Source organism: Haliotis rufescens, unplaced genomic scaffold (genome assembly GCF_023055435.1).
Source record: "Haliotis rufescens isolate VD_foot unplaced genomic scaffold, xgHalRufe1.0.p SCAF_33, whole genome shotgun sequence".
NCBI classification, from domain to species: Eukaryota; Metazoa; Mollusca; class Gastropoda; order Lepetellida; family Haliotidae; genus Haliotis; species Haliotis rufescens.
This window is the reverse complement of record NW_025964035.1, coordinates 1,835,315-1,907,403: the sequence shown is the minus strand read 5'-3', so window position 1 is coordinate 1,907,403 and position 72,089 is coordinate 1,835,315. Positions and strand designations below refer to the sequence as shown.

Genomic DNA, 72,089 nt, shown 5'->3' with positions numbered 1-72,089 from the left:
GTTAACTGTTTTTAATGATTTTTTGTTATGTTATTTTTTTTTCAAAGCTATGTACTTAAAGAAACATTAAATTCTATGTATATTGGATATCCGTAACATTGAAACCCTTATAATCCGGATGGTACTGTTTCACGCTGAATCATGTCCATGAGAAATCATAATGAGTATATATTAACAGTCACACACCGTTGTGTCGAACTTTGATGTGTCGAACTTATGGTTGTCTCGAAGTAAAAGCTTGGTCCCTGCGTATTTATTCTTTACTCACCATTTACGATTGTGTCGAACCTCGGGTAACTCGAAGTATTTTCAACTTCGACACAACGGTGTTTGTCTATTTAAACTGACGTCCGGTAGGAGTATCCGGATTAAACGGAATCCGGATTCTCAGGGTTTCACCTTGTATTTCCATGTTATTGATAGCTTGCATTGCGTTGCTTTCATTCTCATACAAGCATGAAGGCTAGCTTATTGAATTATATTATTGCTTTTTCTTTACAAATCATTTCAACAAATACTCGGAGGTGATAATCTTTGCCTCTTATAATTTTTCTGTTTCCAATGCATCAGCGTTACACAAATCGTCAAATCAGCTGGAAGCGAATCTGTGTATTCTTGTGCCTTTGAACAATGTCAATCCCATATGTTATCCGTTTTTGTTAACTCTCTTCGTCTTTTGTTTCTGTCTCGGGTAAAAATATCTTTTTTAAGTTCAATTTTGAAAAAGTGAAAATAAATTATTATGGAAGGTTGACGTTGAGTCCCCTCCCTCTACGACAGCCCTTTGTCCCCGACTTGGAAACTCTTGACAACCTCACTGTGTGCCATTTTACCCATGGATATGTGATCACAGCTGGATATAACCGATTCTACAAACCTTGCCTTTATAACCAGTTATACGCCCATGTTGTTAAAATGTTGTTTTGCTTCGTCAGGACAGGGAAGTTTAACATCGATACCGACTAGTGTTAAAGGAGCCTTCGCTCATTTTGGATAGCAGTCCTGGCCCCCGTTTCTCAGAGCTACGCATCTGTACTTTAACATAGACTTACTTTAGTTGTAGCGCTAGGGTGACTCTGGGAACAGGAGTCCAGACTAATTAACTTCAAGTCTTTTAATCATTTGTTTGTCGGTTGTCATTTGACGTTGATGAATCTGAATAGTTATTGATTATATACATCCACTGGCTCACATTCACAAAAGGCGCAAATTACAAGGTCTAGACCATTTGGGGACACGAGTAACAGACAAGATTAGAAATCGAAAAGTATTAAAATACTAGGATTAAGATTCAACTAGAATACCAACATAAATTTAAAGAAAATATAAAACGTGAACGCCAGGGGATAATTAGTCTCTGTCGAAACAGACACCCCAACCCAACACCCACCCACCCCCACCCCCCATCCTCTACCTCCCTCCTCCCCCCTTCCACCCCCCCCCCCCCCCCTCCCCCCCACACCCCCCACCCGTTGGACGTAAAAGGCTAAATAGTGAAGAAAATAATATGAATGGAGAACTGAAAACCATTGATGACAGTGTATTGTTTCATGGGGACAATGCTTAACACAGGGAATGCTGTTATTCGTTGTGTCATATGTCGCAGCAAAAACACAAATGAAGGCTCGTTGTAGCTAAAATGGAAAGAATTATCATTAAACCGCCCGCATGTTATTAGAAATGAGCGGGTCACTGTAACTTGACAATGCGCTTGCATTGCTTGACGACAGGCCATTATCACGCCCGTTGTTACGTGACGTCATATGACGTTCATTAGTGACGTCATTTGGTTTGTTCTATGACGTTTCCATATCTGTAAAAGTGGGTCAGTGACATTCGTTGTATGTTAATTGCAGTAAATGTTTGAAAACCGATTCTATCCATTTTAGCTACAATAACGGTAACGCTATTTTCCAGGGTATTATCAATTGCAGAAGCCCTAGGTCTTCTGCAAATGATAACGCCCTGAAAATTACCCTCACCCGTTACCCTTATATTACCATTACAGAAAGAACTTGTTGTTGTACTCATTCACTGTGCAAATGACAGTATGGAAGACGACCAATGTTAACAGTAAACAGATATTCGGGTAAAAAAAAACATTCATTGGGTTTTGTCATGGGAAGAAGCCAGAAATAATGTTTTCAGCACAATGAAAAATATTATAATACATAATTGTTGCAGTACATTGATATTGAAGATAGAGATGCTACGGGAAGATTTGGAAAGTCGGAGAAGTGTTTTGATATTGACGCTTGTTGCTTGTTTGTAGTTTGCACCTAATTAGTGTTGTTTGTCGGTCAAGTTGTTATCTGGTTATTGTTTACTCTAATAAATTGTTTTTCAACCCGATGTGTATTGTTTTTATATTGACAACACAGAGGGAGAGAGAGTGAGTGAGTGAGTGAGTGAGGTTTTACGCCGCTTTTAGCAATATTCCAGCAATATCACGGCGGGGGACACCAGAAATGGGCTTCACACATTGTACCAATGTCGGGAATCGAACCCGAGAGAGAGAGAGAGAGAGAGAGAGAGAGAGAGAGAGAGAGAGAGAGAGAGAGAGAGAGAGAGAGAGAAGATGATGATGGGATAAAATGAGCTTCAACGTTGCATTCAAGATTGTTGCACTTATATAGCGATGTGCATGGACGCTATCTGGACTAATGGCGATTTTGCAGTGCTAGTCCAGTTTTAATATGAATACCAAACTCAGACACAGTGTATACTGACTCGGAGCCGACCCCCTTGATGACGAGCGCCAGACAGGGTAAGAAGAAGAATCATTCAGTTCAGAGACATTAAGTTGAGTCTTAGACCCTTACAGCATTAATGAAATCTTAAACTTAGATACATCAGGGCGAAAATGGGATTCCAACACAGGATTCGGGAGCAATTATCACAACCGTGCTCCAAGCGTGACAATACGAGCTAGAAAGAGCAGTAGAGCTAGAGAGAACTACATCTTAAAACAAGCTCGTCATGGTCTTTACTGCATTGTTTTATTTAGTACATATAAAAAAGACAAAACTTGAACAATATTTGATCTTATGTTATTGTGAGCTTACCCTGGTTCAACATTTGCTTATCGTATTATACAATATTCATAGTATATATAATATACATAAACTAAAGTACGCAGAAAAAGTAGGGGATATTTTGTTTTGAGGTATATCTACCGGATGTCTGGCAGCGAAAATAGGTGATTTACATGTGTGGCAATAACATTTCCGAAGAAATCAATCTCCTCAAAATAACATCGTTACAGGCATGAAACATGTGACCGGACAGCATGTTTGTTTGTTTGTTTGTTTGTTTGTTTGTTGTTTAATGCCGCACTCAACAATATTCCAGCTATATGACGGCGGTCTGTAAATAATCGAGTCTGGACCAGACAAGCCAGTAATTGACATCATGAGCATCGATCCACGCTATTGGGATACGATGACATGGATCAACCAAGTCAGCGAGTCTGGCACCCGATCTCGTTAGTCGCCTCTTTCAAGCACAGTCGCCTTGTATGGCAACGGACAGCACGTGCAAGGAATGGTATGCCAGATTTACCACTGTCGCTTAGACTCGGTTGTGAGCAGACGCATATTGTTTTCTTGGAACCAAATGCTCAAAGACACTTTATTAAACACATTTAATCATTAAGAAAGTAACTGCATTGATCAGGCGACGTTTGCAACGTGCTGAACGTGTACGCGCCATTGGCATGTTGCAGGTTGGTACCCGTCAGAATACTGTTGCCCAAATGCTGCATGATTCTCAATCTGTTATCAGCAGATTGTTGGCCCGATACCAACAAACACATTATGATCGACACCGCTCTGGACGCCCAAAGGCAACAACTCCAGTCCAGGGCCCACTTGCACAAAGCAATCTTAGCGCTAAGATGATCGTAACGCCCATACTTTAACATAGACTTACAATTGTCTTAGCGCTAAGATCGCTTTGTGCAAGTGGGCCCAGGACAGGTTAGTCTGAACGATGGCAATTAGAAATCGGGTACAAACTGCCACTCAGGTAGGGCACCGGTTGCAACAGGCAACGGGTGCAAGAGTACATGCTCAGACGGTGCGAAATCGTCACCACAGATGGCATTGCGTGCACGACGTACACGTGTCATCCCACAGCTAACTGCGTGTGGGGGGCTCGGGTGGCCCAGTCGTCTAAGGTGCCGCGATTCGCTGTGCAGAGTTGCGTCCCTTGGGCACGCCAGACACCTATGATTGTGGGTTTGAATCCCGGTTCGCCCCGATTATGTTTCTAGGTTTGTCAGCACCATACCCGTGCTCGTGGGTTTCACCGAAGTGATAAACGTCTGAGACCTGCATCACTTCGGGCTTTCCTCCCACATCAAGCTGACACGCTGCGATATAAAAGCGGCGTTAAACCCAACTCACTCACTGACTACTGAGTGTCATTTCAACCAGAGGCGTCAGTGGTGGTGTAGAAAACGGGACAATCAACGTAGGGCAGATGTCGAATTCTGGGGTGAGTGAGTTAAAGTTTAACGTCACATCGGCAATATTTCAGCCATATAGTGGCGAGATCAATTTATACAAGCAATAATAAATACATTTTGACCATATAAAAACCTGTCGACAAAGGACAGTAAAACAAACTAGACTATCACAGATATGAATATATAACAAGCATGGAACTATAAAAAGATGTAACAATACACAAGATATGATAAAAACTAGCTATTGTGCGAATTTTTAGCCAAAATTAAAAAGAGAGATATACTACGATTAAAAGACTAGGAGATATAAATATTCATTGAATGAAAAGGGACTTACAATATCCTCTCAGGGGGACTATAATTTTACACTACTTTAACCCCCGTCGAGGATACAGCCAATCTCAGATATACAATTCTGACGAATCGAGCTTCACTCTCCACTTCCAGGAATCAAAGTTTGGTTGCGTCCTAATAAGCGTTTTTTGAACGTTAGCGTTGTACAACTGGTACTGGTATGAGGTGGTTTCACAAAAACTGATCTAAATGCGCTACATATTGTCCATGGCAGATTCACAGGTCAATTCACAGGTGGTGCCATTTGCACAACGTATTGGGCAACGTTTCATCTTTCAAGATGAGGCACGGGCTCGTCGTGCTAGGGTTGTGACCCAGTTCCCCAAAAGCAATACCTCCATCACATGCCGTGGCCATCACTCAATCCTGACCTTTCATTCATTGACCACGCCCGGGACGTCATTGGCAGACATGTACGTCAACGTCAAAATCCACCCACTATTATCAATGAACTCGGTGCTGCTCTCACTGATGAGTGGAACAACACTCAGTAGAGCTGACATTGGTCAACTCATCAGAAGTGAATGAGTTAAAATTTAACCTCGCATCGGCTTTATTTCAGCCATAAAGCGACGAGATCAAGTTGATATATTCGCAACTGAGTCATGAATATAAGGAATGTTTAACAAGACATTTTTGTAGACAAATTTTGGCATAGCAATATCATTTATACTGTTTAACGACTTACCAGAAGCATGCCTCGAAGAATACGTACATGTCTGGCCATTTCGAATTGGACCCCGACATCTTTACCGGCCTAGAGCGCCATCATCGCATCACACCAACCACTATAACCCATTATTTGTTTGACTGTTGTTTAACGCCGCAATATTCCAGCTATACGACGGCGGTCTGTAAATAATCAAGCCTGGACCACACAATCCGGTGATTGACATCATGAGCATCGATCCACGCAATTGGGATCGATGACATTAATCAACCAAGTCAGCGAGCCTGACCACCCGATCTCATTAGTCGCCTCTTACGACAAGCATGGTCGCCTTTTACGGCAAGTATGGGTTGCTGAAGACCTATTCTACCCCGGATCTTCACGGGTCTCATAACCCATTAGATCAGATCGCCTACTCCAAAGCAGACATGATCATATAACAATATCCATTTGCCAATAGCATATAGACTGACGGCCCAAAGAAGCTTCCACTTTCAAAATAAAATTGCAAAATATTAAACACACAAGTTCAAACCAAATTAATCTAAAACACATGGTCCAGACAAAACAATGCTTTCTGCAGAAAGTGACACAAGTTCACGGCGCGGTTTTGCTTGTTTGTTTTTTGTATTTTTTTAAAAAAGGGGGACAAAGTGTAACACAACAACTCTTGGGCAGCCCCAACTTCACTTGCAATAGGTGTACAGTAAACTACGGTTATAACGAACTCAAATGGATCACTAATTTTAGTTCGTTATAACCGCAGCTGGTTATATGCATATATACAACGTTTATACAGCAATTGGCCGGGACCAAAAATTAAGTTCGTAATATCCGTCAGTTCGTTATAAGCGTGTTCGTTATAAACGTAGTTTACTGTATATAGATACGGAGGGCCAGCTAGTGGCGTACGCTGAAACACAAACAGACTTACGTTGCAGATCCTGATCACCTGATCACAATTAGTGGTTGTCTTTGCTAAATGAAGTTGCAGACCGCCTCCGTGGTCTAGTGGCAGAGGGTCCGCCCGGAGAGAGGACAGTCGGGGGGGGGGGGGGGGGGGGGGGTTCGATCACCGGCCGCGTCAAACATAAAACGTTAAAAGATTATACTTGTTGCAAAAACAAGAACTGGTCGGTTCGGAGTGTGAAACAACCCTGAGTGGGGTATTCATGTTAAACTGCGGCATGGTATCTCAGCATTGGTCAGCACTAGTACAAGCAGCCACACACACACGTGCATGTACCTCAGCTTAACATGAACATCCAACTCAGACACGACAAGGGATGCTGACTCCGAGCCGACCAGTCCTTGGTTTAGCCTCTAAATGTCGAGCGCCAGACAGGGTATCAACAAGTACCATCTTTTAACGTCTATTGGTATGACGTAGCCGGGCATCGAAATTCCGACCTTTTCGGGCGGACGCCCTACCGCTAGACCACGGAGGCGGTCTGCAACTTAATAAAGCAAAGAAGCCACTGAAAGAGATCGGATGATCAGGCTCGGCTACAAGTTAACTGGGTTTCATCTTCCGCCGAGTGCGTGGGATGTTGCTCATAATATAAACAACTGCCTGGCTCGACTATAAACAGGCTGCCGTCTATCAGCTGAAACATTGGTGACAGAATCACATCCATGAAGCAGTCATAAAATATGTTAAAATTCCTGTGTCAAGATGTGGAAACAATGAGCCTTAGTACTCGCTCATTCATGACCCGTGACGATCCGGGTAGGAATTGGTCTTCATGAACCCATGCTTGTCGTAAGAGGCAACTAACGAGATCGGGTGGTCAGGCTCGCTTACTTGGTTGATTGCAGGCTGGGGAATTAAAAGGCCTTTTGAGTTTGTCTTGAACCGTTCAGTCAAGAAACAATCCAGTGATTTTTTTTTTTGAAGGGTGTAAGGTTGTAAATAATCGGGTCTGGACCAGACAATCCAGTGACTGATATCATGAGCATCGATCCACGCAATTTGGATACGATGGTATGCATCAACCAAGTCAGCGAACCTGACCACCCGATCCCGTTAGTCGCCTTTTACGGCAAGCATGGGTTGCTGAAGATCCGGGGTAGAATAGGTCTTCGGCAACCCATGCTTGCCGTAAAAGGCGACTATGCTTGTCGTAAGGGGCGACTAACGGATCGGGTGGCCAGGTTGATGCATGTCATCGATCCCAATTACGGAGATCGATGCTCATGATGTCAATCGCTGGATTGCCTGGTCCAGACTTTATTATTTACAGACCACCGCCATATAGCTGGAATATTGCTGAGTGCGTCGTTTAACAACAAAGAAACCAAACCAATCCACATTTCATGGTCCTAGTAATGGCTATAGAGACGTTTTCGGGTGGTCAGGCTCGCTGTATTGGTTGATGAATGTCATCGTATCACAATTGCGCGGATCAATGCTCATGATATCAGTCACTGGATTGTCTGGTCCAGACCTGATTATTTACAACCTTACACCCTCAAAAAAAAGAAACGCACAGGTAGATTTTTAGTGAGTTTGAGTGAGTGAGTGAGTGAGTGAGTGAGTGAGTGTAAAACCCTTTAATTTCTGCTGCCGATATTAAACTTGAAATTATATCTCCTTTCCGCCGGCTTTCGTCTCCTCCTTGGCAATTGATAAAGCCACAGGTGGATATTACCTTATCTAAACTAAAGACATCTGACACTAATCAACTACAATATCAACAAGAATACAATCAGTTAAGGTGTGAATATGATACTTTTAAATCTATTTTTTTCTGATGGATCCAAGGATGGTGATGCTGTTGTCATTGGAACCAGAACTATATCAACTAAATCCCAGATGAATCTTCAATTTTTACAGCTGAATCAAAAGCCATATTAACTGCTTTAGAATATATAAATAAACAATCTAAACATAAAGAATTCATTATTTTTTCAGACTCCTTATCCTGTCTTCAGGCTATTAAAAATAATTCGTGTCAGCATCCAATTTTACTAGACATCATAGAACTACATAATAACCTTGCGACTGTCCAATATGACATCGTCTTTTGTTGGTTACCCAGCCATGTTGGAATTGTTGGTAATACAATGGCTGATGCTGCTGCAAAAGCAGCACTCAACAAATCTGTGACACTACTTCTTATACCATACAGTGATTTTAAACCTGTCATTAGATGTTACATCAGAGATCTTATGCAGAAGAAGTGGGACACCCAAGTGGGTATAAATAAATTACATGCAATAAAAGCAAATATCGGTTATACCTACTTGGGCTATCAGTCCAGATTTGAAGAGGTCATTTTAAGACGATGTCGTATTGGCCATTCACGGTATACTCATGAATATATTTTAAAAGGTGAGGATCCTCCATTCTGCATCCCTTGTGATGAAAGAATCACGGTCAAGCATGTCCTGCTTGACTGCGTTGGTTTTTCCATCACAAGGGATAAGTATTTCAAAGTTTCTACTATGAAGGACCTTTTTACACAGGTAAGTACTCATTTTTATTCTTGAAATTTTAAAGGAAATTGAATTAATTCATAAATTTTTATTGTTATGTATTGTAAATAAATACATTCATTTTATAATTGGTTAAATAAATCAATAACTGAGATTGTTAGTGTCTTTATCCTCGAAGGGGGTTAAAGTAGTGTAAAATTATTGTCCCCCTGAGAGGGTATGTAAGACCACATCTTTCAAAGTATCTTTATTTCAGCCACGTTTTTATTCGTAGTATATATGTTCGTTTAACTTTGGCTAAACTTTTCAATAATCGCCAACAGCTGAAGGGATGATGTAAATCCGGCTGGGGTCCATGCAGGTAGCAAAAGTACTGTAAGTCCCCATGGACCCTAGCATGGTGATCTACCTTCAGCTGCTGGCGATCTATAGCCTGTTTTTATCTTGTATCGTTATGTGTAGTGCTATTCTCTTTTATAATTCCATACTAGTTTTATATCTTTTTCTGTGATGAATCTAGTAATTTTACTGTCCTTCGTTGACAGGTTTTTATACAAGTTTCAATATATGTATTATGTTTAACTATTAATAGTCACGATATGGCTGAAATATTGCCGATGTGACTTAAAATTTAACTCACTCACTCACTCACAACAGATTTTTAGTAAATCTATGGTACCTAATAACGTCGATATATTCATTTTAATATCACAGATACAAATATGAAATTTTGGGGCTAGACAGTCACGGGTTGTCGTTGTGTTGGCGTTGAAAACAGTTCATTGTCATGTCACATGGGGCCACAAGGTAGCGCTGAACTCAGTATCTCGTGTGACCGCCCCGGGCAGCAATCACGGCTCTGCATCTCCTCGGCACTGACTAGATAAGTGTACGAATTCTGTCCCCTTGGATTCTGCGCCATTCTGCTGCTTGTAACGCGTTGGCCAGTTGTGGTAGTGTCTGCGGTGTGTTCTGGTGTTGACGTACACGTCGATCGAGTTCATCCCAGAGGGGGTCGATTGTGTTGAGATCTGGAGATCATTATTAAGGTAGTCTATCGTGGCACATGATTGGACAAAGGTGAGGTTGAAGAATTTGATCCATGTAGCTGTCAAATTTCCCTGAACCACAACCAAGTCAGATCTCGTGGTGGGGATATGCCCCCCCCCCCCCCCCCCCCCCCACACACACACACACACCATGACACTACCGCCACCGAATTTGTCGAGTTAACGTACACAATGTGGGGAAAACGCTCATTTAGATGACGATAAACACGTTGTCTTCCATGTCGCCGGTGAAGAAGAAATTGTGATTCATCGCTAAACCACACTCGTCTCCAGTTTCTCAAATTCAAAGGCTGTAAGGTATGGCACCAACGCAAGCGTCGCTGTCGATGGATCTGTTGCAAAACAGGGACGATAACGGGTCGGACTCCAGCCTCGCGAAGATGGTTCCTGACAGTCTGGTCCGATACCCTCCTCAAACCAGGGATGCGTCCTGCAGTCTCCGGATCTGTGGCATTGCGATGACAGTCGAATGTAGCGAACCTGTGCAGGGGTGGTAACTCTTGATCGGTCAGTTCTTGGACGGTCTGCAGTGGATTTGAACTCTGTGTATCGGTCCCAATGGCGGCAAATGGTGCTGTGGTGAACGTTGAAGGGGCGTTCAACAGAAGACTGAGATTCACCTCGTTGGATACGTCCAAGTTTTCGAACTTGAAAAATGTTGACAATCGAATGCCAAATTATTGGCATATGCTTGCCTTTTTATAGTCACTACCACGAGTTACGAATACAATAACTCCCACGTGCATTTTGCTTTACTGTTTTTCTCCACGACATTTTTGAACAAGTGTGAAAACATGCCGTTTAACACATTGCAAATCGACAATGGTTGCGTTTTGACGCACCGTTTGTCGAATATCAGGCCACCAACATTTTCCAATAACATATATCCAGTTTATATACCGGATTGTTTGTGTAGTCAGGTTCAATGAACTACATGCTACCTTGCTTTTCTTTGTTTTTGTACTGTTATCATACTGCATTATGCCACTAGCGGCTGTGATGGTGTATAACATATTAGAGTAATCTCCCTTGGCGACCTAGCCGTCGGGACCCCCTGTTTTACCAGATGTACCACCCGTGTATGTATGGCAATAAATACAAGATGGAACACAGAATGTCGTTCTCCATTATTTATTCGTCGGAGGCAGCAACAGCCTAGGGCTAGTTCAAGTGCTACAAATCATTCCCAAAGCGTGAGAATATTACATGGTGTCAGAGTCATGGATCTTTCCGGAATCCCCACCCGATCTATGGACTGGGAAGCATCAAACCTGCCTGATGCGTGGCGGCGTTTTAAACAGCACGTGCAACTGATATTCGACGGACCGTTGGTGGAAAAGTCGGAAGAATCGAAGTGCTCATACCTCCTACTTTGGGTGGGAGAAAAAGGTAGAGATGTTTACAATACATGGACAGGCATTTCTGATGATGACAAAAAGTTACTTCAAACTTACTACACTCGCTACGCAGCATACGTCCAGCCAAAGTTGAATCCTGTTTTCGCAAGGTACAAATTCAATAACGAAGTTCAGGGGTCATCTCACTTTGATCAGTTTGTGACTAGATTAAAGCTGCTAGCTACAGATTGTGCATTTAATACATCTGATGAAATGGTGAGGGACCGCATAGTGTTCGGCACATCATCTACTAAACTTCGTGCAAAATTGATAAATGAAGGGGAGAAATTGACACTCGAGAAAGCAATTCAAATGGGACAAAGTTTGGAATACTCTCAGGAACAGTTGAAAACAATGGCCAACCCTGAGGTACATACAGTTTCAGCCAGTGATAATTCCCATCGACACAAAAAGTATCATTACTCCCGACAGAAATCACAACCTGTAAAACCCCACAACACACCAAATAGAAGATCATCAAACAGTGATGACAAAACACATAGTCAGTGTAGAAACTGTGGTAGATCACATTCTAAGCGTGAACCGTGTCCTGCCAAAGGTAGAAAATGTGACAATTGTGGAAAGTGGAATCATTTCAAGATTGTGTGTCGCTCAGTGAAAGTCAATGAGGTTGTGACAGATGAACGCTTTGATTCAGGGGACTCAGACTTTCTCATAGACTTAATTGATAGCGTGGATACATCTACTGATGTTGACAGTGTTCACTCCAAAACTGAGGATACTAACCAGGCTTTTGTTACTGTGAAGGTAGGAATTAAGGGCATACCAGTGGAATTCAAATTAGATACAGGGTCTCAGGTAAATATCATACCAGCTGGATTATTCCCCAAAATTGGCACTACAACTGTACTCAGTAAACCGCCCAAACAGTTGATGGCGTATGGCGGTACACATGCCGTTTAACACATTGCAAATCGACAATGGTTGCGTTTTGACGCACCGTTTGTCGAATATCAGGCCACCAACATTTTCCAATAACATATATCCAGTTTATATACCGGATTGTTTGTGTAGTCAGGTTCAATGAACTACATGCTACCTTGCGTTTCTTTGTTTTTGTACTGTTATCATACTGCATTATGCCACTAGCGGCTGTGATGGTGTATAACATATTAGAGTAATCTCCCTTGGCGACCTAGCCGTCGGGACCCCCTGTTTTACCAGATGTACCACCCGTGTATGTATGGCAATAAATACAAGATGGAACACAGAATGTCGTTCTCCATTATTTATTCGTCGGAGGCAGCAACAGCCTAGGGCTAGTTCAAGTGCTACAAATCATTCCCAAAGCGTGAGAATATTACATGGTGTCAGAGTCATGGATCTTTCCGGAATCCCCACCCGATCTATGGACTGGGAAGCATCAAACCTGCCTGATGCGTGGCGGCGTTTTAAACAGCACGTGCAACTGATATTCGACGGACCGTTGGTGGAAAAGTCGGAAGAATCGAAGTGCTCATACCTCCTACTTTGGGTGGGAGAAAAAGGTAGAGATGTTTACAATACATGGACAGGCATTTCTGATGATGACAAAAAGTTACTTCAAACTTACTACACTCGCTACGCAGCATACGTCCAGCCAAAGTTGAATCCTGTTTTCGCAAGGTACAAATTCAATAACGAAGTTCAGGGGTCATCTCACTTTGATCAGTTTGTGACTAGATTAAAGCTGCTAGCTACAGATTGTGCATTTAATACATCTGATGAAATGGTGAGGGACCGCATAGTGTTCGGCACATCATCTACTAAACTTCGTGCAAAATTGATAAATGAAGGGGAGAAATTGACACTCGAGAAAGCAATTCAAATGGGACAAAGTTTGGAATACTCTCAGGAACAGTTGAAAACAATGGCCAACCCTGAGGTACATACAGTTTCAGCCAGTGATAATTCCCATCGACACAAAAAGTATCATTACTCCCGACAGAAATCACAACCTGTAAAACCCCACAACACACCAAATAGAAGATCATCAAACAGTGATGACAAAACACATAGTCAGTGTAGAAACTGTGGTAGATCACATTCTAAGCGTGAACCGTGTCCTGCCAAAGGTAGAAAATGTGACAATTGTGGAAAGTGGAATCATTTCAAGATTGTGTGTCGCTCAGTGAAAGTCAATGAGGTTGTGACAGATGAACGCTTTGATTCAGGGGACTCAGACTTTCTCATAGACTTAATTGATAGCGTGGATACATCTACTGATGTTGACAGTGTCCACTCCAAAACTGAGGATACTAACCAGGCTTTTGTTACTGTGAAGGTAGGAATTAAGGGCATACCAGTGGAATTCAAATTAGATACAGGGTCTCAGGTAAATATCATACCAGCTGGATTATTCCCCAAAATTGGCACTACAACTGTACTCAGTAAACCGCCCAAACAGTTGATGGCGTATGGCGGTACACATGCCGTTTAACACATTGCAAATCGACAATGGTTGCGTTTTGACGCACCGTTTGTCGAATATCAGGCCACCAACATTTTCCAATAACATATATCCAGTTTATATACCGGATTGTTTGTGTAGTCAGGTTCAATGAACTACATGCTACCTTGCGTTTCTTTGTTTTTGTACTGTTATCATACTGCATTATGCCACTAGCGGCTGTGATGGTGTATAACATATTAGCGTAATCTCCCTTGGCGACCTAGCCGTCGGGACCCCCTGTTTTACCAGATGTACCACCCGTGTATGTATGGCAATAAATACAAGATGGAACACAGAATGTCGTTCTCCATTATTTATTCGTCGGAGGCAGCAACAGCCTAGGGCTAGTTCAAGTGCTACAAATCATTCCCAAAGCGTGAGAATATTACATGGTGTCAGAGTCATGGATCTTTCCGGAATCCCCACCCGATCTATGGACTGGGAAGCATCAAACCTGCCTGATGCGTGGCGGCGTTTTAAACAGCACGTGCAACTGATATTCGACGGACCGTTGGTGGAAAAGTCGGAAGAATCGAAGTGCTCATACCTCCTACTTTGGGTGGGAGAAAAAGGTAGAGATGTTTACAATACATGGACAGGCATTTCTGATGATGACAAAAAGTTACTTCAAACTTACTACACTCGCTACGCAGCATACGTCCAGCCAAAGTTGAATCCTGTTTTCGCAAGGTACAAATTCAATAACGAAGTTCAGGGGTCATCTCACTTTGATCAGTTTGTGACTAGATTAAAGCTGCTAGCTACAGATTGTGCATTTAATACATCTGATGAAATGGTGAGGGACCGCATAGTGTTCGGCACATCATCTACTAAACTTCGTGCAAAATTGATAAATGAAGGGGAGAAATTGACACTCGAGAAAGCAATTCAAATGGGACAAAGTTTGGAATACTCTCAGGAACAGTTGAAAACAATGGCCAACCCTGAGGTACATACAGTTTCAGCCAGTGATAATTCCCATCGACACAAAAAGTATCATTACTCCCGACAGAAATCACAACCTGTAAAACCCCACAACACACCAATTAGAAGATCATCAAACAGTGATGACAAAACACATAGTCAGTGTAGAAACTGTGGTAGATCACATTCTAAGCGTGAACCGTGTCCTGCCAAAGGTAGAAAATGTGACAATTGTGGAAAGTGGAATCATTTCAAGATTGTGTGTCGCTCAGTGAAAGTCAATGAGGTTGTGACAGATGAACGCTTTGATTCAGGGGACTCAGACTTTCTCATAGACTTAATTGATAGCGTGGATACATCTACTGATGTTGACAGTGTCCACTCCAAAACTGAGGATACTAACCAGGCTTTTGTTACTGTGAAGGTAGGAATTAAGGGCATACCAGTGGAATTCAAATTAGATACAGGGTCTCAGGTAAATATCATACCAGCTGGATTATTCCCCAAAATTGGCACTACAACTGTACTCAGTAAACCGCCCAAACAGTTGATGGCGTATGGCGGTACACATCTTCAAACTCACGGTACATGTAGCTTACCTTGTCAGATTGATGATCGTGAATTCACAGCTGAGTATTACGTTGTAGAGACGGAATCAAACCCTGTACTCAGTCTCAAAACATGCCTTGAATTGGAGCTTATCCAACTTACCTGTGCGGTTGATACTTGTGGATCGAGTGAGAAATCTGGAAAACCTCTTAAGAAGAGCACCATTCTTGCAGAATATGCCGATGTGTTTGAGGGCATTGGGCTCTTTCCAGGTAAATGTACGATACACATCGATCCGAGTGCTATCCCTGTAGTTCACCCACCACGAAAAGTTCCAGTCGCACTTCGTGAAAGACTCAAACACGAACTTGATCGGATGGAAAAGTCAAACATCATCACAAAGGTTGATGAACCAACTGAATGGGTCAACTCTTTAGTAATCGTTGAAAAGCCACACTCAAAGAAACTGCGCATATGCTTGGATCCATTGGACCTGAATCGTGCTATACAGCGTCCACACTACCCAATGAAAACACTTGAAGACATCCTTCCAAGCCTCTCTAAGGCTCGTTATTTCACTAAACTCGATGCTCGATCTGGATATTGGGCCATCAGACTGGCTGAGGAATCTTCATTTCTTACAACGTTCAACACCCCGTATGGACGTTACAGATTTCTTAGACTACCCTTTGGGATACGTTCAGCACAAGATGAATTTCAGCGAAGGATTGACGAGTGCTATGAGGGACTAGATGGCGTTGCAGCCATAGTTGATGACGTTCTGGTGTATGGAAGTACTCCCGAGGAGCATGATCACAACCTGCGGAACATGCTTTCCCGCTCCCGTGACAAAGGTATTAAGCTTAACGAAGAGAAGCTTGAAGTTGGTGTCACAGAGATCCAATACTTTGGACACATCTTGAGTGCTGAAGGCCTCAGACCGGACCCAGCTAAGGTCTCTGCTATATGCTCAATGAATCCACCACGTGACCGCTCTGAATTGGAAACAATTCTTGGAACGGTTAATTATTTAGCCAAGTTTGCTCCTAATCTGTCCCAGATCACCAGCCCTCTGCGACAGCTCCTTCCCAAAGACGTTGAGTTTGTGTGGGATCATCCTCAGTCCACAGCGTTTCAGAGAATCAAGGATATCATCACACAGACACCTGGGCAAGTTCTTGCCTACTACGACCCAGACAAGGATCTAACACTCCAAGTTGATGCATCCAAGTATGGTCTTGGTGCCGCTCTCTTACAGGATGGGAAGCCTGTCACTTATGCATCTAAGTCTTTGACCACCACGGAGGTCAATTATGCACAGATCGAAAAGGAAATGTTTGCTATCCTGTTCGGCTGTAAGCGTTTCCACCAGTATGTTTATGGTCGGCATGTGAAAGTCGAGTCCGATCATAAACCTCTCATCTCTATCATGAAGAAGCCTCTTGCTGTCGCCCCTGCTCGGTTACAGCGTATGATGTTGCAGCTACAAAAGTATGACCTCACAGTTGAACACAGACCTGGGAAGGAAATAGTAGTAGCTGATACACTTTCACGCAAGTCAGTGCCTGATACCTACCCGCACCTTTCAGAAGGTATGGACGCGCATGTCCATATGATAGTATCAAATGTTCCTGTCAGTGAGAAGAGGATGGAGGATATTAGACGAGCCACAGAAGCTGACCCTCAGTTCTCCTTGCTCCAACAAACTATCATAGATGGTTGGCCTGAACATAGGAAGCTATGCCCAGGGACAATACTTGAATTCTGGAACTTCAGGGACCAACTTGCCTTCATGGATGGCATCATATTCAAGGGCCAGAAAATTGTCATACCCAAGTCCCTGAGGACAAGTATGCTTGACAAAATTCACACTGGACACATGGGAGTTGAAAAGTGTCTCCGACGTGCTCGTGACATTTTGTTTTGGCCCAAAATGTCGAATGATATCACAAGTCTTGTACTCAACTGTTCTGTGTGCCTAGAGAGAAGAAACTCTAACCCCAAGGAACCCCTCATATCACATGACATTCCCAGTCGTCCTTGGCAGACCGTGGCCACAGATCTCTTCTTATGGGACACCCATGATTTTGTGGTCGTTGTCGACTATTATAGCAGGTACTTTGAAGTTTGCAAATTACCCAGCACCAAAAGCACCACTGTTATCAATGCTCTCAAAGATGTATTTGCGAGACATGGGATACCGGATAAGGTGATATCTGACAATGGCCCCCAGTACTCCTCACAAGACTTTGCTCAGTTTGCAGAAAAATGGGACTTTGTGCATGAGACATCAAGCCCTCGTTACCCACAGTCAAATGGTCTTGCCGAGAAAACTGTCCAAACAATCAAGCGCATTTTTTCCAAGGCGAAGACAGATGGCAGAGATCCACACATTGGTATTCTAGAGTACCGTACTACCCCAATGGAGGCAAATCTATCACCCTCTCAGCTACTCATGGGTCGACGATTACGATCCACATTACCTTGTACCCAACATCAACTTTTGCCTGGATCTGTTGATCATTCTCAGTACCAGAAAGTACTACAAGCAAGTCGGAGGAAACAAAAGCACTACTACGATACTGCTGCCAAGCCCCTGTTGCCCCTTAAAACAGGAGAAGCAATTCGTGTACGACAACACAATAACTTGTGGACACCTGCAGTAGTCACAAAGCAGCACAATTCCAGGTCTTACACTGTTCGCACTGGCGATGGAGCGGAATATCGTCGCAACCGACGTCACCTACTAAAGACACGTGAAAAGCATGACATACCTGAAATGAACATTGATGTCACAAGTAGTGAGTTACCACGTGTTCCACAGACTGACAGAGCCGTTACCTGTACTCGTGATACAGCTGAGGTCAAACCATCTGATGACCCTGTAACATCACCGATCCCATCACGAACACACAGTCCCCAGAAAGTTATTGACAATGCCAATAATCAATATATCACTCGTTCGGGTCGGGTTGTCAAACCCAAGGTTATTGCCTCAGTGTAGTTTTTACCAGTTTTAGCTCAAGATGATTGTAAGACTATACAACAGTCAACCACAGTAAGTTTGTATCAGTGTCATTCTGATAGGCTATGTAGGCCACTTCACAATATAAGTTAGAATTTACAGTCAAGAATTGACAACCTTTGATTTATTAGTTGTAATTCAAGTTTGAAGTGTTAAGCATCATTGAAGTAATTGAATATAATCAATATCAAGTGTCTACTCTTTGTAGTCGTTTTCTGTGCTCTGTAGTTCACTTACTGCTAATGTGTCCAACTTTTTTTTATAAGAAAAGGGATGTACTGTTATCATACTGCATTATGCCACTAGCGGCTGTGATGGTGTATAACATATTAGAGTAATCTCCCTTGGCGACCTAGCCGACGGGACCCCCTGTTTTACCAGATGTACCACCCGTGTATGTATGGCAATAAATACAAGATGGAACACAGAATGTCGTTCTCCATTATTTATTCGTCGGAGGCAGCAACAGCCTAGGGCTAGTTCAAGTGCTACAAATCATTCCCAAAGCGTGAGAATATTACAGTTTTGAAGAGTGTTTCTGATCTGTTTGTTTAGGAATATACTTCAGAATTTCTGCACGAGATTTTGACCAAGAAGTTTAACTTTTGCTTTAGGTATATTGGTGATCTGATAAGAGTTTAAAAATAGTCAATTAGCCAATTCCCTTCAACAAGTTTACCCATCTGAACCAAAAATATTGGTTGGTTGGTTGGTTTGTTGTTTAACGCCGCACTCAGCAATATTCCAGCTATATGACGGCGGTCTGTAAATAATCGAGTCTGGACCAGACAATCCAGTGATCTATATCATGAGCATCGATCAACGCAATTGGGACCGATGACGTGTATCAACCAAGTCAGCGAGCCTGATCACCCGATCCCGTTAGTCGCCTTTTACGACAATCATAGTCGCCTTTTACGGCAAGCATGGGTTGCTGAAGATCTATTCTACCCCGGATCTTCACAGGGGAGACAAGCATGGGTTGCTGAAGACCTATTAAAAGAGGCCAGTTGCAACGCCTCATCTGTTTCATATCTAGATCGGTGTATAAAGGTTCAGAGTGAGTGAGTGAATTGGGTTTTTACGCCGCTTTGAGCAATATTCCTGCAACATCACGGCGGGGACACCAGAAATGGGTTTTGAACATTGCACCCATGTTGGGAATCGAGCCCGGGACTTCGGCGGGACGAGCGAACGCTTTAACCATCAGGCTACCCGACCGTCCCATAAAGGTTCAGAGAGACAAAAGTTTATCCACAAGACTTCCGATTTCCAATAGTCAACCCTACCTATTCCAGCAATATTCAAGCAGGTCCAGCCTTTGTGTGTACATTTCACAACTTATGATCAGGAATACAGCATTCAATGCCATATTAAAACTTTTACTTTTTAAGTTTTGTGGTCGACATATGGCAGATATGTCCAAATTTGACTCATGGGTGACCAAACGTATGCCTGACGCAATTACTTTTGACTACAATGTTCCCATGTGTGTTCATGTATACACTTGACTTGCCCTTGCACGTGTTTGTGACGAGTGCCACCCGTGGGGCAGGATACGCTCACCTTGTCCCGAACACCTGGTATCATGACTATTGGACAGTGATTCATAAACACCTGTTTGTGATGTAGTCTGACTCTGGTTTTAACAAATACGTCAACTGAATAAAGGACATTGTTTTGTCGTTTTTTAGTTGACATTATATACTCAAGGTCCTTGTCATTTGTGAAACAAGAAAATTCATTAAACAGATGATTTATTATTCACATTGATACAGAATGGAACACATACCATCATGCATAAGCACACAATAACAAGATAATAAATGCACAATTATTTTATGATAACTTCATGAATATTATTATTGCGAAGTATCCATGATTTGGGCTGTACACAATTATTAGCCTGTTATACAGCAGAAGCATTAAGCAAAGGTTTTGCATTTATATTATCATTCCAACCTACCGGGTACCCTTCGCGTTGCCTAAGGAGACACCACAAACAACGTACGAGTTTCAACATCGGGCAACCCGAAGCCCTAGAAATTCTCAGTTTGTCAAGCTTGCAGAAAACAATCACCCATCCCGCTACTCTCCGCAACCAACTTACTTAAGTTCGCCTGGTTTTCTGTACACAATGCAACGTGCAAATAACACTAAACGTTTATGGAACCAGACATATAAGTAGGCCAAGGGAATAACCATGGCCGAAACGCATCGTGGTCAAGGTTCTATAATGAACGTTTTCCAAATTCATCTCTCCAATTTCTTCACTGTTGCCAAAAGAAATATAGACCACATTACCATGCAGAGTGAGACTTATCGGTTTTCCTCGAAATGAGGTCACGCTAAAAACTCTTTTATTTGACACAGAGATTTTGAATAGTTTTCGTTTGGAAGTGTAATACAGCATCTGTTTTACATGGTCAAATACAGACGCGTAGAAAGGGCCTTTCATGGGAAATACATGTTTAGATTTACCATGGTATGTAGCGGATGTTATCGCACAGGCGCTCACAACATATACTCGGAGATGACGACAATCTAAGGAAAGACTTCTAATGTCTTGTAGTTTGAATCCCAACATTGTCTGTGATGCTCCATCTGTTCTCATCCTCCACAGACCATCATCCGAGGCAAAAAACACAAGCTCCTTCTGATCATCGACAACTATAGCTCTTGTACTAGTATTCTTCTTGAGGACGACGTTGTGCCAATGATCTAGAGAACACGACCTCAGCATTTTGGCCTTGCCTTCACCAATCAGGACACGCCTCAGTTTAGGTACATAAGCCAGGGACTGAATGCCAATTGCCTTGATAAATGGATACTCCTTTTCTCGTTGGCTTATCAACAAGAACTCTCGCATATGCTTCTTCAAGCGAGTGTGTTTTGGTACCACCAGTAATCGATGCATTGGGATTTCTGCTCGAACCACCTCCTCTGCTAATGCGTGAGTGTAGGCTGCAATAAGAACATTTTGAAGGTAAAGGGAGGCCCAATTTTTGTTTTGTTCTTTGATGTTAAACGCCGCTCTCAGTTTTCACGCTATATGAGTCGGTCTAAAAAAATCGAGTCTGGACCAGACAATCCAGTGATTGACATCATGCGCATCGATCCGGGCAATTGGGATCCGATGACATGCATTAATTATAACCAAGTCAGCGAGCCTGACCTCCCGATCACGTAAGTCGCCTCATACGACAAGCATAGTTAGACCAATAAATTATTCTAACAAATAACACCATTGTATGTACATGCAGCAAATACTAAACGACTCATGTTATAGGGGGATATTCTCATTCAATATAGTAATGAAATTGAGCGGAATTCTTTAGACGGTACAGATTAATAGTTGGAATTATAGGTGGGGTGAAATAGGGTTTAACGTCGCGTCCACTTATAAAGCGACGTGCATGCCGACCAGTCCTTGTTCTAGCCCCTTAATGCCAAGCGCCAGACAGGGTAACAACAAGTACCGTCTTTTTACTTCTTTTGGTATGACGGTCCTTCCACTCTCCGGGCGGACTCGAATTATAGATTTCACAAAGAGGAGAAACTTCGAAATTCCTTGTAAGAGATACTGACTGAAATTATTAAAATCCCTTAAATAGGCAGTTTTAATGGTTGTTGTTGGTTGGTTTGTTGTTTAACGCCGCACTCAGCAATATTCCAGCTATATGACGGCGGTCTGTAAGTAATCGAGTCTGGACCAGACAATCCAGTGATCTATATCATGAGCATCGATCAACGCAATTGGGATCGATGACTTGCAATCAACCAAGTCAGCGAGCCTGACCACCCGATCCCGTTAGTCGCCTTTTACGACAAGCATAGTCACCTTTTACGGCAAGCATGGGTTGCTGAAGACCTATTCTACCCCGGAATCTTCACGGGTCGCAGTTTTAATGAGATTGGTTCGTCTTGGACGACTTAACCCTTGTTAAGGGTTCAAATACGTTTGCTTTCACAAAAGAAGATCATTTTGGGTTACAGGCAGTCAACAACAGTGTCAAGGATTGTTGACCAAGAATCTATATTCTACCTCAATGTGATCCTTAAAAAGAACACATTTAATACCTGCGTCATATAGGTACACACGGTTCATACTGTCTCATGTATTGTGTCTTTTTCTTTTTTTTTAACGCCGCACTCAGCAATATTCCAGCTGTTTGATGGCGGTCTGTAAATAATCAAGACTTGAAAAGACAATCCAGTGATTAACGTGAGCATCGATCTTAACAATTGGGATGCGATAAGACGTATCAACCAAGTCAGCGAGCCTGGTCACCTGATTCCGTTCGTGGCTTCTTATAATTACCACCAGGATGGTTTGCTATTCTCACTGGGAACTGCACGGATCGTCTAATCTGTTAATTATTTAATTTTCCAAGTGTTTGTCACCGTAGAAAGAATTCCGCAAGGACATGCATTTCTAAAACATGTTGGAATAAACCCTTTCAGTTATTATTGATGACAGCGTGGTTGCCAATTTGCATCAACAATACCTAACCACTTTGATGCCTACAGAAATATGCTCCCCAGTTGTTTATATTAATCAAATGCAGCCTGTACGTATTGTACCCAATACATGCGAACTGTTAGAGGTGTACTATATAGAGGATATTTAATGTGTTGTCTCAAATACCACTTTTATCTCATCGAGTGAAGTGGGGAGAGTCTAATATTTTCACGAGTGACGCAGTCACTCGTGAAAATGTTAGACTCTCCCCACTTCACTCGATGAGATAAAAGTGGTTTTTGAGACAACACATTGAATTTTCTATTTATTATATACATGTTTTATTTTTATTGCTTGCAATATATATATTTTTTCGAAAACAGTGTCTGATAAATTACTAAGTTCTCCCTGTCGCCCCTTTACCACCGCCGTATAAAGGGGGTTTGCGAAAAGAATATAGTTCGTGAATAAAACTGGGCTTGTTAATATATGTTATGCGAAATATATTATTTCATATCGAGTATTAAGTTCCGTGGACATTTTTGTTTGTCATAATTAAACATGCCTGTTTAAAATTAAAACAGAAATCATTTTCAAATAGCGATTATTTTATTGGCGTAGGAATACATAGTCAGTTAGTACTGTGACCATGTCGAACGATCAGCTGAGCGCTCTCGGGGGTTACAAAATCTGCCAAATTTGATCAAATGTTCTCACAGATAAGTATGAAAGTTGACATAAACACATTTATAGAACCCCGAACATTTTAACTGAAACAGTGTTGCTTGCTGTCAGGAATTAAATTTGGAAAGTTCAATTCTCGGAAAATTCAAGCGGGCGCTTCTCGCCTCGGCGGTACGTCCGCACCTTGTTTATATCAGTCACTAGTGACTGATATAACTTTTTTATATCAGTCACTAGTGACTGATAACTTGATCAATCGTCACTGAAAATTCCAGTATTTCATTCATATGTATATAATAAATATTATAAGTGAGTCTATGTGTCTCTGATAATATACATCCTTCGTTGTTCGGCCAGCATCTTTCCATCGTCCCGAAGCAAGGGACATAACTGACTGAAAGGTCCAGTTTCCAACCTTGCCGAACTAGGTTGGGATTTCTGGGCTCGATCGTGGCTCCACCAATGGCTATTACGAGTCTTGTCCCTTCTGTGTCCCTTCTATTGACCAATCAGACTCCACCTCTCATATCTCTTGCATTTGCTTCAAACAAAATGGCGGGTCCTAGTCAAGACGGTCTGATCGATAAAAAAAATCAACTCCCTATAAATGCACGACTGGTTATTCATTTGGTTCATATTTTACTCGGTCTTAAATTTGGGAAAGTCAACATTTGCCACAACTTACCTTTTTGTCTCCATGGCACACAATGACGTTGCTTTGTTCGACTGTACAATACTCTTTCATCGTGTCTACAGGTTCTCCCCAACGCCTTGCTCAGTGTTTTCGCTGTCTGTAAAATAGTTTATTGTAAAGCATGCATTTTGACCACGTATCAAAAACACGTAACATCATCATAACACAAAGCATCAATGCGGGAACATCAGTTAACATGATCCCAATAACATTTTTTTTCAAAGCAGAAGCAACTTTATTCAAAAGAAATTAGACCCGTGAAGATCCAGCTTATTCAGCCAACAATGCTTGTAAGAGGCAACCGACGGGATTGGGTGGAGAATGGAAAAGCTTGTTCATCTAGATACAGAAGTAATAATGTAAAGCATTCCATATTTTATATATCGTTATGTTAATAACAATGAACATCAGTCACGGTTTAGCTCACTCTAGCTGTTGTAATACACAATAAACAAGTTTTTTGTCCAGTCCAAACAATCCAGTGATTAACATCATCAGCATCGACAACACGATGACATGCATGACATCAAGTGAGCGAGCCTGACTAACCCATCCCGTTAGTCGCCTTTCACAATCATGGATTGCTGAAGACCTATTCGAGGGGGAGGGGACGAAGAGAGGTTATACAGCTGGAAGAGAGGTTATACAGCTGGAATATTACTAAGGTACGTTGCGCGGTGACTAAGGAAATACAGAAATTATTTGAATGGGTCTACCTCCGATAGGACAAAAGCTTTGGCAAAACAAAACAACTTCCAAAACAAAAGGTGCTATTCAGTATCACATTACAATCATACCCATGAAAATCCGCGTTAGAATAATATATTGGTCTGACTATGCTTGCCGTGAGAAGCGACTAACAGGATCGGGAGGTCAGGCTCGCTGACTTGGTTGATGCACGTCATTGCATCCAAATTGCGTGGATTGATGATCATGATGTCAGTAAGTGGATTGCCTGGTCAAGACTCGATTATTTACAGACGTTAAAAACAAACAAACATGACGTTCTCACCTGCACAGAGTTGATGTTGATCACGACTACGTCATTGGGGAACATTCCATCGCTGGATGTCGGTATACGACAGTCGAGACGAGATATGGAGTACACATACATCCAACACCCCACGGTGTGGTGACAGAGATGGTCGCACATGTCGATGCCGAATGGTGCTCTGACGGCAGGTACATCAGTGGCAATGTACTGCAAGGGCACGCAAAGTCCCATGTACAACCAAGCTCCAATCTTCATTGCTGCAACTAACGTCGTAACGTTGTATTTTCTATGTACACACCACTATGGGTCAAAGTCAAACGTGTTGCCGTGGAAACGGAAAGAATATCAATTCTAAACACCCCAAATTAGCAAAAGGCACCACTTGGCAATCTGGTATTCGTGTGTGCACAGTTTGAAGAAATAGTACCTATTTGTTGCTGGTGATATGGTCCGGACAAACACACCACTATGAGTCAAAGTCAAACTTGTTGCCATGGAAACAGGGAATAAAAATATTTGTTTATTACTAAATAGCAAAAGGCACCACTTCAGCCCTGGGTTAATACATGTACCAAACTTTGAATAGTTTTTTAGTTCTGCTCCGGAAACGCGACATATCTCCGTTTCAGCAAAGTCTAACTTGTTTCCATGGAAACCGGGAAAAATCGAATTTTGCAAACTTCATAATAGCAAAAGCCACCACTACAGCCCTTGGTTAATACATGTACCAGGTTTGGATGAAAAGTATTTCACAGTTTTCAAGTTGAGTTCCGTAAACGACACCTATCCTCACTCTTTAGAGACTAAGTCGAAATTGTTCGGTTCCATGGAAATCGAAAAAAAAAATGCCCAAAATCCGCAAATAGAAAAAGGCAACACATCAAGATCTGTCTGATATATCTGCCAAGTTTTGTTGAAAGATATTGAACGGTTTTTGTGTTGAGCTCCGGAAACGAAATCCACCTCCTTATAAGACTAAGTACGAATTCTTTCCACGGAAATCGAAAAAAAGTATACATGCAAATAATCTTTAAATAGCAAAAGGCACCACTTCAGGGCCTGTTTAATATATTTGCCATTTTTGGTTTTCGAGCTACGCTCCGGAAACGAAATAATCACGGACGGACGGACGGACGGACAGACAGACAGACGAGGCGTCCACTATATATCCTGCATTATATGTCGGGGTATAATGAAATGGTTGCTCCCTTATTCATTGACGATATTTAAACCGGTTTCGGAATCGTCGTGTAGAGCTGTATGCTACCTGGATAGCCAATAAGCTACCATTTACATAAAGTTTTCTCATGTTTTCTTCAAGGAATGTGCTGAACTTGCTGCTTTTGCTGTACCGTCATTTTAATGTGTGTTTCCATGGTTACGGAAAAATGTTTAGATGAGAGTAGAATTCATATAAGGAACTTTACTGTTCTGCTGAATGTTATTGAGTAAGTTTGCATAAAAATCAGACAAATGATTTGTGCGATTTCAGAGATTTTACAATTTAAGATTTTGCTTTTCTAAGACATAAATTAGACTTCGTACCAGAACTTGAGTAAAGTTGAACTATCAAATCCTCTGTTTTGCTTCAGGGGGATATGCACAACTATAAAGCCGTCAGACTGGTATGGATGTGTTTGTTTAACGCTGCAATCATTCAGCAATATCCAAGCCTGTGTGCAAACTCAACAAAAACGTTAGGTGAGCATTTGATGACAATACATGACCAGAGACCAGGAATCCTGTGAAGATCCGGGTTAGAATAGGTCTTCAGCAGCCCATGTGTATCGTAAAAGGCGACTAACGGGATCGGGTGGTCAGGCTCAGTATCCCAATGACGTTGATCGATGGGTTGTCTGGTATAGACTCGATTATTTACAGACAGCCGTCATATAGCTGGGATATTGATGCGTGCGGTGTTAAGAATCAAGCAAACAAACACATAGAAACCACAAACATACAGTGGGATACGGATGGCCTAGTATTCTAAGCTGCAGCAATTCGCTGTGCTGATATAGTCACATGGGCACGCCAGAATCTTATTATCGGTTCATATCCCGAGTTTCTTTCGAGGTTTGCCAGCACCATACCCGGTGAACGTCTAGGACCTGCCTCACTAAGGACTTCCCTCCAACATTATTTGTTTGTTTGTTTGTTTGCTGCTTAACCCCGCACTCAGCAATATTTCAGCTGTATGACGTCGGTCTGTAAATAATCGTGTCTTGACCAGACAATCCAGTGATTGACATCATAAGCATCGATCAACGCATTTCGGATACGATAACATACATCAACCACGCAAGGGAACCTGACCACCCGATCCCGTTTGTCGCCTCTTACGACCATGGGTTGTTGAAGACCAATTCTCTAACCCGGAATCTTCACTGGACTCCTCCCCCATTAAGCTGGAACCGCTCTGCAGACTAATTGTGAATCTGTGTGCTTGCTGGAGACCAGGGAAAGAAAAGGGCACCTGTGTCTTGTGTAATGCTGACATCAGTGACCCACTGGTCCACAGTGTGTGCTCGTGTGTGTACCGTACACACATACGTGACAGTCTCTGGATGGACATTATAGACTGTAGTCCTGTAGAAGTTAGCGTCAGTCTCCACAGTAAAAATGACACTGATCTTGTGTGTTCTCTGCTCTCGTGCAGACCTCCACTTCCTCTGCCAGAAGAAGATACAATAAACTATGCAAAGACTGCAATACAGCACCTTTCACCATTCGCATCCACACCTGAACTTTAAAATAACATGTATCTAGTCCTCTAAATATTTTTGCAATATTTTGCCCTGCATTGTACTCTCCTTTGGAGGAATAAAAGCTTTTATAACTGGCATACTGTTCAAAACGGCGTTATACATTAAAGCCACTCATATAAATACATTCAATCTGTGGTAATTTTGCAACATAAACCTACCTTTATGAACCAAAAGAACGGTCTTACTGTGATGTCTCTAAAACGTCACCATCTAACATCAAGGTACGTGTGTAGCAACCTACATTTGTATCTCAGGCATCGTTAGATGGAAATTTGAGAACTTGAAGAAAAAACTATCTAAAAGCTAATCTCAACCTTTTCAGCATAAGGAGAAAGGATTTGACACTACAAGCTGATCGCAATTATGATATCTTCCACTATCAGAAGACTTAATCAAACATTGTATTCTAACTTTAGTGACCCTATAAATTTTGAAGTGGTGCCAAAAAAAACCTTTTTAGATAATAAAGAAGTGGTTTATTTCATCTGTACACGTATTGTTATGAAAGTAAGTTCGTACCTTAACTTTCCCATTCGGATTTCGTGTTATTTTAAGCCCTGTTTTCGATGTTTTTATTAGTGTTCATTAGTTTTGACCTTGATCAGTACACGTCTTGGCCATATTTTGCAAAATATAAACTCTGAATTGAAATTCAAGCAAAGCGAGATTCTATAAGGTTTTAATGGTAATATTTCATTTGAAAACATATTAAGTTAACATTCCAGCTATGGGACGGCGGTCTGTAAATAATCGAGTCTGGACCAGACAATCCAGTGATTAATATCATGAGCATCGATCCACGCAATTGGGATCGATGACATGCATCAACCAAGTCAGCGAGCCTGACCACCCGATCCCGTTAGTCGCCTTGTACGACAAGCATAGTCGCCTTTTACGGCAAGCATGGGTTGCTGAAGACCTATTCTACACCGGAATCTTCACGGGTCTTCACGCAATTGAGATCGATGACATGCATCAACCCAGTCAGTTAGCCTGATTACCCGAACCCGTCTGTCGCCTTTTACCGCAAGCATGATATCACGAACAACGATTCCACGCAAGCAACAGTTAGAGGTTTGGAAGCGTCGTAAAATCTTATACATCGTGCGCATCGATCTCTGAAAGAGTCAGTGAGTGAGTATGGTTTTACGCCGCTTTTGGCAATATTACAGCAAGTATCACGGCGGGGACACCAGAAATGGGCTTCTCACATTGTATCCAGGTCGGGAATCGAACCCGGGTCTTCGGCGTGACCAGCGAACGCTTTAACCACTAGGCTACCCGACCTCCCCATCAATCTCCGAAATTGGGATACTATGACATACATCAACCAAGTCAGCGAGCCTGACCACCCGATCCCGTTAGTCGCCTTTTACGGCAAGCATGGGTTGCTGAAGACCTATTCTACTCCGGTTCTTCACGCGTCACATACACACCAAAGTGGATGTGACCATTCTATTCAACTCGTTCAATCCTCCATCAATAACTCGTGTATTATTTTAGATGATACGAACAATCTTCACGCCTCTGTTTGCCCGACTGTTGTTTCCAATCGATTGAAGTATATTTTACATCCGCTTCCAAGAATAGGGAACGCACCTGACCATTCGATGGAGGGTGTTTGGGCCATCTGTAGGTGACACATTCCGCACATGGGAAACGTCATTCAAAAAATAGGACAGTCATGAGTGAGTGAGTGAGTTAAAACTTAACGTCGCATCGGCATTATCGCAGCCATATAGCGACGAGACCAAGTTAATATGTTAACAATTCAGTCATTTATGCAAAGTTATATTTAAAAACAAGTCATGAAACATATTTGAGCATATTATATATAAAAACAATTGATAAAACATATTTGAGCATAACAATATGATGTATACAGTTTTAAAACCAAACCAAAGCTAGGCCACCTCGCTGGGGATCATGGGGACTTACAGTACCTCTGCTTCCTGCATGATACCCAGCAGGATTTACGTCATCACCTCAGCCACTGGTGGTTCTGCACAATGCTAGCCAATATTAAAAAATACTCGGAACTGAGATAGCTGAAAAAACACTAATTGATGATATAGTTACATCGATAGGATTACGTGTCACACAGGGGGACAATAATTTTACGATGTTTTGACCCCCTGGACAGAGCCTTCAATAATGTCAGTTGCTAATAGCATCACACCAAATTTAAAAACAAGCATTTAATTATTCACATACATATTTAAAATGTATTGTACAGACCAATTTCTTTCAAGCAATTTAAGATGAGATGCCCGCTGACACGGGAAGTATAGTCATGAGGAGATTTTCAACTTGAAATTCAGCGGTTAACATAGAACTCGATCGTGAAATCAGTCAATGACCACACAAGATCAATGAGTAATTAACAAATCATACATAACCACACAATTACAACAAGAGTGCTCTGAGGGCACAACATCCCCCGCATGAATTTTTTTAACGAGTTTATATTTTCTTTGTATTTTTAATGTAGCTCCGTAAAACAGGGGCAGTAACTCTGTCAAAATTAGCCGAAATGAAACGGGACTGCGATATGCGGATCATCAACATGTCGACATCTTGCATTGTCTGTAGAGTGTCAGGGATAGTCTCTGGAAACTGTAGGAGGGGTTGACTTCATAAGCTTAGTACCCTCTCTCACAATTAGGCAAATGAAGCTCCGTAAAACAGGGGCAGTAACTCTGTCAAAAACGGACGGACTGCGCCACGACATAATCCCCCTTCGGCCATTCTGGCCCGGCGGGGGATAAAAAAACATTCAAGGGTAAAATCACACTTCCGGTTACGATCTCATGGGGAACGTGTGGCCCAGTCACAATTGGTGGCGCATAGTTGCGTTTATTTGGCACGCCAGAAACTTATGATTGTGAAATTTTATTCCGGCTCGCCCCAATTATGTTTCCGACCCGTGAAGATCCGGGGTGTAATAGATATTCAGCAACCCATGCTTGGCTAAGAGGCGACTAACGGGATCGGGTGGTCAGGTTGGCTGACTTGGTTGAAGCATGTCATCGATCCCAATTGCGTGGATCGATGCTCATGATATCAATCACTGGACTGTCTGGTCCAGACTCGATTATTTACAGACCGCCGTCATATAGCTGGAATATTGCAGAGTGCGGCGTAAAACAACAAACAAACAAACCAATTATATATACAAGTTTGTCAGCACTATTATCATTCTCGTGGGTTTCACCAAAGTGGTAAACGTCTGTGGCCGTCTGAAACATAGTTTCCCACATTATTATTAAGCTGAAACGCTGTGATATAACTAGAATCCAGTACAAAGCGGCCTTAACTCTCACATTTTCCTAAGATCTGAAAAGTGAAGGTTGTGCGAGAATTGCGCTCACGCGGCACTGGATCTACCTCCGGCTATAAAATTACGCTCATATGTAGATTAAATGTAATGTAATATTAAATTTTCTATCTGATGTTGTTAATTTAACTACCGGTATTGAAAAAAAAGACACAAAGAGTCGTCAAATAATTTATTCTGAGTTCAAAAACAGCAAATTTCGCCGCTTTTTGTCGTACACCGATAAAGGTTCTGTGCGATGATTTTTTTATTTAGCAGCTTTACGGAAACTGTTCTGCTTAATTTCTGAAGGACATAAATATATATAAAATAAATCTATATGCTTATATATAACGTTTTACATTCAATACATAAAATAGCCTGGCGTAAATGACGACAGAGAGGTTACACCCGTACAAAGAAAAGGGGGCATAACTCCGCTATGCTTAGCACTAGTTTATTGTTACTCGGGTCACTCGTTGAAAATTAGCAGTGGATAAGGACTATTAATTTTCGTGGTGTTTTGTTCACGAGGAAACAAACTATTCAACACAAGTATAAATATTGAAACTGTATACGTTTAGGTATAAAAAGATAAGAAATGATGAAATCGTACTTCATATCAAAGGAAGTAATTGAGAAATGGATGGCCCAATCTAACCTATGAATAAGCCCTCAGAGGCCAACATTCTCTTGATTGTGTAAGTGTAATTTGACTAATATTGCAACATTATTAATAGAGCACTAGCCTTTCAATCAACAAAAGTAATTAATTAGTAAAAATAACACAATTTAATTTGACGTCATGTCTTTTATGTCTTTGACAACGACGGGGAAAGACGACATTGGTATGTTGATTAATGTATATCGCTCCTTATTTTCGTTCAAAGTACGGCAAATCTCGATGTGTAAAACGGAATTTGACGCTTTTTCGACACAACATAAAATGACTGCTTTTAGCATGTAAATAATTATTTGAATTGATAAACAATTTGATAGTTTACCGTGTGTCTTAATTGTCTTAACACGCACCTGTTTGGCATCAGTTTTACCGAATGAAATGCCCAAAAGAATATTTCAAAACAAAGAAAATTATATTCAATGTTGGACATGTCTTTGGTATTATCATGCGGTTACTTCGCTTTATCTCGTTTCAGAATTAAAATCATACAATAAAAAATGCAAAGAAAGCTCCTTTGGTATTGAATTATTAGGATACGTTGTGCGTGATTGTTGTGTCAAGGCGTCACACAGGACGGAAACCACGATTCTCTTCCCATGCATATTCTGAAAATGTTGAGCCAATGTATTCAGCGAATAGACGAATGGATAGCTAAGAATAGGAGAGAATTCTACGCTGTGTAAAATCTGAATTTTGTTTTGTTTACAATTCAAATAAGTGCAGTGTTTCGAGCACAGCGTTCATTTTCACACCTAATTAATTTTGCTTGATTTCACCTGGACACTTTGTATTAGTGACAAAAAACATTTGTCATTTAATTCTAAAATGTATGAGAAATTCAAGGATGTATGTATCGCAGCTGAGTTTGAAATATTCGGGATTTTATTGGCGTCTCATTACCGGCATACGTGAAACGTGATTTTGTGAACACTTTCCCATATGGCGGAAAGTTCACTTCAGCGCTCGTGTTTGCGTATTTTCCAAAACATCCTGAACGATTCTAGGGGAATAGGCGACGTTTTAGAATGACCATTGGTGATTTAATAAATACAAATACCCGTGATCACTAATATGTTATTTTAAAAATCATTTCATCGAGTAAATATCCGAAATTTAGATTTTCAAAATGCCTTAAATAACGCCGTGAATGGTGATTTAGTAATGTGTAAAAAATCGTTTCATTTCAGAGGTAATTTTGAGTAATGTTTCTTTGCCTAAAATGGCAGTGGATGATATCACAGGATTCGAAATTGTGAAGTGTATTTGTATGCGTGATGTATGCTGAATTTTATTCTATTTCAGCGTGAGGCTGGAAGATTACCTTGGGTACATTTCTGTAGTACCTATGCCGACAACGAACCCTTCAGCCAAAGTGAGGGTTGAAGAGGAGAGACATATATACCCCACTGGCATACAAACTCATTCCAGATACAAGCTGGTCACAATAGCACTCAATATTTTACGAGTGTTTCCTTCAGTCGTCATTCACAACAAATAAACAATCGCTACTGACTCATTATATTTACTGTTACCTGTCCATTTCCAAATTGAAGATCCGGGGTAGAATAGGTCTTCAGCAACCCATGCTTGCCGCAAAAGGCGACTATGCTTGTCGTAAAAGGCGACTAACGGGATCTGCTGAGTGCGGCGTTAAACAATAAACAATCAACAATCAATCCAAATTGAAACAAGCGTATAGTCGACGAAGTCATCTATATACCCCGCCTATTGTAACACCTTATGGTCCCAAACCAGGTAAATGACCCAACATTTCTCTTAGCCTATGTCAAAATAGTTGCAATGGAAATTCAAAATTCAATGGAATATCAAATGGCACCAGTTCAGTATGTGCTTTATATATAAACATGCAATGTTTGGCAAGGAAATATTTAACAGTTTATTTGTTATACTCCATAAATGAACCCACCATATATTTAAACTTAAATCCAACTTGTTGTCATGGAAACATAAAACGATACAAAATTCTAGAGGTGCTAAATATCAATAGGCACCAGTTCAGTATGTGGCTGGTAGACATGCAAAGTTTTGTTCGAAAGTATTTGAAATTTTTGAGTTACGCAGATGAAACGAATACCACCCTTGTAGAACCTAACTCCAACCTGTTGCCATGGAAACGTAAAAAATTAAAATTCATAAAATTCATAAATAGCAAAAGGCACCATTTCAGTATGTGCCTGGTAGACATGCAAAGTTTTTAACAGTTTTTGAGTAAAGCTTCGGAAATGAACACCACCCTTACAGAACCTAACTCAAACAAGGCGCCAGTTCAGCATGAGTCGGATAGACATGCAAAGTTTCGTAGAGAAATATTTAACGGATTCTGAGTCATGCTCCGGAAACGATTTCGGGACACACGCACACACGGACGCACGGACGGGCGGACTGACGGAACCAATTTCAACTTCGTTGGGGCGGGGGATAACAAGTTAACCCAGAAACCGGCGTGCAAAGGATCCAGTGCGAAACCAACACTTTACCAACAAGTAATTGTATTAAAAAGGGAACAAGGTGTACAAATCAATACAAATTAACTGCAGATCAATTTCAATTGCAGGACACAATAGAGTGGAAGTACAAAGTTCAATGGCAGTCAAGTACAGTATAACATATAAAAGCATCTTGCAGTAACAGTTGTCAAGCTTCAAATTTAGGCCTGAAGATCCGGTGTAGTATAGGTCTTCAGCAACCCATGCTTGCGGGAAAAGGCGAGTATGCTTGTCGTAAGAGGCGACTAAGGGGATCGGGTGGTCAGGCTCGCTGACTTGGTTGATGCATGTCGTTGTATCCCGATTGCGTGGATCGATGCTCATGATGTCAATCACTGGATTGTCTGATCCAGACTCGATTAATTACAGACTGCCGTCATATAGCTGAGTGCGGCGTTAAACAACAAACAACAACAAGATCGGGGTTACAATAGGTCTTCAGCAACCCATGTTTATACAAACAAGATCAACCTTCAGCTGCTTGCGACCTATAGCCCCATTTTTATATCGTGTCGTTATCCAGTAATAAGATATATTTTTAATGTTCTACAACTAGTTTTAAGTCAATCTGTGATACATTGTCGTTACTATTCTGTCCTTCGTCGACAGTTTTTTATAAATATTGCACAATTTGTTCAAGTCACACTATGGCTGAAATAATGCCGACGTGACTTTAACTTCAACTTATCACTTTAAAAAACACGTGCTATAGATTGGCAGCAACCAAAGTTAGCTCACAATACCAAGGACCATTTGGGACCATATGGACTTACGGCACATGGAACCGCTGCAGATTTACACCATCTCGCCAGCTGCTGGCGAGTTTTGACAGGTTAAGCCAACCTATCAAACATTGTACGATTAAAACATTGATAGAAATGAGAATACTTTGGTCTTGCATAGATTGCCCCGTGAGTCTGTGGGTTGTATTTTCAGCTACTTCAACCCCCTTTGAGGATGCAGCCACTGTGGATCAGGACATGATTACCCTTTTCGCCATCAATGACCAATCCATATAATTTTCATCACTTTTTTAGCCTTTTACGCCCAATGGAATGTTTTCCGGTAGATAATCCAGACTGGTTATTCTCTGGCCTTGCCGTTTAATGTCAGAAGAGGGAGGATGTATACTTGTTTCAAGTGGTGGACTAATATATGAGGGTGCACGGGTGTCCCAGTCGTCTAAGGCGCTGTGCAGAGTTGCGTCCCTTGGGCACGCCAGAAACCTATGATTGTGGGTTCGAATCCCGGTTCGCCCCGATTATGTTTCTAGGTTTGTCAGCACCATACCCGTGCTCGTGGGTTTCACCGAAGTGGTAAATGTCTGAGACCTGCATCACTTCGGGCTTTCCTCCCTCATTAAGCTGACACGCCGTGATATAACTAGAATACTGTTAAAAGCGGCGTAAAACCCAACTCACTCACTCACTCACTCACTCACTCACTCACTCACTAATATATGATTTCTTCCTGTAACTGTTCCCATAGTGAGGATTAAATACGCAGTAAGATGTGATTGTATAGTGATTGGGGAACTTTACCCGGCGTTGTTTCGGGTATGCTTCACCAGCCTTTGCATACAGACTATAACGAGATGATATTGTGTACAGGATTTTCCCATCATGGAATGTGCAATTGAGCGTTCGGAATCACATAAGGCTATAAAACTTAATGAATAGTTGGTTTGTTGTTCAACCAGGTCAGCGAGCCTCACCACCCGATCCCGTTAGTCGCCTTTTACGGCAAGCATGGGTTGCTGAAGTGTGTGTATTTGTTGTTTTACGCCGCACTCAGCAATATTCCAGCTATATGACGGCGGTCTGTAAATAATCGAGTCTGGACCAGACAATCCAGTGATTGATATAATGAGCATCCATCAACGCAATTGCGATCGATGACATGCTTCAACCAAGTCAGCGAGCCTGACCATCCGATCCCGTTAGTCGCTTCTTACGACAAGCATAGTCGCCTTTTTCGGCAAGCATGGTTTTGCTGAAGATCTATTCTAGCCCGGATCTTCACAGGTCCCACGCAATTGGGAGCGATGACATGCTTCAACCAAGTCAGCGAGCCTGACCACCCGATCCCGTATGTCGCCTCTTACACGCACAGTCGCCTTTTACGGCAAGCATGGGTTGCTGAAGACCTATTCTTCCCCGGATATTCACGGGTCTATTGTTCATGTCATCATCCCTCACTCACCCATAAATACTTATGCCTAGGAGCAGGGGTTGAATTGGATACTGAATATATTATCGACATATTGCATGTCACAATAGAGTGGAAGTACAACGTTCAATGGCAGTCAAGTACAGTATAACATATAAAAGCATCTGGCAGCAACAGTTGTCAAGCTTCCAATATAGGCCTGAAGATCCGGTGTAGAATAGGTCTTCAGCAACCCATGCTTGCCGTAAAAGGCGAGTATGCTTGTCGTAAGAGGCGACTAAGGGGATCGGGTGGTCAGGCTCGCTGACTTGGTTGATGCATGTCGTTGTATCCCGATTGCGTGGATTGATGCTCATGATGTCAATCACTGGATTGTCTGATCCAGACTCGATTATTTAGAGACCGCCTTAATATGGCTGGAATGTTGCTGAGCGCGGCGTTAAACAACAAACAAACATCACAAGGTACACGGAATGGGAGATCCACACTTTCAATAAATATTCGTGAATTTCAAAATGGCCTTCCAATCCGGACAACCCAAGAAGTTTGGTTTTATTACACGCAAGTCATGTATACCTACTTGGGTGTCCCACTTCTTTTGCATCAGATCCCTGATGTAACAAGTGGTCACAGATGTGTTGAGTGCTGATTTAGCAGCAGCCATTGTGTTACCAGCGATACCAGCATGACTGGGCATTCAACCAAAAACGAAGTCGTATTGGGCAGTATGAAGATTATTTAGTAATTAATTTACACTGGATGCAGACACCAATTATTTTTAATTGCCTGAAGATAGTACAGCGAGTCTGACAAAATAATAAATTCATTATTTTGAGACTTTATTATATATTCTAGAGCTGTGGAAATGGCCTTTGATACGGACAAGTTATATGGTTCTCTAGTTGATAAAGTTTTGGATCCAATGATAGTGGCGCTGGCAACAGCGTCACCATCTTTGAATCCATCTGTAAATAAATATTTGTAAGAATATTCGCTTCTGTTCTGATTATATTCTTGCTGATATTGTAGTTCATTTTTTCAGATTTCTTTAGTTTAGATAAGGTAAGATCCACCTGTGGCTCTACCAATTGCCAAGGAGAAGCAGGTAGGGGGAAAGGAGATATAGTTTCAAGTTCAATATAAGCAGCAGCGATGACAGGTTTAATTCTTTTGTTGTGTTTGTTTTTTGTTAAACGCCGCACTCGGCAATATTCAAGCTATATGACGGCGGTTGTACTGGACCAGACAATCAAGTGATTGACATCATGCGCATCGATCCACGCAATTGGGATCGATGACATGTATCAACCAAGTCAGCGAGCCTGACCCCCCGATCCCGTTAGTCGCCTTTTAAGACAAGCATAGTCGCCCTTTACGGCAAGCATGGGTTGCCAGGTTTAATTCTGATTCATAGAGGTGGAATACGCGACAACTTCACTCATGGGAATATAATTTTGTGATTCATAGTTTTACACAGGGCTGTTGAAGAGATGGTTCATCAGCCTCAATGTACAAACTGTCAAAGGGAGGGGTGAAAGATTCAAGACACGATCTTAGACATTGGCAGTTTAAGGGACTCTCGTTCAGAAGTTGTTAGATTAAGGTTACAACATTCAAGGCCTTAGTAAAGCTTTCAAAACGTTTTATGGAAGACATCTGGAGGCTACAGTGATTAGAATGATATCCGATGCACTTCCCTGTTTTGACTTGAACCATATGTCCCCGTGTTTTTTAAGACTTGGTTGCTTTCTTGTTTAACGTCGCACTCAGCAATATGCCAGCTATATGACGGCGGTCTGTAAATAATCGAGTCTGGACCAGATCGATGCGACCCATGCAGATCCGGGGTAGAGTAGGTCTTCAGCAACTCATGCTTGCCGGAAAAGGTGACTATGCTTGTCGTTAGAGGCGACTAACGGGATAGGGTGGTCAGGCTCGCTGACTTGGTTGATGCATGTCATCGTATCCCAATTGCGTGGATCGATTCTCATGACCTCAATCACTGGATTGTGTGTTCCAGACTCGATTATTTACAAACCGCCGTCATTGTTTGTTTGTTTGTTGTTTAACGCCGCACTCAGCAATATTCCAGCTATATGACGGCGGTCTGTAAGTAATCGAGTCTGGACCAGACAATCCAGTGATTTCCATCATGAACATCGATCCATGCAATTGGGATCGATGACATGCATCAACCAAGTCAGTGAGCCTGACCCCCCGATCCCGTTAGTCGCCTTTTACGACAAGCAGAATCACCTTTTACGGCAAGCATGGGTTGCTGAAGACCTATTCTATCCGGAATCTTCACAGGTCGTTTTTTAAGGTGAACAATTATCTTGCCTTTGCATGTGAGCCAGCGTTGGGGAAGAATACGCGCACCTTTATCCAAATACCGGATATTATCACTATTTGATAGTGATCCATAAACACAAGTTCATGATATGCACATGCTAGTCGACCCGTGAAGATCCGGGTTACAATAGGACTTCAGCAACGCCAAATCATACAAGTAACGATATGAACAAAATATGGTAACTTTCACGATCTCTAACAGGTCAAACCAGGATTACAGAAGGGAGTGAGTGAGTATGGTTTTACGTCGGTTTTACCACTATTCCCGCAATATCACGGTTGGGGGACACCAGAAATGGGCTCACACATTGTATCCACGTCGGGATTCAAACACGGGTCTTCGGCGTGACGAGCTAACGCTTTAACCACTAGGCTACCTGATCGCCCCCGGAATCCAGGGTCCCGTGAAGGTCCGGGGTAGAATACATCTTCGGCAACCCATGCTTGCCGTAAGAAATCACTATGCTAGTCGCAAAAGGCGACTGACGGGTTGATGCATGTCATCTTATCGTAATTACGTAGATCCATGCGACCCGTGAAGATCCGGGGTAGAGAAGGTCTTCAGCAGCTCATGCTTGCCGGAAAAGGTGACTATGCTTGTCGTGAAAGGCGACTAACGGGATCGGGTGGTCAGGCTCGCTGACTTGGTTGATGCATGTCATCGATCCCAATTGCGTGGATCGTTGCTCATGACATTAATGATTGTATTGTGTGGTACAGACTCGATTATTTATACAGACCACCGTCATATAGCTGGAATATTGCTGAGAGCGGCGTTAAACAACAAACCAACCAACCAACCGGAATCCAGGAGTGAGTGAGTGAATGAGTGAGTATGATTTTACGCCGCTTTTAGCAATATTCCAGCAATATCGTGCGGGGGACACCAGAAATGGGCTTCACACATTGTACCCATGTCGGTAATCGAACCCGGGTCTTCGGCGTGACGAGCGAACGCTTTAACCACTAGGCTACCCGACCGCCCCTCTTGAATCCAGGGGTTAGGGTAACAACATCATGCAAATACATTATATATATGTTACCACTGTCATTTTGGGTAATGTTGTATACCGTCTGACAAAGATTTGTTTTAATAAATCGTTATAAATTCAGACCGTCACAGACTTTATCCATCATGTTATTGACCAGTCGCACGGTTTTAGCATGGCAATAAATCGGTCAATATTTGGGTTGTCACTGATGGGAGATAATCCATTTCTTTCTCCTCCGACATTGATTCGTCAGCCTGGCCAAACAGATAAGGATGTCCCACTCCAGACGACAGTGTCAATATCTCTGTCGCTATAGTCTTTCGTCTACCCATTTATTTGGTGAGATTTAAACGTCATTTCATTTTAGAGTTGATAGAGTGATGTGGGACACGTTGTTTTCTGAAGGAATACAACCCGGGTAAGTATAGGTCTTCTTCAGCAACCCACTCTTGTCGTAAGAGGCCACTGACGGGATCGGGTGGTCGGGCTCGCTAACTTGGTTGATGCACGTCATCTTACCATAATTACGTAGATGGATGCGACCCATGCAGATCCGGGGCAGAGTAGGTCTTCAGCAACTCATGCTTGCCGTAAAAGGTGACTATGCTTGTCGTAAAAGGCGACTAACGGGATAGGGTGGTCAGGCTCGCTGACATGGTTGATGCATGTCATCGTATCCCAATTGCGTGGATCGATTCTCATGACATCAATCACTGGATTGTGTGTTCCAGACTCGATTATTTACAAACCGCCGTCACTGTTTGTTTGTTTGTTGTTTAACACCGCACTCAGCAAAATTCCAGCTATATCACGGCAGTCTGTAAATAATCGAGTCTGGACCAGACAATCATGAACATCGATCCATGCAATTGGGATCGATGACATGCATCAACCAAGTCAGTGAGTCTGACCCCCCGATCCCGTTAGTCGCCTTTTACGACAAGCAGAGTCACCTTTTACGGCAAGCATGGGTTGCTGAAGACCTATTCTAACCCGGAATCTTCACGGGTTCCGTCGTCATTGAGCTAGAATACTGCTGAGTGCTGCGTTAGACAACAAACAATCAAACGTAGATCGATGCTCATGATGGCGACCACTGGATTGTCCGGTCCGCCGTCATGTAGCTGGAATATTGCGGAATAAACAACAAATAATTGTAAGATGATACGCGTTCTTAAAAAAAAGTCAACTGATTAAATTTATCTTTTATTGTAAAAACGCATATTGGGAAATCGTTTTGAAATTTAACGTCACATCGGCATTATTTCAGCCATAAAGCGACTTTGAAATTTGAACTTGATGATTGTAGATTAATGCATTTCCCGAAATCAGGTTACAATTACAAGGTTTATGATATAAAATATAAATCGTGACATATCCTCAAGCTAAGTGCTGCCTTTCAAAGAAGAGGTGAGGTGAGGTGAAATAGGGTTTAACGTCGCGTCCAAGATTATTGCACTTACATAGCGACGTGTATGTACGTGTGTGTGTTTGTGTGGCTGCTTGTACTAGTCCGGACTGATGCCGATTTATAGTGCTAGTTTACTGAGATACCATGCCGCAGTTTAACATGAATACCCCATTCAGACACAGTATACTGACACCGAGCCGACCAGTCCTTGTTTTAGCCCCTTAATGCCGAGCGCCATACAGGGTAACAACAAATACCATCTTTTAACGTCTTTTGGTATGACATGGTCGGGATCGAACCCCGGACCTTCAGCTCTCCGGGCGGACGCTCTACCACTAGACCACGGAGGCGGTCTCAAAGAAGAGTCGCTATGTAAGTGCATTATAATCTTTGACGCGACGTTAAACCCAATTTCACCTCGAGTCAAAGAAGAAATGTTCTCCAGTACGCTAGTACCAGTACAAAGATCGAACTGAGTGAGTTGGTTTTAACGCCTCTTTTAACAGTATTCCAGTTATATCGGGCGTATCAGCTTAATGTGGGAGGAAAGCCCGAAGTGATGCTGGTCTCAGACGTTTTCACGTCGTTGAAATCCACGAGCACGGGTATGGTCATGACAAACCTAGAAACATAATCGGGGCGAACCGGGATTCAACCCACAATCATATGTTTCTGGGGAGCCCAAGGGACGCAACGCTGCACAGCGAATCGCGGCGCCTCAGACGACTGGGCCACCCGTGCCATTCGAACTGATGGAAAGCTGGACAGCTTGGTCGAAGCTACAAGGAAATGTGTATGTGTTTCTGGTGGATTCATCGTCATGTTGAATGTTGTTAAACGCCGCACTCTGCATCAATTTAGCAATACGACGGCGGTCTGTAAATAAATCGAGTCTGGATCAGACAATTCAGTGATTGACATCACGATCATCTATTTTTTTTTTTTTTTTTAACGCAGCACTCGGCAACATTCAAGCTATATGACGGCGGTCTGTAAACAATCGAGTCTGGACCAGACAATCCAGCGATTGACATCATGAGCCTCGACCCACGCAATTGGTGAGTGAGTTGAAATGTAACGTCGCATCGGCATTATTGCAGCCATAGTGCGACGAAACCAAGTTAATTTATTCACAATTGAGTCATTTAAGCAAAAGTTACATTTAAAAACAATTCATGAAACATATTTGAGCATACTATATTTAAAAACAATTTCTGAAACATATTTGAGCATAACAATATCGTGTATTCAGTTTTAAAACACGGGCTATAGGCCACCAGTAACCAAAGCTAGGCCACCTCGTTGGGGATCAAAGGGGCTTACAGTACCTCTGCTTCCTGCATGATACCCCAGCAGGATTTACGTCATCACTTTAGCTACTGGTGGTTGTGCACAATACTAGCCAATATTAAAAAATACTCAGCAATGAGTTGGCTTAAAAACACTGGATGATGATAGTTACATCGATGATGATAGGATTACGTGTCACACAGGGGAACAATATTTTTTACGCTACGTCAACCTCCTTACTATCGTAGGACTTAGTATGGCCTAGAATCACTATTTCCTACGTAGGAGATAATAAGTCCTATATAGGAGATAGTAAGTCCTACGTAGAAGATACTAAGTCCTACGTAGGAGATACTAAGTCCTACGTAGGAGATAATAAGTCCTACGTAGGAGATACTTAGACAACAACAAAGTTCACCGTGGCCCTACTACGCTTCCGTAGAAAAGAGATCTTTCCGATTTTCACCTTGATAATGTGAATCCCGTCCGATTGCAAAGTCCACACAGTAAAGAAAAATATGCTTGACGGTGAACCTTCATCACAAGCGATACACTTAGGAGGTTCGTCCTCATCTGTCGCAAGTAGATATTCGTGGGTAAAACGACTGTGGCCAATACGACAATGTCGTAAAACGACTTCGTCATGTCTTGACTGACAACTCAAGTTGGTATGACCAATTGTTGGTTTCAATTCGTGAAGTTTATTGCTTCCTACCTGGGTGTCCCACCTCTTTTGCATGAGATCCCGACTATAGCTTTTAATAGTTGGTTTAATATCACCATACGGGATAAGTAGTGGAGATAACGGTTTGTCAAGAGCTGCATTAGCTGCAGCATCGGCTTTTGACGCAATTGGGATACCATGACATCATGTATCAACCGAGTCAGCGAGTCTGACCACCCGATCCTGTTAGTCGCCTTTTACACCAAGCATAGTTGCTAAAGACCTATTCTACCCCGGATCTTCACTGGTCGAGTAATACGAACAAGGGCCAATGACCTTTGGCAGATCAGATTGGTTGTTGGTTGGTTTCCAGCTATATGACGGCGGTCTGTAAATAATCGAGTCTGGACCAGACAATCCAGTGATTAATATCATGAGCATCGATCCACGGCATTGGGGTCGATGACATGCATCAACCAAGTCAGCGAGTCTGACCACCCGATCCCGTTAGTCGCCTTTTACGACAAGCATAGTCACCTGTTACGGCAAGTATGGGTTGCTGAAGACCTATTCTATCCCGGAATCTTCACGGGCCTGGCAGATCAGAGTTTGTAAGTGATAAATCAAGAGAAGAATATGTGCCTGTACCAGGATGTAAATATGTTTTAGAGTTATCATTAAAAATGCACAAATCGTTCTTAGGAATGATATCTTTTTATATCTTCCCTTTACTGTTGTATCAATATCTTTTAAATAAGTTTTTAATTAACAAAATGCTGATGGCTGAAAACCCTGCATCAGTAACTGTAAATCATTAAAAAATATTCTTAAGTCCTCTGCAATTTTACTGAATAATGTCCTCAGAGCCATCCATGGAGGCTCATCTCCTACGAACCGGGAAGCGAGGGACTTACCTCCATCGCTATAGGTTCAAATATATTTTCAACCTCTACTGTGGTGGCAACAAGAGAAGCTTGGTAACTCAAGTGCTAGAAGGCCCTTATCCTTCTTTTTTTCAGTCAGATGGACTTCGCTCTAAATGTTTTGGTGTCTTTTTACACTATCTGTCTCTGAGGATGGAGTTACTACTTGCTGAGTGAGTGAGTGAGTTAAAGTTTTACGTCACATCGGCAGTATCTCAGCCATATGGTGACGAGAACAAATTGAAATACCTGTCACAAAGGATAGTAAAACATTAGCATGATATCACAGATTGAAATCTAAAAATAATTTATTCAAACACTAAAACTTCTCATCCAACATATAAACATGAACGTTACATTTCATATGATTAAAATACGAACTATAAAACACCAGTGACTAAAGCCAGGCACATTATTGGGGACCATGGGGACTTACAGTACTTTAGCTACCTGCATGACTCCCTGACATGACTCTAGTCACTGGTAGTTGCAGACAATACTAGCCATACATTAAGAAACAATCCAATTTCGAAATGCATTAAAATTCTAGTTCTCTGCAATGTACTTAGATGTTATGAGGATTTATGTGTCACAATCAGGGGACAATGATTTTACTGTACTTCAACCCCATTAAATGCCACAACCAGAATAATATAAGTCCTACCCCACACTGAAGCACATGTACCACATGTGATGTCTCCTTAGGCAATTGACTTTGTTCGAAATGTGCCTCTGTTCACCCGGCAATGAGTGGGTACCCGGTAGGATGAGATGGTAATGTGGTTAACCTTCTAGCGCCTCACAGGCAGCTTGGGTTGTATACTCCCCAGGGAGGTGAGAATGAAAATCGAGTGCTCACTGATCCATTGACCGGGGTAATAATAGTGTAGTGCTATGAGCATCCACTTGGTGAATGGAATCTGGCGCATTATATATGCACTTATTATTATTAGTAGTAGTAGTAGTAGTAGTAGTAGTAGTAGTATTACTAACATATCTAACTAAGTTAAAACACTTATATTCAAAAGCTATTGATCAGTCCTATTTCTTTTAAAAAGTCTACAATTAAATGAGAATTGACTTTAATAAAAAGATCCCTTAAATTCGAAACTTGATAAAAAGTATCCCTTGTGAGAGAAAACTCTACACAGTCAAGTTAGACGTGCTTGACAGTGATTCTCTAATCACAAGGGATGCAAAATGGAGGATCTTCGCCTTTCAATAAATACTCTTGAGTATAACGACTGTGGCCACTGCGACATCGTTGAATAACTTCATCATGCCTTGACTGGCAACCCAAGTACGCATAACCTATAGTTGGTTTTATCTGGTGAAGTTTGTTTGCACCTGACTGGGTATTCCACCTTGTCTGCATTAACTGCCTGATATAAGGTTTATAATCAGAGTACGGGATCAGTAGGTGGGTGACAGATTTATCCAGAGCTGCTTTAGCGGCAGCATCAGCTTTTGTGTTTCCGGTTATGCCGACATGACTCGGTAACCAACAAAAAACGATGTCGTATTGGCGAGTAGAAAGATCACTTACAACTCTAAAATGTCAAGAATATGCGGATGAGTGGAAGAGACATTTTATAGTGCTTGAAGACATGCCAGGGAATCTGAACAGATGACAATTTTAATTGATGTTGAACATATTCCAATGCAGTCAGAAAAGCCTTTGCTTCAGCAGTGAGAATTGAGCTACAGTCTGGTATTCGGAAAGATATACTTTTTGATCCAACGACAGTGGCACTTGCTACTTTGTCACCGTCCTTGGATCCATCTGTAAATATTGAGCGATGTGATTCATATTTTGCTCTCATTTGTAGATATTCCTGTTGAAAAACCAATCGATTTGTGTCAGATTTTTTTAGTAAGAGTAAGATCTAATTCCGTCCGGACTATTTGCCAAGGAGGAGAAGACAAAAGCCGATAAGGAGAAATAAGGTCTAAATTAATATTAGCAGCTTCAATGTGGGGCTTAATCCGAATTCCCAGTGGTGGAACCAGCTCAGATTTTCTTCGAAACAACTCTTCAATAAGGAGGTTTGAAAACATAGGTGTAGACTGGGTTTAATGGGTTTGAGTGTAATTTAGTAACATACTGAAGGGATACCTTGATACGACGTGCTGCAAAGAAGGTTCATCAGCTTCTACATATAGGCTATCAACTGGAGATGTTCTAAATGCACCAGGACATAGCCTTAGTCTCTGTTGGTGTATGTAATCTAATTTCTCTTACTTACTTCTGCAGGCTCTACCATAAACAATGGAACCATAATCCAATATAAGTGAAGGTGGGTTTTCATATCTCCACCCCACTTTGAATTTGCAACGACTTTTAGCAAGTCTAGAGCCTTCAGGCATTTCGTCTTAAGATATTTGATGTGTGGCTGAAAGGTCTAATGCCGATAAAAAAAATAGTCCAAGGAGCTTGGCCTCCTCTGCAACTTTGATAGGATTGCTATCTAAAATAGTTCGGGATCTCTTTAATACTTGTACTTCCTGCAAAAATGAATACAGTTGGTCTTGGCTTTTGAAAATTAAAAGCCATTTTCAAGTGACCATTTCTGAATTTTATTAAGATATATCTGTAGTTGTAGTACACATATTATTGCCACGACATGAAATATAAGATTCATTCACAAAATGTGACCCATCAAGTGAATCATTCAAAACTTTGGAAATGCTATTAATCTTTATGCTAAATAAAGTAACAGATAGAATACTGCCAAGTGGGACACCATGATCCTGATTATAATGATCAGACAGGGTATGACCCACACGAACTTGAAACTGTCTGCCTGTTAAAAACTTGAATACAAACTGAGGCAAACGACCTCTCAATCCAAAATCGTGTAAATCTTTAAGAATACCATGCTTCCACGTCGTATCGTATGCTTTGTCAAGATAAAAAAGATTGATACAGCATGTTGTTTATTGACAATGGTATTTTTGACGTACGATTCGAAACGTACCAAATGATCAATGGTACTTCTGTTTTTACGGAAACCACATTGAATATTTGTGATGAGGTTGTTTGTTACCAGATACAATATTAAACGATTATTTGCAATCCGTTCCATAGTTTTACAAACATAGCTAGTTAATGATATTGGTCTATAATTTGATGGATCAGAATGATCCCATCGAGGTTTTGGTATGGGTATTACAATGGCATTTTGCTATTATGGAGGAAATTTCCCCGAAGTCCAAATCTGATAAAAAATGTCTAAAATGCTTCAGGAGCTGATAATGTACATTTCATCTCCTGTCGCAGTATCATGAGCTTGGCGAAAAGCAGTATGTAGCTCATGGAGTGAAAACACTTCATTATAATCTTCACCATTATCGAAGGTAAAATTAATATTTTTCTTTTCCTCTTGTTTCTGGTATTTCTGAAATTTGGGAACATAATTTGTGTATGAAAAATGTTTATCGAGTGTTTCGCCCAACTTCTTTGTGATATCATTTTTATTTGTTAGTATATGATCACCATCTTTGAGGTGGTGAACGCTAGATTTGGAACCTTTTCCTTTAATCCTTTGAATCGTATTCCACACCTTTGACATAGGTGTTCGGGAATTGATCCTTGAGACATAATTTCACCATGACACACGTTTATTCTGTTTAAAAGTACGTCGTGCTTTAGCATTTGTAATTTTAACATGATTCAAATTATGAAGAGTAGGGTTTCGGCGAAAATAGTCCCTTTTTCCTAATCTTTCTAGCTTGTTTGAATGTTTTATCAAAACATGGTTTTCGTATGTGTGGGTTTGCAGAGGATTTAGGTATCGTTTCATCAGCAATTTTATTCAGTTGTTCCGAGAACAACTTAATATTGTCAGGAGCATTCTCGAAAATGTCACGTGTTAACTTGTCAGTACAGAGGATTTAAAACAAAGAAAAGTTGACCTTACTAAAATTCCACCGTGTTGAGGGCGGAATGTCAGACGGGTTATTAGTTTTTAGAATTGTAGGGAAATGGTCGCTTCCACACAGATCATCATGGACCGACCATGTAAATTCATTTAACAAGTTAGAATCTGATAGCGACAGGTCTTAACGCAGAATACGTCCCAGTAGCAGGATGTAAATATATGTATTCGAACCATCATTAAAATACATATGTTATTATCAGAGATAACATCCTCAAGGAGTTTCCCTTTAGAATTTAGATTGATGCTTCCCCATAAGGGATTTTGACCATTCAAATCACCCATTATGATACAAGGTTTAGGAAGCTGATCAAAATGATTGTAGTTCAGAACAATTAAGATTAGAGGAGGGAGGAATATATAGAGAGCACAGAGTAAATGCAATGTGCAAAGTAAGTCATATTGCAGTAGCTTGGAGTGAGTGAGTGAGGTAATGCTTTACGTCACATCGGCAATATTTCAGCCATATCGTGACGTGAAATTAGACATGAAATATACATATGTAAACTTTATAAAAATCTGTCATCAAAGGACAGTATGAGAACTAGAATATCACAGATAAGATTTAAAACTAGTTGCGGAACTTTTAAAAGCATTACGTATTAAGGAACAACACAATAAAAAAATGGGCTAGAGATCGTCAGTAACTAAAGGGAGATCACCACACCAGGGACCATGGAGTAGCTTGGAGATTTGTATCAAGGGACACAGGACTTGTGAATCACATCTCGCGCACCAGGATGGAAGATCCTCCAGTGGCTTTATCACCCGGTGGAGAAAATGAATGAAATGAACTGTACTGACTGAAGTCAAATGAGATATGTCTCTTGAAGACAAATTGCTGATGGCTTAAAATCCTGTACCAATAATTGAATTTCATTAAAATTCGTCCTTAGTCCTCTGCAATTCCACTGAATGAGGCAGTTATTTTTATTCATGTTATAGGAGGCTGAAGTACTGGAGATCTGCTTTGTCCAGCCCGGGGTGAGTGGCTTCTGTTGCACGTACGGGGAAATGGGGAGACATCCATGTCTTCAAGTATCTGGTATTTATTGAAAAGTTTCACAGGATCACGTAAACCCTTAGGTAATCAATCAGTTTGTTTGGAGTAATTTATTTTCTGACAAGGATTTTTCAAAATAGGAGTTGGTGATCTTGGTGAATCAGTCTGAGATCCTGATGAGGCAAGGTTCTGGTCAACAGTTGAAGATGGTGTAATGATTCTTTATGTGTCCACTTTTGTCCAGGTGATATCAGTTTGACATGCAACTGACTGATTTGCATTTCCAGATTTAGTAAGAGGGCGAGAAACAACTGCAGAATAGGACATACCTGCTGTTTGAGGGGGAGGTTGCATTTAGTAAAGGTTTTGCATCATGGTATGGAATATTGTTCTAAACTTTGATTTTGACAATCTCATATTCATGCTTCCAGCTTGGACATGACTTTGATGAAGATATATGATCTCACCTTTTAGTAGAAACCCATGTGAGTATCTCGAATGGCCAATACGACATCGTCTAATAATGACTTCTTCAAATCTCGACAACCCAAGTAGGTGTAACCGATATTTGGTTTAATTTCATGTAATTTATTAACACCTACTTCGGTGTCCCACTTCTTCTGCATCATATCTCGGATTATGATCTAATTACTGGCTTATAATCAGTGTATGGAATAAGACGTGGTGTCACAGATTTCTTGACTGCTGCAGCATCAGCCATTGTGTTCCCAGGAATTCCAACATGGTTGGGTAACCAACAGAAAACGATACCAAACAACAACCTGGGAGTTAACAAACTGCTGTTGGCCCAGCAGATTGACAGATTGTTGTCTCCGTGCACATTCCACTAGAACGAAACGTGTATCATTGGATCAAGGATCAAAGTGGTGGGTTGGGCAAAAGGAACATCTGCTCTCACCAGAATCCTGTCCTAAAAGGACACAGGGGCGCAACCCACGGCAAACAGGTTACCCAATTTAGTCTCCTCTTACTTCCAGCAATGGGATGCGAGGGGCTCATTCAAGCCGAGGTCCCCTCGTAGAGTGTATGTTGTTTGCTTGTTTGTTGTTTAACGCCGCAATCAGCGATAGTCCAGCTATATGATCCAGTGATCAGCATCGATCAGCTCATTTTGGGATACGATGACATGCATCAACCAAGTCAGCGAGACTGACCATACTTCCCTTTAGTCGCCTCTTACGACAAGCATAGTCGCCTTTTACGGCAAGCATGGGTTGCTGAAGACCTATTCTACCCCGAGTGTAATGTGGATTTGACGATAAACCTATCGCATAAAAATTAATAGTTTATCTAAGGTTTTAAATGACTCTTGTGACGGGTCTTTGTTTGTTGATGATTTTAATGTATCATGTCGAGGTATGAGACACGATTGGGAGACAGTTGTAACTTTGTCTTGATAAAATCAATGTTTGGGCAGAACAGAACGGTTTTAAGTTTTCTAAATCTAAAACTAATTATATCAATTTCTGTCGAAAATATAAACCACACAGGGACCCAGATTTACACCTAGCTGGAACTCAAATCAAAGTTGTAAAAGAAGATAATTTGTTAGGAATATTTTTTTTATCACCTTACTTTCTTATCACATATTAAATATTTGACAGCTAAATGTCTGAAAGCACTAGATTTATTAAAGGTTATTTCTAATTCCAAATAGGGAAGAGGTCAAACGACCCTCCTTCACTTTTAAGACCACTTGTCCGTTCTAAACTCGATTATGGCTCCATATCCATGGTGGGGCTTGTAAAAGTAACCTCACATTACTCGATCCCATACATCACCAGGGTCTAAGACTTTGTCTTGGATCTTTCAGAACATCTCCCATTGACAGTCTGTACGTTGAGGCTGATGAACCATCACTTAAACAACGCCGTATAAAACTATCTTTACAGTACATCACAAAGTTCTATTCTAATCAGTCTAACCCTGCATTCAACTGTGTATTTAATCCTCTTTATGAGGATCTGTATAGTAAGGTGTCCTCTCTTATTCCGCCTCTCGGAATAAGAATAAAACCTTTAATTTCTGCTGCCGATATTAAAACTTGAAAAAATATCTCCTTTCCGCCTGCTTTCTTCTCCTCCTTGGCAATTGGTGAAGCCACAGGTGGATCTTACCTTATCCAAACACAAGAAATCTGACACTAGTCAACTACAACATCAACAAGAATATAATCAGTTAAGAAATATATATGAAAATCTATTTTTACTGATGGATCCAAGGATGGTGATGCTGTTTCCTGTGCCACTGTCATTAGATCCAGAAGTTTATCAACTCGATTACCTGATGAATCATCCATTTTCACAGCTGTATCAAATGCCATTTTAACTGCTTTAGAATATATTAATAAACAGATTACACATGAGGAATTCATATTTATTTCAGACTCTCTCTCCTGTCTACAGGCTATTAAATATACTTCGTGTCAGCATCCAATTTTACTCGACATCATAGAATTACCTTGCTACTGGCCAATATGGCATTCTCGTTTGTTGGTTATCCAGCCATGTTGGAATTGTTGGTAATACAATAGCTGCTGCTGCTGCAAAAGCAGCACTCAACAAATCTGTGACACCACTTCTTATTCCATACACTGATTATAAGCCAGTGATTGGATCATACATCCGAGATCTGATGCAGAAGTGGGAAGTCACGATATGGCTGAAATATTACCGATGTGACGTATAGCATAAACATACTCACTCACATAAGTTAAGGGCTGTTTTTACTAAAATATTTGGTTTCAGCGTTCTGAAAATAAATGTTATTCTTCAATGAATACCTTTTTCTCCATTCCTTATTAAACAGAATTGAAGGCCACACCAACTTCGTCAGCCGCACAGAGGACAGTAAAATAACTATACTATCACATGTGAACAGTCATTATATACATTATACACACTTAAGAATTGACCTTCACTTTGTGTGAGTTCATTGGAGTATGAACCTTCATAGAGTGAGGGCCAAACTGTATGAACGTCGGAGCTTGCGTATGGATGCACAACTTGCTCTTCAAAAACATCTTACGCGACACATGTGTTCAAATCATATCCTTATTAGATGGGAAAGGTCTGTAAAGAACTACCTCAGTTAGTCAGTCACAATGACTGCGCGTGTAATACATTTACATCAAGTACAATACGTCACAATGGCCGACACGATAAACGTGACGGGAGAGATTTCCGAAGTTGTTAATGAACCTGTGGCGGTTACATGTGTTAGTCATCATTGATCAACTGGCCGATCATTGAAAGGTGAATAAAGATGCGTCAAACAGACACAAAGGTAAATTCATAGATTGCCGGAGACGGTTAACGTCAGTCTAAGCACGGATCGAGTCGATACTACGATAGTTTAGATGTGCATTTCTTCGTTTGTTCATAAGGATGGGCCGTAGCTTTGATATTCGTGAACAATCATGCAGTCACGCTCTCTGACATTTCTCAATGTATACTGAAACGCTGAGACCAAGAATAAAGGTTCTAAATGATCAGAAAGAACGCTTATGCATGTTTTCGTGCAAGGGAATTCCCAGGGGTTTCCCCAGGAATGTGGAAGTAGTCCGTCAGTGTTTACGTCATTTCAAGAACACGGTCTCGTGAAAAACGTATGAACGTCAAATTGTGTCGTTCATACACTTATGAACGTCAATTTTGCGGTCATGTGACCGACCTCTTGTCCAATGGAAAAGCCCTATATCGTGTAAACTTCAAGGTAAAAAATTATAATACTTTATGACACTAGCAACCAAATTAAGGCCGACCGGTGAAGAGTCCGGTGTAGGATTTTTGGTTTGGTTTGTTGTTAAACGCCGCACTCAGCAATATTCCAGCTATATGGCGGCGGAATATAAATAATCGAGTCTGGACCAGACAATCCAGTGATTAATGTCATGAGCATCGATCCGCGCAATTGGGATCGATCACATGCATCAACCAAGTCAGCGAGTCTGACCACCCGATCCCGTTAGTCGCCTTTTACGACAAGCATAGTCACCTTTTACGGCAAGCATGGGTTGCTGAAGACCTATTCTACCCCGGAATCTTCACGTGTCCCGGGACAAATAAGCAAAGGTGTACATACCCTCTCAAAAGGGCAATAATTTTACACTTTAACCCCCCTCAAAGATTCAGCCACTTAAATCTTCTTTGATAATTTTATACGAAGCCTGTGTATCCGAATTAATGATAAATTCTACTTCTTCTAAAAAGCAAATTATTTAATGAATGATGCCATTTTTTTAATATGATCCTCCACAAACGACGATTTGAAACATTTATCCCTTGTGAACGAAAAAACAACATAGTACATGCTTGGAATACAGACCGGAGGATCCTCACCGTTCTACCCCGTGAAGATCCGGGGTAGGAAAGGTCTTCAGCAACCCATGCTTGCCGTATAAGGGGACAATGCTTGTCGTTAAAGGCGACTTACGGGATCGGGTGGTCAGGCTCGCTCACTTGGTTGATGCATGTCATCGGTCCCAAATGTGTGGATCAATGCTCATGATGTCAATCACTGGATTGTCTGGTCTAGACTCGATTATTTACAGACCGCCGTCATTTAGCTGGAATATTGCTGAGTGCGGCGTTTAACGACAAACAAACAAACTCACTGTTAAAAAAATTAACATATGAATAACAAGAATGTACAATAGGAACTCGTCGCAAAATGACCTCTTCAAATCTAGACTGACAATCCAAATATGTGTAACCGAAAGCTGGTTTAACTGTAATGTAATCATACCTTCTTGGATTCTCTTGTGTCAGACCTAGAATTACAGGATTTTAGAAGTGTAACAGATTTGTTGAGTAATGCTTTTCCTGTAGCACCAGCCATTGTATTACCAATAATACCAACATGGCTGTTTAACAAATAAAACAAGAGTTTGCAACTAACGTAGCTATATACCCCGCCCCTGTTGCAGAAATTATGACATAATTAAATCTAAACAAACCCTAACCTGTTTTAACCGAGGTGGAACTTGTCATGGAAATTGTAAAAAAAGAAGTCCATCTTGCTGCCATGGAAACGTAAAAAAACAAAAAATTCTAAAATTTCTAATTGCAAAAGGCACAAGTTCAGCATGTACCTGACAAACCTGCAAAGTGTGATGAAAAAATATTGAACGGTTTATGAGTTATGCTCCGGAAACGAACAATACTCTCGCAGAATTTAAGTCCATCTTGTTGCCATGGAAACGTAAAAATTAAAATTTATAAATAGCAAAAGGCACCAGTTCAGGATGTACCTGACAGACCTGAAAAGTTTGATGAAAAAATATTGAACGGTTTATGAGTTATGCTCCGGAAAGGAACCCTACCCTCACAGAACCTAAGTCCATCTTGTTGCCATGGAAACGTAAAAAATAAAAATTTCTAAAATTTCTAAATAGCAAAAGGCACCAGTTCAGGATGTACCTGACAGACCTGCAAAGTTTGTTGAAAAAATATTGAAAGGTTTATGAGTTATGCTCCGGAAAGGAACCCTACCCTCACAGTACCTAAGTCCATCTTGTTGCCATGGAAACGTAAAAATTAAAATTTCTAAATAGCAAAAGGCACCAGTTCAGCATGTACCTGACAGACCTGCAAAGTTTGATGAAAAAATATTGAACGGTTTATGAGTTATGCTCCGGAAGCGAAACGTGACGGACGGACGGAGCCCGTTTCTATATCCCCAGCCATTTTTGTTGGGCGGGGGATAAAAACGATGTCGTATTATCCAGCAGCAAAATTATGATGTAATTCAACAATTTCAAGTTAACATTTAGGTGAACATGATACATTATTCATTTCCTTAAGGCACGATACAGTCTAAAAACATTTAAACTGCTTATGCTTAGATTGTTTACCGGTACATTTGAGAGCTGTTACAATGGCATTTGATTCTGCAGTTAAAACTACTGTCTGGTAGTCTTAGTAATATAGTTCTGGATCCAATAACAGTGGCGCATCGCAATTATTGGATCCGTCTGTAAATAAAGACGTGTCATACGTGTTTCTTAACTGATTCTATTCTTCTTGATGAGTAGAATTGAGTTGTTTTGAAGATTACTCTGCCAGGTCCCTACATGGAGATGGTGGCACTATGAAGCCATAATCGAGTTAAGGGTGGATGGGCGCAGTTGGAGGAGGGTTTTCTGACCCCCTCCCCACTTGGAATTTAAAACTATTTGTAACAAGGCAAAACGTGAGCATGGCCCCCGACTGCACCTCTCCTGAACTGTATCTCCAATTGGAAAAAATGCATAAAGTAGGTTTAAAGGTATAGGTCGCACAAATGTTAGAGTACAAAATACTTCTAAGTTCAAAATGTGAGAAAAATTCATACACATCATATATCATATCAAATTTTGCACTGCAACTTTCCTATGAGTGTAGAAAGTGTTCGATAAATTTGAGACTATGCTAAATGAGATTGCCAATTTGGGTTAAGAAAGTCCCATCAAGTGGCATCTGCAATATATATTCTGGTAGGTGATAATATTTTAAGCAGAGGTCAAATGTTGTGACCTTTTGACCTCTGGTGACCTACATTTTTACTTTATTAGTCCTATATTACATACCAACATGTAGAGCATCAGGTTACCAACATTTTGAGTGGTCATACTTCACCATATGACTCAATTGTTTGTAAAGTTATTCCACTTTCTGGTTTTCCCTACCCTGAAATCTAGTCCCGTGGATTGGACTCTGGGGTCACCCTTTATGTAGTGATTACTACCACTAAGCTGTGCGTCCCGGATTGCTTTCAGAGTTTTTGTTCCATCTATGGATTGATATAAAAAAATCATACTGAGATTTTGCCATTCCAGGTGGTACCAATATCTGGTCTGGCTCATGGACTAACTGTCGTAAGCCGTTTAGTCGAGAAACATGCTCAGAACGGTGACGTACAGGACCATCCCAGATCTCCTGTGATGACACATCGCGAAGACAGGGGCCTTCTTTATCCATAAGCCGAGATCCCTTTTTTAACAAGTACTCGTCTGAAACAGCTGTGGTTGCCCAATCGTCGTTTCAGCACCTGACCGTCAGGGAGGCCGAAAGCAGCAGGACTGAGGGCTAGACGAGTCATAAAGCCTCCCTTGTTGAGAGATCACCACAAAGCTTCTCGTTTAGCATGGTTTATTGCGCGACAGAACTGGAATCTTGGGAGACGGATCCATTGGTCAGACGAAAGTCACTTTCTGCTCCACGTTACTGATGGAAGAACAAGAGTTTGGAGGTACCGGAACACGGCCTACACCCTCAGGAACATTAAACCGACTGTTGCATACGGCGGGGACTCGGTAATGCTTTGGGGTGTATCGCTCATGATTGCAGGTTGGATTTGGTCACCATAAGGGGCAACTTAACAGGGACGGGACATCCGGGACGTTTTGAGACAAGTCGTCGTTCCTCATTTTGACAACCACCCTCTTGCTACTCGACCTCAGTACATGAATAACATGTGGTAAATTGCTTTATTTTAATGTTGCGTTTAAAAAGGGGGGCCCATAAAATCTAATAGTTCGTCACTCAGTTACTGCAGCTTTGGCATTCTTTATCGTGTTAACCGTGGTCAAAGGGGAAGCAACTCTATGTCAGCACGTCTTTATATGGTATTTCAGCTATGGGGTTCTCATCTTTGTCTTCTTGAGCCTCGCCTTTTGACAGTAAAAGCTTTGAGTGAACGTCAACTATAATCTTTCTGTTATTCTTCCCCACAGGTAAATACCACATCAATATACATACATAAACATTTATTATAAGTCCAAGGTTCTATATATGTAGGTGATAGGTTTGTACAAATTGTGAAAGCGTTAGACTTCATTGTATATATTCTTTAAGCCATCAAATACTATTATTATATATGAATGTTAGATATTTTTTTTGTTTCCCAGGAGTATGATTAGTTGTTAATTAGTCAATCAATTCATCTTAGTTCCACGTTCAATGGTCTATATTAGTCGGCATGTTAAGCCAGGGGTTATCATCCTTCCGCTAGGGGCGCTGAGAGTTTCAAGATGGCTGCGCCCATGTGTAAACAATTGCTCCGAGTGTTTTCATCTCTTTTAACTGTTCTTGGCATGTGTAGGAAGGAAGTTGTTCTGTATTTGGAATTATATTTAATTGACAGTAGTATACCAAGGAATAAGCTTAAATATTCGTTGATCTAGGGATAATTGCAAGGAATTTCTGGAAATAGTATCTCATCGTCATGATAAACAATAACAGCCTGTGTGAAATGGGTCATCTCCTGTCAGAATCTGTTGATTGTTTTAGTTTCGAAATTTATTGTTAAGCACGAAAGTGTTGTTTAAATGTTACTTTTTATACAAACAAGATAATTAATAATCAAGTTGATATTGGAATATTAAAGTAACTGCATAAGACTGAATCAGTATTGTTACCTTGTAGTTGAGCATTACAAAGATGCATATTCAGTGTCTTGATAATCATTAATATGCCAGTCATTTCTGGATTATCTTGTCTGTAATACACAGTGGTTGTTCCAATTGAATTGTAGTTACTTTATAGTTTTTTATAGTTGCCATTCGGTAATTGCCATGTGCTCTTGGTGCACTTTGTGTACTTTCATTAAGTAAATATACCCCTAGACAACAAGCAATAAAAGTATATAGATTGTAGTACACACTACACAATGTTATCAACATGTAACCAATTATTTGTGTAACCGTTGGGCGATACATATGTTGAATGATCTTTGTCTTCATGGGGTCGCCATTTTGACAGTAAAAGCACTGAGTGAACGTCAACTATAATCTTTGTGTTATTCTTCCCAACAGGTGTCTTGGGCTGCATCTCACCTTGCTTCCAGGCAAGGAGAACAATTTTGGGGGCTCGTCCAGGATGCGAGATGACTATGTCCTACACTCAAGGGGTAGAACGTTACTGAGGCCGCTGATGGTGAAACGGGACTGCAAGAGATCCATCAACTTTGGAGAAGGGGATGGAAGCCATGTTTGACGTTGTCCATGTCTCGAGTTCCTGAGTCTTGTATGCAGGATGAAAAAATTGGTAACCATGGCAGATGAGGCCATATACAGAGCCAAGGGACTGCCGTATGGACTATCAAAGGAACAACTTTGTCATCTTGCACTGACACTACAACTACAAATCAGCGAACCTGAGAAACTGACCTCACCTGACCTGAGGAGTTCATCGCAAATGCTGTTAAGGAGGAAGACCATGGTAGGGCTGTTGGGAATAGGATTCAAGCGAAAGCTGAGAAACTTATTGATGTAACCGGCCGCAGTTTTGTAATATCATCTGAAAGTAATGAAACACAACCACCCTCAGTTGCAGCTTGGAAAAGTGACTTCAAGGTAGTTGGGGGACAAATCTCAGACAAAGGAACAGGGATCAGTTGCCAGTCTAGCATGGCAGATTACCACTGGGTTGGAGAAGGGGTACAGTGAGAGGGAAGTGGTGGATGGGGTTATATGGGTTGTCGAGCCTTCAAGTTCACTATGACACTATCCAGATGGTAGGGCAGACATCTCCTTAAATACACTGAAGGGAATCCTGAGATCGCACTTCAAGGAGAGTAGTGTCACGGACTTGTACTCCCAAGTTAGGGCGTTTAGCCCAGGGACCCACTGACGAATCCCAAACCTTCAACTATAATCTTTGTGTTATTCTTCCCCACAGGTGTCTTGGGCTGCATCTCGCTTCCCGACAAGTGTAACACATGGATGACAATGCCAGGCCTCATCGTTCGCATGCAGTCGTGGATTACATGAGGGCCAATGCAATAACATCTACCCCAGCAAGCAATGAGCCCAGATTTGAACCCCCTTGAACATTTTTAGGATATTCTGGGGCGACGCATACAGGCACGAGATCCACCTGTACAAGATTTACGCCAAATGGAAGCAGCATTGCATCAGGAGTGGTTGTTGTTGACCCATCAACAGATCCAACGTGTGACTGTAGGCATGAGACGTTGGTTGGAATGTGTCATCCGGGCACGTGGCGGTTATATCTGCTTCTGATCTGGTTCACGTGTCACGTCAAGTAGAGACTTTAAGGAACATTTTCACATGAAACATCAAACGTAACTCGTTTACTTAATCCTGCAGCTCCATACTATTTTGAGGTATTTTTTCAGGTCAAAAACAGTACCAGTGTTACCATGATGTTTTTGTCAGTAAATTTCAATCACAACTCACCAATATCTTCTTTATTTGTTGTCAATCGTTTATTCTATCCGATGACATTGGTATCGCCCAGCTCCTGTGGTCAGTCGATATGGCTGAAATTCTGCCGATGTGACGTTAAATCATAACTCACTCACTCCTGTGGTCAGTCGTCCCATGCCATGACTTTTGTCATGGTTCAGAAATAGGGGTGTGCTTAACTTTTTTCTTTGTGTATACATTCAACAATAATTAGGCTTAAAACACTGATTGATGACCGTTACATCGATTATGGTAGGGGTATGTGACAGACAGGGGGACAATCACTTCACAGTACTTTAACCTCCTGGACAGAGCCTTCAATAAAGTCAGTAAGGAAAAACATCGCACCAAATTAAAAAAACAAGCAGTTAATTATTTACATATATATATTTAAAATTTATTGTACAGGTAATTTCCTTAAAGTTGCTGATAATGAGATGTTTGCTTACACGGGAAAAGAGATCTTTCAGATTTACTGTTTGATAATGTGAATCCCTTCCGATTGCAAAGTCTTCACAGGCAAGAAATATATGCTCGACGGTGAACCTTTCATCACAAGGGATACACCTTGGGAGGTTCGTCCTCATCTGATTTATTGATTCCTACCTGAGTGTCCCACCTCTTTTACATGAGATCCCGAGTATAACTCTTGATGGTTGGTTTAAAACCGCTCTACGGGATAAGTAGTGGAAATAACGGTTTGTCAAAAGTTACTTTAGCTGCAGCATCGGCTTTTGAGTGACCCGTAATGCCCACATGACTTGGCAACCAGCAAAAGACGATGTCACATTGGCCAGTAGAAAGATCATTGTAAAGTTCTAAAATGTCAAGGATTATGGGACGATTTGAGGAAACACTTTCAAGTGCCTGAAGGCAAGACTGTGAATCTGAAAAGGTGATGAAATCTTCGGATTGCTTTTCATGTTAAATATAGGTCAAAGCTGTGAAGATAGTTTTGGCCTCAGCAGTAAAGATTGAACTATTATCTGGGATTCGTGAGAGACAGTTCTGGATACAATGATGGTGTCACTTGCAACTTTGCCACCTTCCTTTGACCCGTCTGTAACAATGTATCTGTGAGAATCATATTTTGTTCGCACTTGGTCATATGCTTTTTGACAAACCAAAGGATCTGTTTCGGATTTTTTTAGCTGGGTGAGAGTGAGGTCTATCTCTGGCTTCACCATCTGCCAATGAGGAGAAGACGGTAACGTGATATATTATTTCGATCTATTTTAGCTGCAGTGATGAGTGGTTGAATTCTGATTAACGGGATCCGGTGGTCAGGCTAGCTGACTTGGTTGAGGCATATAGGATGCTACCTTGAAAGACGCCCTGATCTTGATCGAAATGATCAGACAGGATAGAACCCTTTTGTACTTGAAATTGTCTGTTGTTTAATTCTGAAATGAATTGGGAAATCTGCCTCTCAATCAAAATTCATGCAAATCTTTTATAATACCTTGTTTCCACGTTCTAGCATATGCCTTCTCTAGATCGAAAAAGATTGATACAGTATGTTGTTTGTTGACAATGAAATTTTAAATAAATGATTCTAAACGCACCAGATGGTCAATGGTACCATGCCTTCCATTGTTTTACAAACACAGCTAGTTCATGACATTGGACGGTAATCGGATGGATCTGTATGACCCCATCCAGGCTTTTAATTAGGAATAATAAAAACATTATGCCACGAAGAAGGGAACTTTCCGGTTGTCCATATTTCATCAAATGTATTAAACAGCGTTTCCAAACTGGGCAAGTGTTTCAGGAGCTGATAATGAATGTGTCGGCTCCTGCTGCAGTGTCATGAGCTTGCCCTTGGGCAGGTTGCAGTTCATGGAGTGAGAATGTTTCATTGCAGTCCTCAACATTATCAGAGTTAAAATTTACCCTTATCTTTTCCTGTTGTTTTTGAAGCATCTGGAATTGAGAATTATAATTTGATGATGAGGAATGATTTGCCAATGTTTCACCAAGCTTGTTGGCAATTCAGATTTACTTGTTAAAGGTGTATTACCATCTTCCAGATTTTGTTCCTTTGCCCTTAATCCAGTGAATATTGTTCCTTATGACCTTGGCCATAAGTATTCGGGAATTGATTTATGATACAAAGTTCCTCCAAGATAAATGTTTATTTTGTTTAAAAGTAAGTATCGCGCTTGTTTTTTTTATTATTCAGGTTGTGGATGGCGGGATGTTGTAGGAAATATTTCTCAGCTTTCTTTCTATTTTTCCTGGCTTGATTACAATTTTCATCGAACCTTAATTTACGTATGTGAGGGTTTGCAATAGACTTTGGAATGCTTTCGTCTCCAAAAGCGTTTAATTGAAAATAGGTATAAGGTGTAAGTGTTTATGCACATAAGTTCCACTTTGTTGCAGGTTGTTCGTCAGAGGGATTGATAGTTGTAGTTAAAGTTTAACGTCGCATCGGCATTATTTCAGCCATATAGCGACGATTGATAGCTGTAAGCGACGATTGATAGTTGTAAGTATTGTTGGAAAATGGTCACTTCCACAACGGTCATCATGAACCGACCATTCAAATTCGTTTAACATATTTGAATCTGTAAAGTCACATCGACAATATTTAAAAGCTGTTGTCGAAGGACAGTACAACAACCAGCAATATATCAGACTATAATGTTAAAATTAGCTTAAGAACTATAAAAAGATCGGAATTTGACCGACAACACATTGTAAAAAGAGGCCAAAAACAACGAACGTTAGGTCACCATACCAGGGACCAAGGGGACATACAGTACCTTTGCTACCAAAATTCCTTTTGTCATTGGCGATTGTTGAAAGATTAGCCATAATTTAAAATATACAAATATATTGCGGTAATAACTGTGGTCTTACATACTCTCTCAGGGAAAGATCAAGGGCAGAGTATATGCCAGTGGCAGGATTCCGATACTTATTAGATCCATCTTTGAAGATGCATAAATCATTGTGAGAGATATAATCTTCAGGGTCTTTTCCCTCATTATTTTTATCAGTACTCCCCCCATAAGGGATTATGACCATTTAAATCGCCCATAATGATACAGGGCTTCGGGAGCTGATCATACAGAGTCTGAAGATCTGATGGGCGGATAGTTGAGGAAGGTTGACGATGCAGTGAACATGAAATAAACACTACGTTCAAAGTAACACGGACAACAATAGTTTGAAGAGTAGTGTTGGCTATGGATTATGCTCTGCTTCACCAGGATGGAGGAGAAAACGAGTGGATCTGTGGGTTATTTTACGTATGTTTCTTGGAGACAAAAAAATGACGGGTTTAAATCTTGAATTAAAATTCTTCTTAAGTCCTCTGCAATTCCATTGTATTCATGGTGGTGGTGCTTCCACAGGTGAAATGTCTCGCGAACATAAAGAAGACTTTGTGGTATTCCTATTATTGTCATGTGGTACTCCTATTATTGTCATGTGAGATGGCGCTACCTCCATGTCCAGAGGACCAAAGGAGTTATGGAGGACCTCTAAAGGAGAAGTGGACTGTGATGTTAGAGTTTGAATTTCTTTCTGCTGCTTTTATTATTTTCTCCATCTTTGTCAGATGAACAATTTCAGCTTCTGATTTTGGCGTCTGCAACTCGACATGTTTAACAGTTTTGGGTTTTGGAGTGTCATAGCTGGTTTTTGAAATGAAACAAAGAGGCTGGACAGACTTGACTCATGTCAGATCAGTCTGGCAGTCAATATAGGCAGTGGTTACAAAAGGACAACAGACAGTAGCAGAGTAAGAGATAGTTGAAGTGGTTGCAGTAGAACCGTCAACCCTCTTCTTAGCTTCATGGTAGGAGATATTCTGTTCGGTTTTTATGTTCATAATTTGTGATTCACGCTTCCACACAGGACAGGATTTTGAAGAAGCCATATGGTTTCCTCCGCAGTTTGCACACTTCACATCCTTTCCGCTGCATTGGTAAAAAACAGCAGAGACATGGCAGGGATTGGATCCAAAGGCTTGGCAGGTGTAGTACCGGAGTTGATTGGGGATGTACACCTCCACTCCAATGCTACAATAACCAGCTTAGGTCGATTGAGGGACAGATGTTCGTGCGGAAGTGGAAAGGTACATGTTGGTCGGTTCGACCTCACCATCCTTCATGACGGTAGAACGTTTGACAGATGTGACGGACTGTTTTTCAAGTTTCTTGGTAACCTCATCTTCAGTCATGCCAGACAGGCAGCGACCTCTGTCACGGACAATGCCCTTATATGAGTTCAGTGTCGTGTGCACTGAGACAGCAATCTGGATATTGACAAACTCTTCTAATTTCAGAAGATTTGACAGATTGCTGTCTCTGTGCATCGTCAACAATGAGAGACCCTGATCGAAGGTTTGTGACATTTGTAACCAGTGATACCTTTGGAGATTGGATTCAATTTGATGGGTTCTTTGTCCACTGTTTCAACTACCAAGAAATGTGGCCAATTGTCAGATCGAGGGGCGCAGTCGTCTCAACAGATTCGATATGTCGTCTTTTTTAACTAGGGTGTTGGGAAGCCATGTCGAAAGGGACATGAATCCGCACCCCTTTTCTCCACCCATCACGGGAGTGTCAACATGGACAGTCTTATGCCGCCGCGGATCTCAAAGCTGCAAAGACCGAGGAAAAAGGGGTGGTATACACCTGCAAATTTGACGTGAAACGTTGGAGCTTTCTACTGAATAAAAAGTCAGGATGGGATTCGGCCCATGACAATCAATTGGAGACGTACAGAATTCGGAGGTCAGCATCACCAGATTGGCCCATAAGCCACCGCCTTCTGAGCATAGAAACGTATTTTAAAATGCCATACGTCTTAAATATGTCTGTGATATTTCAGTCATTTTACTGTCTTTTGCTGACAGGTTTTTTAGGAAGTCTAAACATATTTCATATTCATGTCTAATTTGTTGTAGTCACGATATGGCTGAAATACTGCCGATGTGACTCAAAATCTTGACTATACCGGCAGCCGTTACACATATGGTACATTACTGAGTACGGCATTTATGACTAGAATGTTGAAAGATCTGACAAATGTTAGGATGGAAAACACACGAATAATTATATGGTTTGGGCACAGATATAGTTGTGACAAACCAGCAATCTCAATCAGCATCAATCTGGAATTTGCCTCCAAAATCTCCAAAGTCATTGGTCAAAGTAAAGGAGACCCGTGAAGATCCGGGGTTTGTTGGGCTTCAGCAACCCATGCTTGTCGCTTGACTAGGCTTGTGTGTCAGGCTGGCTGACTGAGCTGATGCATGTCATCGTATCCCAACTGCGTAGATCGATGCTCATGATGTCAATCACTGGATTGTCTGGTCCAGACTCGATTATTTACAGACCGCCGCCATATAGGTGGAATACTGCTGAGTGCGGCGTAAAACAAGAAACAAACAAACACAAGGCAAAGAAGCACAGGCAATTGCTTTGTCTTAGACCTCAGTGAATTGAGTAGAGAGCAGGTGGACATGAGAACGTATGAAACACGCATGCAAGTTGAGCTGCATGTGATATAAATAAACGAGAACGTTGATGATCTCTCAGTTTAAAGATGAACGTATGATTTGAAACATAAAATGTTTCATCAACATGGTTCATATTTTAATACAGACGTCGATGATGAATGCCTGACATTTTAAAATTGATACACTTGATCTTCAGTCACAGTGCATGGAGGGTTTGTTTTAGGTGGTATACAATGTACATTTGCACATGACTGTTATTGCATCTATTGACATTAATGTTGGTTGGTTGGTTTGTTGGTTTGTTGTTTAACGCCGCACTCAGCAATTTTCCAGCTATATGGCGGCGGTCTGTAAATAATCCAGTGATTGACATCATGAGCATCGATCCACGCAATTGGGATCGATGACATGCATCAACCAAGTCAGCGAGCCTGACCACCCAATCCTGTTAGTCGCCTTTTACAAGCATAGTCGCCTTTTACAAGCATAGTCGCCTTGAAATTAATGTGTAAACTGAGACTGAAATTAACGTCAAAAAGGAATCTGCATTCGAAGTTCCACATTCTCAAAACAACTGCGACCAGGCAACGATCGTGATGTTCTCTGCCCTGTCAATAATGTATTATTGTGTGCAAGTGCACATTGCGTGCAAGTGAGGGATGGAAAGGGGGGCGTTTGACAAGCTCGCAATGATAAAACATTCATAAACTGTAGGTTTTTTCAACGTGAGTTGTGGCAGTATCGGATGTCTTTGGATTATATTTTAAATGTAGACGCATGCTCAATACCCATAACGTCACTTAAGGGTGGTAGCTCTCGTGTCAAGTTTCTATAATTACCACAGTCATTAATACTGGGACAACTAATGCCACTAGTTCCGTATGAATGCATTCAGTTACATCCCGTCGCTTACGTTAGCCCTATTGATTTAATTTAATTCAATTGCTCCAGTCTAGTGCCGATCGATTAGGATTCTCAAGCAGATGTCCCTGGTGTACATTTGAATAATACACAACTTCAGACAAAATTATCTGTCGTTTCAGATTAGATTTCGAGGGGGAAGGAGACATTTTCCACGAGGTTAGACTCATTTCCTCATTACATATATTACCGATATTCGAGGGAAAGAGCTCTGGTGGGCATTCTGGAGAAGTGTTCGTTCAAATGGCTCGTCTTTGAGGAAAGCATGCCGGGTACACGAGTAATGAAGTCGGTTGTATTCAAAATGGCATACAATAAAAGTCGTAACTGGCATTGACCATGTGAGGTAAACTTTTCAGTTAGAATCGGGTTGGAATAAGTCTTCAGCATCCAATGCTTGTCGTAAGAGGCGACTTTGGTTGGTTGGTTGGTTGGTTTGTAACGCTGCACTCAGCAATATTCCAGCAAAATGACGCTGGTCTGTAGATAATAGAGTCTAGACCAGACGATCCAGTGATTGATATCATGAGCATCGAGTCAAGCAATTGGGATACACTGACATGCATCAACCAGTGAGTGAGTTAAGATTTTTAGTCACATCAGCAATATTTCAGCCATATCGTGACTAAATCAAGTTGTACATTAATAATACATAAATATAGACATTAATATCTGTCGACAAAGGACAGTAAAAACACTAGACTATCACAGATGTAGATTTAAAACTAGCATATCATCATAAAATTTGAACAATTCATAACAGTACACAATAAAAATGGGCTAAAGATCAACAATAACCATGCATCAACCAAGTCAGCGAGCATCACCACCCGATCCCGTTAATCGCCTTTTACAACAAGCACAGTCGCGTTTTACGTCAAGCATGGGTTGCTGAAGACCTATTCTACCCCGGATCTTCACGGGTGGGATGGGTTTAGCTGCACGATTCTCAAGGGATGGGTTCGAATATCAGATTGAGATTTCTTATCTCACAGGTCCATACAATGTACCCGCGCTCGTCCAGTAAATGTGTGTTTGAGCTTCTTTCCAAAATTTAGCTGACACAGCATGGATTAACTAAAGACCGGCGGGCCACATTACCACGAAACTAAGTATACGAGCAACACATTTTGGCGTGTTCACGAGATTGTGTGCAAGAAATGACATAAATACTTCCTTAGTACGTTTATATTCTTTGAACCCCAAAGTGAATCAATACAGGCATTGCTTTTAATGAAATAGGCACTTTACTATTGTACTTAGGTTATCTAAATACATTGGATGATGTTTGAGGTGTTTAGTGTATGGTATAGATGCAATACCTTCGCTGCGACTGAGCCTACTAAAGGAGATATATTGCACACAAACAAACTAAAACATGTTGTAGATTCATACATATTCACACCAAGAAAGTCATATGGGAATTTATTGTTATGTAAAAAGATCCCACAACCAGCTCATATGCATATTGATCTCCAAGCTAGAGGCCAAGCTGGAGCTGTGACGTCATAGTTGAGAGACGTCCGCCATTTTGTTTCGTTTACAGTGCATTAATCCACATGACGGAGTATTGAAGCCACACAACTGGGTATTGTGTCGGCCGATTTTGATTTTTGACAAAGGTGACTATGCTTGTCGTAAGAGGCCACTAACGGGATCGGGTGGTCAGGCTCGCTGACTTGGTTGTAGCATGTCATCGTATCCCATTAATCACTGGATTGACTGCAAGTTGAAAAATGGAAACAGACTGGACATGCTGTTTTGTGATTCTTGCATTTTGAGGCATATGTTACGAGAGAAATCCCCACAAGCTAAACGAACTTGGTTACGAAAAGAGATTAATTGTTTTATATAATCCGTGACTGACTACCCTCTTACAGCAATGACCCGTGAAGATTCCGTGGTAGAATAGGTCTTCAGCAACCCATGCTTGCCGTAAAAGGTGACTATGCTTGTCGTAAAAGGCGACTAACGGGATCGGGTGGTCTGGCTCGCTGACTTGGTTGATACATGTCATCGATCCCAATTGCGTGGATCGATGCTCATGACATTAATCACTGGATTGTCTGGTCCAGACTCGATTATTTACAGACCGCCGTCATATAGCTGGAATATTGCTGAGTGCGGCGTTAAACATCAACCCAACCAACCAATACATGCTTAGGTTATATATTTGGCACAATGTTGGTGTTCGTAAATTCACATTTTCAGTTCATGGTCTTGCGAACATGAAGCCCTTGTCAGATTCTGCAGGAAAGGTCTCCCTTATTTTATTCACAAAACATGCAGGATTAATATTATTCTCTAGAAGTTATGTGCCCACCCCTTAAACCAGAATACTACTCAACTCAAGTCTCAATCCATTTGGACCAGGGTAGAATAGGTCTTCAGCAACCCATACTTGCCGTAAAAGGCGACTATGCTTGTCGAAAAAGGCGATTAACGGGATCGGGTGGTCAGGCTCGCTGACTTGGTTGATACATGTCATCGATCCCAATTGCGTGGATCGATGCTCATGATGTCAATCACTGGATTGTCTGGTCCAGACTCACTGATTTTACAGACCGCCGTCATATAGCTGGAATATTGCTGACTGCGGCGTTAAACAACAAACAAAAATCAAACGCATGGAGAAAAGAGAGCAACTTCAAGTAAAATTCCTGGAAGTAAATATGTAAAAGAAAAATTTGCGTACCCCATTAAACGTGTTTGAACCTGGAGTAGGTTGTTTAGCATCTTCTGTCAGCTGAATGCTGCGGCAATGTACATCTGAACCGCACGGGTCATCCTTCACTCCGCGCAGGTGGAGGATGATAATCTGCTCTAGGGTTGGGATATTTAGGACCTTCCGCAACACTTCATCTTGCCGACCCCAAGTGTGAACAGGTGTCATCGGTACCAATTGCGTGGATCGATGCTCATGATGTCAATCACTGGATTGTCTTGTCCAGACTCGATTATTTACTGACCGCCGTGATATAGTTGGAACATTGATGAGTGCGGCGTTAAACAACAAACAAACTAAACCAAATCATTTTAAAAGAAATACAAAGTTAACAGGAGCACTGTTATATTATGGCAAAATCAGAATGTCCATTGTAATCTCCCACATACTGTTCTATGAACTTTTCAGTCTGTTTCTTGATTTGATTTTGTTATGTGACGAAATACAAGTAGGAGGTTAACGATATTGAAATATCTGAAGACTTGTATTGAAGATGGCCTCAGGTCTTTCGGTGTTTATCCCATCACAAACGAAATTGGTTAATCGTGAAGTGTCTTATTTGAAGTTGTTTCCATTATGTTTTGATGCGTAATTGAATGGAATAAGTATTTGATGAGGACGACCTTTTTTAGAACCAATCTTTACATTTTGCTGGTGATTCTCAAATACCTTGCATAGGTAAATATCATTAAGGATGTTATTTAGCATCAGCTAAGTTAAGAATTATACTGACATTATTGATGGTTTCTGTGCGGTTATAGTCGTGAAGATTCCGGGGTAGAATAGGTCTTCAGCATCCCATACTTGCCTTAAAAGGCGTCTATGCTTGTCGTAAAAGGCGACTAACGGGATCGGGTGGTCAGGCTCGCTGACTTGGTTGATGCATGTCATCGGTCCCAATTGCGTGGATCGATGCTCATGCTGTCAATCACTGAATTACCGGTCCAGACTCGATTATTTACAGACCGCCGTCATATAGCTGGAATATTGCTGAATGTGGCGTTAAACAACAAACCAACCAACCTTTCACGGCACTGTCATAAAGAGTAAGCAAATGCATTTTCTAAACTACTTGTTTGTTGTTTAACAAGTAACAGTAACAGTAATTGACTTCATGAGCATCGATCCACGCAATTGAGATGGTTGGTTGGTTGTTTCCACGCAATGGGGATCAATGACACGCATCCACAAAGTCAGCGAGCCTGACCACCTGATTCCGTTAGTTGCCTCTTACGACAAGCATAGTCGCCTTTAACAGCAAGCATGGGTTGCTGAAGACCTATTTTACGCAGGATCTTCACGGGAATTCTGATAACAACATTTTCACATGTGAATTGCTTTGAATTGCGTAGGGTTTCATAAGAATATTTGCTTTGCTCTAGTTTGCAAGCTTTGATTTGAATCGGATTTGCCTTGGAGTAGATTTAGTTTCCTTTTCATGGTGATAATTATCCTTCCTGGTATAGGGAAGGGAGTATAGGAATGGGTGCCGTCCGTCTGTCACATATCGTTTCCGGAGCAGAACACAAAAACCATGAAAGATATCTTAACCAAACTTAGCACATAGATAGGTCTAGTGGTGAAGTGGTGCCTTTTGGTACTTTAGGATTTATAACTAAAAATATTCTTCGAGTTTCCGTGGCAACGACTTTGACTTGGACTAAAAATGGCGGTAGTCCTCGTTTCCGAAGCACATCTTGAAAACCGTACACTATTTATTCACCAAACTTGGCACATTAATACATCTAGTGGGAAACTGGTTGGTGCCTTCTGATAGTTTGGGATTATTGAAAAACATATTTTTCGAGTTTCAATGGCAACGACTTTGACTTAGACTGAAAATGGCGGTAGTTCTCGTTTCCAGGGCAGATCTTCAAAACCGCACAATATTTCTTCACCAAACTTGGCACATAACTGGTGCCTTTTGATAGTTTGGGAATTTTGATAAACATATTCGAGTTCCTTTTGCAATGACTTTGACTTAGAATGAAAAAGGTGGTAGTGCTGACTGTTCACCTGGACACACCCTGTAGAGAACATTCATGGTGATGGACTCAAGGTGGCTCACTTGAATGTTCGATCCCTCAGTTCTCATTTCAAAAATGTGAAGAAGGATAAGTTTGTTGGTGTGCTTGATGTTTTGTGTTTCACAGAAACCAACATCAATGATTACAGTGAAAGATACCCGCCAGGATAACCAGGAGACACAACACATGGTATTGCTATGGATGTTTCAACAAGTTTCAAGAACAGTGTCCAGCTATGTGATGTAATGTCATCTCGCAATATTGAATACATTTCCTTTCTTGTTGGGAAGTTCTGCATTGCTTGTGTATGTTCCTCCAAAAGTGTCATGGACACGGTTGTCGCATTCACTTACTATCTTAATGCAGACACTTCAGAATCTCTACAAGCAGCATGAAGGTGAACATGTCCTAGTTACTGGGGATTTTTAACAGTAATCTGAGTGAAAAACTGAAACTTGAAGATTTCTTTATGTGCGGAAAATGACTCCATGACTTGAAGCTGCACTGGACTTGTTTTTTACTGGTCATGCCACTGCTGTAGCATTCCAGACTCAGTACACTTCATGGTGACCCCTGCTCTCATTGATCTCAAAGTAAAGTAAGAACTCCCTTACTTCTCTGATTATTGTTTGAGTAACAACACAACTCATTACAAATACAACAGTGTAACTGTATCTTAAACCAACTCAGCTGTATAAACACTGCCTCCTATCTTGTATGTATTCTTGTCAACCATATTCTGTACTTCACTTGCTTGATAACGGTGTTTAAAACCTACACCGAACCGTTGCTCCTAATTGTCCATATATCTCATCCTTACTCATTACAAATACAGTTACGTATTCTATCATAAACTGCAGATGGCAAAACAACACCAGAAGTACCTTTTTAGTGCTGCAATTAGGCCATTACCAAAGGTCCAGTGAACATAGTTCACAGGAGCTAATGCATTGCACACAACCGGACATGTCATATTGGGAGGGGATATGAGTATTTCATGCTTGTTCTAAATTGCTTGTTTACTTGGGTTTGCTTTCTGTTTTTCTTGTTAGTACTTTTGTATCACTTGGTTAACCTTGGTTTTCTTTGGTACCACCGATAGGGCAGGATATAAAAGGCGACTATGCTTGTCGTAAAAGACGACTAAGGGGATCGGGTGGTCAGACTTGCTGACTTGGTTGTAGCATGTCATCGTATCCAAATTGCGTGGATCGATGCACATGATGTCAACCACTGGACTGTCTGGTCCAGACTCGATTATTCACAGACTGCCGTCATATAGCTAGAATATTGCTGAGTGCGGCGTTAAACAACACACAAATAAATTATAACACAAAGGCAGTGCTCAACAAATCTGTGACACCACTTCTAATTCCATATAGTGATAATAAGCCTGCTATTAGATATTACATCAGAGATCTCATGCAAAAGAAGTGGGACACCCAAGTAGGTAACAATAAGTTACATGAAATTAAACCAACTATAGATTACACCTACTTAGGCTGTCAGTCCAGATTTGAAGAGGTCATTTTAA

At 41.3% G+C, this 72,089-nt stretch overlaps 2 protein-coding genes across 2 annotated transcripts in view; both read left to right on the top strand.

Moving 5' to 3' along the window:
• The window catches only part of LOC124115042 (calexcitin-2-like), a 69,046-nt gene extending 67,647 nt beyond the window's left edge, over positions 1-1,399 (top strand). The window contains exon 6 of the mRNA XM_046475847.2: positions 1-1,399. This exon is cut by the window's left edge and continues 847 nt beyond it. The gene's annotated coding sequence lies outside the window, so the exon portion shown is untranslated.
• A 10,211-nt stretch (positions 1,400-11,610) lies between these two features.
• Positions 11,611-58,189, top strand: LOC124115442 (uncharacterized protein K02A2.6-like). Its single transcript, XM_048380774.1, has 6 exons — positions 11,611-11,766; positions 11,998-12,165; positions 13,514-13,681; positions 15,030-15,197; positions 15,381-17,728; positions 58,009-58,189. Exons 1-6 carry the CDS (start codon positions 11,611-11,613, stop codon positions 58,187-58,189), a joined length of 3,189 nt encoding a protein of 1,062 aa, XP_048236731.1.
• The last annotated feature ends 13,900 nt before the right edge of the window (positions 58,190-72,089 follow it).

Excerpts from the sequence above, each read along its gene's own strand:
- LOC124115442 (XM_048380774.1), top strand. The coding sequence starts at position 11,611 with ATGGTGAGGGACCGCATAGTGTTCGGCACATCATCTACTAAACTTCGT. Across the intron at positions 11,767-11,997 it reads AAACAATGGCCAACCCTGAG|ATTGTGTGTCGCTCAGTGAA; the intron begins GTACATACAGTT and ends AATCATTTCAAG. Across the intron at positions 13,682-15,029 it reads AGGCTTTTGTTACTGTGAAG|ATTGTGTGTCGCTCAGTGAA; the intron begins GTAGGAATTAAG and ends AATCATTTCAAG.